Source organism: Scomber japonicus, chromosome 4 (assembly GCF_027409825.1).
Source record: "Scomber japonicus isolate fScoJap1 chromosome 4, fScoJap1.pri, whole genome shotgun sequence".
NCBI lineage: Eukaryota > Metazoa > Chordata > Actinopteri > Scombriformes > Scombridae > Scomber > Scomber japonicus.
Genome location: NC_070581.1, coordinates 13,052,987 through 13,125,075, shown reverse-complemented (window position 1 = coordinate 13,125,075; position 72,089 = coordinate 13,052,987). Strand labels below are relative to the sequence as shown.

General features: G+C 39.7%; 4 protein-coding genes and 1 non-coding gene across 6 annotated transcripts in view; 2 read left to right on the top strand and 3 right to left on the bottom strand.

Moving 5' to 3' along the window:
- Nucleotides 1–21,426: 21,426 nt before the first annotated feature.
- kif5aa (kinesin family member 5A, a) lies at nt 21,427–38,312 on the bottom strand. The gene is made up of 28 exons (XM_053318195.1): nt 38,184–38,312; nt 34,461–34,548; nt 34,297–34,370; nt 33,718–33,822; nt 33,480–33,528; nt 33,328–33,383; nt 32,996–33,083; nt 29,209–29,333; nt 28,952–29,056; nt 28,054–28,202; nt 27,527–27,675; nt 27,201–27,379; nt 27,042–27,110; nt 26,749–26,955; nt 25,951–26,097; nt 25,633–25,821; nt 25,388–25,505; nt 25,193–25,254; nt 24,949–25,058; nt 24,695–24,796; nt 24,449–24,509; nt 24,250–24,321; nt 23,597–23,701; nt 22,723–22,939; nt 22,436–22,604; nt 22,070–22,149; nt 21,799–21,838; nt 21,427–21,505 (listed from the first exon to the last, which is right to left on the bottom strand). The coding sequence occupies exons 1-28, from the start codon at nt 38,310–38,312 to the stop codon at nt 21,427–21,429; spliced, it is 3,123 nt and encodes a 1,040-aa protein (XP_053174170.1).
- Nucleotides 38,313–39,731: 1,419 nt separating this feature from the next.
- Nucleotides 39,732–53,656, bottom strand: mbd6 (methyl-CpG binding domain protein 6). Of its 2 annotated transcripts, XM_053318192.1 has the most exons (13): nt 53,076–53,656; nt 52,313–52,539; nt 51,356–51,495; nt 50,649–50,751; nt 49,982–50,153; nt 46,025–48,430; nt 44,623–45,641; nt 44,091–44,199; nt 43,778–43,923; nt 42,872–43,633; nt 42,553–42,605; nt 42,316–42,382; nt 39,732–41,464 (listed from the first exon to the last, which is right to left on the bottom strand). In XM_053318192.1, the coding sequence occupies exons 3-13, from the start codon at nt 51,469–51,471 to the stop codon at nt 41,393–41,395; spliced, it is 5,025 nt and encodes a 1,674-aa protein (XP_053174167.1). In that variant the 5' UTR covers nt 51,472–51,495; nt 52,313–52,539; nt 53,076–53,656; the 3' UTR covers nt 39,732–41,392. The 2 variants fall into 2 exon arrangements, with proteins under 2 accessions (XP_053174167.1, XP_053174168.1); XM_053318193.1 differs by lacking the exons at nt 49,982–50,153; nt 50,649–50,751; nt 51,356–51,495; nt 52,313–52,539; nt 53,076–53,656 and adding an exon at nt 49,228–49,924.
- A 2,939-nt stretch (nt 53,657–56,595) lies between these two features.
- On the top strand, nt 56,596–60,213 carry stac3 (SH3 and cysteine rich domain 3). Its single transcript, XM_053318201.1, has 12 exons — nt 56,596–56,638; nt 57,063–57,141; nt 57,655–57,808; nt 57,943–58,040; nt 58,200–58,260; nt 58,389–58,477; nt 58,695–58,764; nt 59,034–59,083; nt 59,228–59,310; nt 59,510–59,561; nt 59,699–59,836; nt 60,057–60,213. The coding sequence occupies exons 1-12, from the start codon at nt 56,631–56,633 to the stop codon at nt 60,162–60,164; spliced, it is 990 nt and encodes a 329-aa protein (XP_053174176.1). The 5' UTR covers nt 56,596–56,630; the 3' UTR covers nt 60,165–60,213.
- A 3,642-nt stretch (nt 60,214–63,855) lies between these two features.
- LOC128358056 (U5 spliceosomal RNA) lies at nt 63,856–63,969 on the bottom strand. The gene has a single exon (XR_008321271.1). It is a non-coding gene; the product is annotated as a U5 spliceosomal RNA (small nuclear RNA).
- Nucleotides 63,970–69,843: 5,874 nt separating this feature from the next.
- Nucleotides 69,844–72,089, top strand: part of LOC128357462 (neurexophilin-2-like) — a 5,405-nt gene continuing 3,159 nt past the window's right edge. The window contains exon 1 of the mRNA XM_053317817.1: nt 69,844–69,930. Coding sequence (XP_053173792.1) covers nt 69,844–69,930 — 87 coding nt within the window. The remainder of the gene's footprint in view (nt 69,931–72,089) is intronic.

Genomic DNA, 72,089 nt, shown 5'->3' with positions numbered 1-72,089 from the left:
TAAAGTATTTAATCACTCCAGATATATGATGATGTGATATAATAGTGTTACATTAATTAAAAAAACATTACAGCTGTAAGCAGAGATTGTGTAAGATATCTCTGACATTACACTGCCAAAGAACGCAGAGGCATTGTGTCTGTCTTTTAAAAGTGAAGATTTATCAGCTGACAGATCTCCTTTTAATCATGCTCAAGAGCCTTGTATAGCTCCGTTAATCATGAATACAATGACAATGACACAACACACCACTCAAACAGAGTTGTCAACACTGTCATATTTCTCATTCTGTAGCACTTAATTAAAAATCATTAAAATCTCATTATGTCTCACTTTTGGGCTACTCACAAACCTCAACCTTTGAATTTATGACTGTACAGAGAGAATGTCAGAGAACTGATTTTATGTAATTCTTTGTATAAATGCTGTAATTATGTAATTGTTGTAATAATTGTTTGATTTAATGTGGACCCCAGGAAGAATAGTCTTCATCTCTATGAAGACTAATGGGGATCCAAAGGATACAATAAACAATAAACAACTTGACTGGGGTTTCTCCAGTGTGCAAACCTGCTGTTGCTAATTAGAAAACAAACGTGAGGAGGTATAAAAGATCCTTAATGTGACTTATAACAACATTTTTAACATTTTAAAGCTACTGGTCAAAGTTTGGAGGGAGGGAGGATCCATTTTGGCTGAATGAAATGCATCAGCTAAGGTTCTATTGACCCCAGGCTATTTCTTTGTCAAAACTAATTATAATGTACTATTGATCAGAAGATCAGAAGACTTTGCAACTATAGATAAATATACTATAGTATATAGTATTGTGATTCTGATGTTAAATGCAAAAGAAAACTATATACAATGTATGAAATAAACTATTTTTCTCATAGGAAGTTTTTATTTGTTACAGGCAGGATTTTAACACTTAATGAAAGGTCTCTAAAACAAACAAGTTTTCGTCAAATAGAGAGTTTATGAATCCAGGCTCTTCTTTTCAGCAGGGAGGGTCACATGTGTCATGTCTGTTGAGCCGACTATGTTTTTCAGCCATTCACTGATAATGACAACTTTATGAATGACAGCAGCTCTCACAACACGTGTCTGGACCAGGAAACACAGACAGTGATAAACTATGTGAACTATTTTGTAATTCAATTGTGCAGTAAACAGATTAGCCCTGACACAGAACAGACACAACAATTAGTTGAGCACAGATGTGCTTCACAACAGAAATTACACATGATCCGTCGTGATGAAGAGTCTCCCTGTTTAAACAGATGCCTGTAAAAGTTGAGATTCTTTATAAGGTGAGGAAACAACATGCCAAAAGTATTCATCACATTTTCCAAAACTAAATCCTCAAATCTGTGATATTCAGCCTTCAATAATCATTTTTAGCAGCTACAAAGTAACTTAGGTAACTAATGAGCAGCATGATTCAGCTTTGTATATTATTTATTGCATTTATTTATTTTCTGAATCAAATCCTTTGGATGTTTAATGCAGCTCTATGGGCTTCCTGGAGGATGTTCTGCTTTATACAACAGGTCAAGTTGAGATTTAAGATGAAAATACACACTATATTAGATCTTTTCAGGCTGCCCAAAAACATCTCTTGTCTTTTTTGAGCTTTTTGTATGTAAATAATTTACCATTCCCTGCTATTTACAGCTTGGGAAAAAAAGAGATTACTCAGAGTAAAAGGTACACAATTCCATCTTTTGCCAGGGGGGCTTTACTTCTTTAGAGTAAATGGGTGTACCTAATAGATATATATTTTGTACCTTTTGTACCTTTTAGCCTAAAAGGTCCAAAAAGAATCACAAAGTTTTCTTTTTCTGAGTGTAACACCTCATGGCTCTCTACCTCAACACACCCGGTGACACCCGACCCCAGGCACAAACCAAATTACACTGGGGCTGGACGTAAACACAGGCTGAGTAGAACTACTGTACATGACCGCTGAGGCACCGCGTCAGCCAGACGGTATATTTAGTAGCTTCACAGGGATCAGCAAATCAGAGCTTGCGGAAGGCAAACACTAATTATGATGGCCTTGATCATCAGGATGGTTTGAAGGTGGCTGTAAAGTAGAAGTCAGGAGGCAGCAAGGCCTATGTTTAAGTCATTAAAAACACGTCAGGGAGTTATGAATGAGCTGAGACCTTAAGCACGTCTTTCAAGTCATCATGAGTGAGTTGACGTGTCTGTGCCGTGTGCGAGAGCTACACTTATATCAAAGTGTAGCTTAGCTTTCACTGACATACTCATCTCATCTGTAATTAGCCTGCAGCTGTGCTGATTGGCTGTGACCCTGAAACTTTTAACTTAACCCTAACCATCTCCGTCCACATACCTAATCTAACCAACTATGGCAAAGAGTACTTGCCAATCAGAGGCAGAATAGGGCAGGTCTTCATGGAATACGGGTGGGGGGAAAAAGCCACCACGGAATCCCAAAACTTTGTATGAAAGCCAGTCCATACCCTGACGAAGTGAGTGCACTGCAAGGCAGTCTGTTTACTCCCAGTATCTACATGACACCATGACACACCCATGACACACCTGCTTGGTTAGGCTCAGGCTTAGGTGAGTCATGTCGGTTACAGTGACATCTGCAAGACTGCCAATAGACCCTTCTCACACACTGAAGACAGTCCGTCCTGGTTGATAGTTGCAAACCAATCATTGCTTGTTAATGTAAAATGCATCACTACCGCTGCACCAGTACAGGCAATTCACTACATACACCAGATTTTAAAACTCTAGTATATATATAGTATTTTAAAACTATACAACAGATTAGAGATCAAAAGAGATTTACCTAATAGTGATTAACGCTGATTAATCAGCATTGTGTGAACTCATTTGGCGATGGCTTGACTATAATGGACGTTACTTTATATGCATGTAGTGCTGCAGTTCAGCTTTAATGTAACTCACACAACAAACAACCAGAAACGATTACTTGCAGGACAAAAATATGGATGAACTTCACTCAGTCTTGATATTAAAATTCATGGAGTCCAATCCTTTAAATGGGTCATACTGAATCCTAAAATGGCACTGAGACATACAGATCAAATTATTGTCACACTAATTGGGACTTGTGAATCATGCAAGTCTTTATCTGATCTTTGAATGTATTCATTTGATGTGCGGCTTTAAAGAGACTATTAGAAAACCTTTGATGCTCTGAATCTCAAAACTAGATGGGGAAATGATCAGTGTTTAACCTTGAACAGCCGCTTCAGAGCCATATCAGGTCAGGTCAACATGCCAACTCAAAATTACTGTCATGAAAATCTCTTTTAGTATCATCGAAAATGTCATTATGTACTCTGAAAGCGTATGCAGCCCAGTTCTTCGCCAAATTAACGTAAACAAGTGTGCTCCAGGTAAAGGTGAGGTGATGATTTGTAGTTTGGACAAACAGAGCTGTTGAGCTGACTGTTGTGTGTTTCCATTGAATCAACAGGATGGGACAAGACGTCTTTCTGCTGAGAGAAAAAAGATGCTCTGTGTAACCTGGTCAACACAGAAACAAATTCCCAAACATTGAGGTCACTCCCAAAACAGGAATAGTCAGGTTAATGGATTCTGGTTTCAAACACATGGCAAATATGCAGGAAACTGGGCGGGAGAAGCAGCATACACACGGTCACACATAAACACACACACACACACACACACAGAGCGCCCTGCCAAATCAAACCTACAGAAAAGCTGGGCGGGCATTTTAAAATTCACATCCTCCCAGTCAGTCAGTGCCAAACTAAATCAACTTAATGTACAAGCCAGGCACACCCTCTCTGCAACCAACGTAGGTGTAGAAACATAGAAAATACATCCATTCATGAATTTGCTCGTCAGCATGTGCAGGCTGAGATTCTCAACAGGCCAAATTAAAAGAAAACGAAAAAAAAAAACCCTTTGACTTTCCAAATGTCAGACCATACATCAGACAGCAATGATTTTCAATGTCAACTCAACCCCCGATGTTTCAGGTTTGTTCACAGCAGATCTGTTCTACCATGACTCACATGCCAGTAAGTGTGGATCCAGGAAGAAGGCAGATACAGTGGCTGGTTTGTGAAATCTGCCTTAATGCTCAGTAACCTGAAACCTTTACCTTGAGTCCAAACACTCCAGCAGAGAGTGGTAGCCAGAGTGAGCTATGGGAGTTATGCTGTGTAGTGAACAGTCAGTGTACATACATGTTTCAACATAAAAAGACTACTTGTCAAGACGTAATAAATAAATGACTCTGCAGTACTGTTCAATGGAGACAGTGCTGTAACTGTCGTATGTGTTATGAGGAAATTCTACATGAATGAACCATTTCAGACTTTAAAAAGGACACTGTGTCTATACTAAGATGATCAGGGCTTCTACTAATGATTTTTTTGATTCATTGAGTAACCATTTAATAAGATAAGATTTCAGAAAATAACTAAAATAATTGCCCATTACATTTCCTAACTATGCAAAAACCCAAAGATATCAATTTACTATGACTTTAAGCAGAGAAAAACAGCAACTTACATTTGAGAATCTTATACTTGCAAATGGTCACTAAGCAAAATATTAATCGACTTAACCATTAATCAACTCATCATTTCAGCAATAAAGATTCTTACTCTGTGTCAGAGAATATATAAACCACCGCACCCTCCCCTGTCATCTCAGAGAAACAACATAAAAAACTGTACAGGACACCTACAGGAAACCTATTACAGGTTTGTCTTCATAAATATAAGCTCAGGATTTGACAGAAGTACGCCAAAACTTTCTCTTTAGTAAATTAAATCAATGCCAAGTGTCTAACAGGTCTAAGCCTGTTAGTAACATGAGCCAGAGTAGAGAAAACATATCTAAGACTCAATTCTGCTATTTCACTTTAAAGTTTATATATGATTGCAGGGTGACAACTATTTCTAATAACCACTAAAACCAAAGCAGACAAGCTCCTGTGCTCACTCAGAACAAACAGGATGGAAGTAAAAGTGTCTCACAACGAACAGAGCAGATTGTTACATTACCATCTTCTTTTCTGCGTGTTTCCATTCCCATTCATCGAAACAGTGTCAGTTTCTGAAATAATCCAAAAGGAGCAGTAATCATCCGCAGAGCCGCCTGTCCTACGTGGTGGCTGCTGGTCTATAATGAAATCCATTCTGCCTAGACACTCGTTCACAGCTGAGTGAGCCAGGACAACCTTAACCCAGCTGGATGAGCATTCGTCAGTTCCATAGCCTCACTTAGTCTGTAATTTCTCTTGCCCCCCCTCCCCTCTCTCTCTTTCTCCCTGTGTCTCTGATGTACTGTGCTCTTTCTGCTTTCTGTCTCGTCCTCTCTCTCTCTCTCTCTCTCTCTCTCTCTCTGTTTGCTCTCCCTCTCGCAGCACATTGAGTGCTGGGCGCTATGTTTGTCTGAAAGGGGCAGCGTGACCATGAGGAGAGGTGAGAGAGAGAGGGACAGAAAGAGCAATAGAGAGACAGAGAGAGAGAGTGAGCTTTGCACTAAATCCAAGTACATGCAAACACAAATTCTTACTTTGTGTTTACTAGTTTTTTCTATGTACCATCTTCTTACACTCACGCACAAACACACACACACACACACACACACACACACACACACACACACAAACAACCTGTGATGCCAACAAGAAACATGATCACCGGAGCCAACAAGGCACTGACAGACAAAACCAGATGATACATCAGCTCAGACTTGTATTACTCATAAATCTGGTCCCACTGTCACATTAAAGATGCTCACTCACCTGCTATTTAGAGACAAAAAGGTAATGGCTGAGGTTAGGCATGTAGTGCTTATTAGCTAAGGACTTCAGGGAATTCATGTAAGCTGACACTGTGGCAAAAGTGATCAAAACAAGTTTTGTTTGTGTGTGTGTGTGTGTGTGTGTGTGTGTGTGTGTGTGTGTGTGTGTGTGTTACACTGAATGGTTTGATGAGTATAAAAATGATGTGAATCATATGCTATAGCCTTCACAGTCATCAGATTTTGGACCAACGTGTTAGACAGCACTCTCCACCCCAAATGAGGAAATATCTTTTAGAAGAATGGTGTTCATCCTCCAGTAGAGTTCAAACACTGCAGAATCAATGCCATGGTGCATGGTAGTTGTTCTGGCAGCACATGGTGCTCCAACACCTTACAAAGACACTTAATGCTGATTTTTCCTTTGTCACTGTCTGTATGTGGCTGTTAGTTCTTCTATGTTAATAGACTGGCAGATAGAGACAAATACTGTAGAACGGGAACTGACTGAGATTGACAGTGCTCTTCACTGCTACCAATATGTTCTATGGGAAATCACAATATTCAGATTGGACATTAACATGTATATATATGTTATAAACATACAACACACTGTCATCATACTTTCTTCAACTACATCTTTGGGCTGAATTCATATTTCTTAATCAATGCTACCACTGCACCTATTGCATGAGGCAACTATTAGATGTTTTTTTTTCTTTCTAATTTCACCATTTTGTGCCAACTCTCAAATCAGGAGGGAATCAGTTAACTTCCCAGAGGGCTAACCAGCTGGCTAACACAATCAAAGCTACAACAGCACAGTGCCAAATTGTTTGATACTGTGGCAGCAAAACCACCACCCACCACTGCCTCATGTCATGTCACAAGACCCTCTTGAGGACAAACTGAAAGAAGAGAAGGGAAACAGTCTTCATGAATTCTATCAAAACAAAAAGTCATATTATTCACATTTTAACTGTTCACATACAAGCGTAACACACAACATCTGTTCAGCCACAAAGAAGTGGACCAAACAGTGGCTACGCTGCCTAATTATATTTGTTGTGGAGACCTGTGGATCATCATCCTAGTTAAAGTTTTAAGATATTTTGGTGAGGGGAGTTGAAACTAGAGCAGAAACAGAGAGGAGCATGACTAGAGGAGGAGGAGAGGTGAAGAGGTGAGGACGTGAGAGTGGAAGAATAAGTGTTCAAACGGAAGAGGCGATGTTGCCGGTTGAAACATCATACTGACGGCAGCTGTTGTGAAACAGTAGCAGGAATATCTCGTCTCCGTATGTTTGACCTGGTCATGTCACAAGGAGACAAAGAGTGACAGACGGAGTGAGACAGACAGTGAGGTCTCTCTCTCTGAGCCAGACTCAGAAGGACAAAATTCCTGCGGAGCTTTTCCAGCACTCAACGGGCAAAAACCTGTGTATGACTGTGACGTGCATTTGCAAGTGTGTGTGTGTGTGTGTGTGTGTGTGTGTGTGTGTGTGTGTGTGAATGCAGCTTTATGACAGTGAGTCTGTGTGCACTATGACTACAAAATGAAAACTCAGTGATTTGAGTACTGATTAAAATGTATAAGTATTATCAAATATTGCGTCAAAAGTCTGTAGTTTTTATAGTATATATGAAAAATGTCAAGATGTGTACCTGCACAAATTGTGACTTTTAAGACACTGATGTCTTCAAGACACTTTAAAGACTCTTCCGTTTCCTTTGTACATTACATGCTGAGACAGCAGTGTCATCAGCAGCACATTAAAAAAAACAAGCACATTGATAAAACACAGTGAATTTCATGGAGAAGACCTACTCAATTTTAACACGAACATACAGTATATTCAAAAACTGGTTGGAACTAGCACATAGTCTGGAATTGGGACACAGGCCTAGTCTTGCTTATGTATAAATCACCATCAGATTAAACCAAATTGCACTTAAATAACTTAAACAGAAAATTGTTGTTGATTTATTTCTGTCAGTTGACTAATTGATTTGTTGACAACTAATTGTTTCAGCTCTAATTGGGAACTGACACTCAGGTACTGGATGTCTATTGTATGATACTATATTGTATTGGTACTATATATAACTAATGACTAGTGAGAAGAATAAGAATGTGTCTTACCTACAACAGAATAAGCTACAGTATTCATCATCATGTATTTGAGAGTAGCATGCCCTCTGCCTCGACTTCTGCAGTTGAGAACAAGCCTGAGGACGAACTTGTAGATGTTGTTGTTGTTGTTATATATTGAAGCTATCATTGTTGTCCTCATGTTCCTCTCTCTGTGTCTCTCTGGTCCTCCCCCAGGCTCTGTTAATGCTGAGTGACCAAGCAAATGTGCAGAAGTCACAAAGGGACACACAGAAAGAGGGAGGGAGAACGGGGGTAAAAAGCAGCAGGGAGTGGGAATGATGGAGACAGGGAATTTATTTTATTTTTGAGTGTGTGTATGTGTGTGTGTGTGTATGTGTGACAGCATGTCTGCTGTGGCATTAAGCTTGAGCAGAGCGAGCGTGCCCTAGCCAGAGGAGAGAAGCTGTTGATTCAACTGGTCGCAGCCAAGGCCTTGTCGCCCTTGTCCTCATCTGGCTCTCTCTCAAAATCCCTTTCTTACTCAGGCTTGCTCTCTCACCTCTCTCTCCATTTCACTCATACATATTATAAACAGAACATTTTACTTAATCCCAAATCTCTGCCCCTCCTCCCTTGCTTCTTTTTCAGGTCGTCACTGTGATTACAATCTGCATAGAACCAGCATGGCTGATTAAAAATAAATGTTTAATGAAAAACAAATCCACCAAATTTTGTGTGTGTGTGTGTGTGTGTGTGTGTGTGTGGTGTGTGTGTGTGTGTGTGTGTGTGTGTGTGTGTGTGGTGTGTGTGTGTGTGTGTGTGTGTGTGTGTGTGTGGTGTGTGTAGAGGATGACTTCTTATGACACACACATACAGGGTGGACATGGGCTATATGAGGTTCAGACGATACCTGATGAAATAAAAATGAAATCACATCTGTACTGTATGTTGCATTCTCATGTTGCTGCTGCATCCTAATCACAGTTTTACATGATGACTGCAGTCACCAGATAGGGACAGTAAAAACTGTGCAGCTACATTTATCAGTCATATCTGCAAATTACAAGTAGCATAGAGAATATTTTTTCAAATGGCCAAAATTTAAAAGAACTGAGTTTTGAATAATTTGATCTGCGTGTCACAAATTTATGGCACTAATTGCAACACAAAAATTATTGTGATCTGGACTGAACTGAAATAATTAGTCTGTAAATCTATTATCATCATTATTATTACTATTATTATTATTAAATGTGAAGATTTGCTGCTTCTCTTCATCTTAAGTGACAGTAAATCAAAAACCTGTAGCTTTTGGATGGTTGATCGGACTAAACAAGCAATCTGTTAATTACTTTATATTCCCAGCTTTAGGACACTGTGACAGCAATCTTCAATATTTGATGACATTTCTTGGTCCAAATGATTATGCTATTAATTGTGAGAACAATCAGCAGATTAATCAGTAATGCATATTTTACCAATTAGCTTGAGGTAGATGTAATGTAAATTCAAGTAGAGTGTCATTAACTAACTTACTTCTGTCTTGGCAATGCAAACTTTTCCTACATCTGATAGAACAAATGCATGCTGGTCTTTGCTTTTGATCCTCCGTCTGGAGGCCAGCAGTTTCCCAAACTACCCATTAAAATAGTTTCTGAATACATTTGATGTGAAATTATTTCAGAATCCTACTTCTATAACCGTTTTAATACTTGTTAACATGGTTCAGGAATTTTGAGAGGTGGTAAGTCATCAAAATCATCTTAGCGCTCCTGAGTATGTTGAGTCAGCACTCATTTGACATTTTCCTGACTTAAATCTTATATTTCACGCTCTTTACTTTTTTGCCTGGATTTTCAAGGGAGAATTATCTGTGGCTTTAAATAGGGTAAAATATATTATGAAAAGTATTTGCAGGTAGTATTTGGTGTGCATCTGTGCTCTCTTATCATCTTTCTATTTATTTCACTGTGAATGCCTATGCAGCATTAACAGCTCCAGACATATTAAAACAGCCAGTAAAACAAGCCTGACACTTTAAATGTAACCTTGGCTTTACTGTATAAGGAAGCAGTGCTGTCAATGTTAGACTATGTCAGAGCGGATTCAAAAAGCAGTTTGTTTGTTCTCATGAGTACTTTGTTACAATAGCTTTAATGGAACAGACTGTTTAGAAGCTGCTAATCCCAGCGGGTGATGGAAACAAATGCACCTCGATCATTGCCTTTCTATTTTTGCCTCCAGCATCCTCACAACTTCAAGCATGCGTCGTCCCAAGCTCGAGCTTAGGGAGCTAGCACCTCATTACCATTCTGTAAAGCAGTTAACATAACTGGAGATCCATTTCCTCCAGTGGGCAACCGAGGTTCAGAGCTGAGAAGCACAGGAAGTTCATATCATTGACAGTTTTATGAGCAATTGACTGCTTTAGTGTTTCTTGAACTTTTTATGGAGTCACTGGGATGCAGGCATGTTTCTTTCGGTAAACAAGAGCATGAATCCTGCTTTAGAAGACACATTAACAGCTGCGGTAGATTTCACACAACTATTTAATCGAGTCTACAGTATGTTTACATTTAAATGTTTGACAGTTCATATAAAAGGTGTTTTTGTCCAAAAGCCAGTGAAAGCTAGACTTCCTCCATCATTCAAGTTGTTATTATTAATTTCATTACAAAATAAATCAGTCATTGTCCTTTTCACATCAGTCTATTCTACATTTCTCTTTTCTTTGTTATAATTCAAGTGAAACAGCATCCCTCTGCACTGCAACATGTGGTCAACGTCAGGCAAGTGTTTGTGTGGTGAAAGAATGAACTGCACACCAACAGTAGAAAGTGGAAAGCTGGATAACGATCACACTCTGTATAGAAATCTTTTACTTATTTAAAATCAACAATACTGCAGTGCAAACAAGGTAGATGCTATTAGAAGTAAGACTACAGCATTAAGAAAATGGCAAAGAGAAAAGTACAAAAATATTATTAGGTACGTGTTTTCAAAATATACCTAAAAGTAAAAAGTAGTCATTATCAATACTCCCAGAGTGATTTATTATTATTTATACATGTCATATGAAACATTTGCAACATTTAAGCATTTTAATGTTGTAGCAGCTGGAAAAGTGGGAGTACTGCTGACTACTTCACTTTAAACTGTCCATTACTTCAATCTAAAACTATCATATTTAGTGTGCACTTTTGCAGAAAAAGCATAGGATGTTAAGTAGAAGTATAAAGTAGCATAAAATGGAAATATTAATACTAATAAAAAATCTTCCTATGACATTTGACTAAATGTACTTGGTTAGATTCCAGCACTGCCAGATATGTCTATTATCATGACAACTATTAATAGTCATGGCTCTGAATATTTTCAAGACATTATTATTCTTTGAAATTTTGAAAACTTAAAGAATTTGACAAATCAAAACTAGTAAATAAAGACTAACCAGCCTCTGAGGAACTTATCTATCTAATTGATCTGCTTCATGGTATCTTTATGTTTTATTTTTGCAGCAACAGGTTTAATTTCTGCCCAAACTGAGGCTATAAAGTGAATAACAAACAACACAGTATCACACACAGTATACTGGTTTCTACTCCAGGTAGCATATCCTGGTTTCCCAAAATTGGGATAGGGGTTTAACCAGGTTTCTGAAACTGGGATATGGAGTTCACATGCACAACACAACATCTGAAAACCCTATCACAACCAGGATACTTGTGCACATGTAAACACACACAAGAGAAAGTGAATGCTCAAATTGTTTACTTGATCCAGTGATTGTCAAACCATCTGAACAAGGGAAAACAAAAGAAAAAAAAAACAAAGAAAAGAAAAGAAAAGAAAAGAAAAGAAAAGAAATATAAAAAGAATTTGGCTCTAACTTTCATTCCTGACTACTTCTGTGTCTCTTCATATGTAATCAGTGGTCAGTGAACAATGAAAACAAAATTGGAAACAATGCGTAACCACATCAGCAGCCACCACAGATGACCCTTGAATCCACTGTGCAAAGTGCATTATGATGCAGTACCTGTCTTAACCACTAGATGCTGGCTCCAAAAAAGAGCTCTATCTGGAGGTCAAAGGTCAAATCTCCAACTTCTTTCTAGGAGTCAATACAAACTGACATCATCTCAGGAGCTAACTTCACTTTTCTTTGTGTAATTTCTAAATAACTGTGACATTAAGGCTTCAAAATGGGAATAATTTGAGGTGTTACCTTGACTGACAGGTGTGTGAGCCCTTTAAAAATCAGCTGTGTTGATCACCACCTGCTTGTTCCCCACCCAGACTCCAGACTCCAGACTGCAGCCTGACAGCATATTTTCTAGCTCCAAACAAGCAAAGGCAGCAACGTACAGTAAGTGTGCTGTAAAGAGCCAACACATGCATCGTCCCACTTTGCAAAGGTGCAGACAGCTTAGCAGGAATGTCATCATTATAGCCGTGACACCTATGTGACATACAAAACTGTCCAGTGCTAATATTACACACCACACTGATGCTGAACCCGGTATGGGCACCACAAAAACTCTGACAGTCAGGGTCTTTTAACAGACTGAGCCAGGAGATCTAGGCAGACTGATTCAACACTTGCTCTGCAGTAACAGCTCTAGGTTGAGAAAGACAAATCGACCCAGTGGGGGAGTGAAGGAGAGGCGTCTATTTTGGCCGCACAACTGACTGTGTGACCCCTCGCTGCCTCCTCTAGAACTGACCTCAGTCATAAATCACCATGAGCTGTTTGGGTCTGTCAGTCTGTGGGGCTGACTGGTGGGGTTTTTTTGTTTTTTTTTAACATATTGTTCTCACAGCAGTGTGTGTGTGTGTGTGTGTGTGTGTGTGTCTGAAATATGACGCCTACAGTAGCAAGATAGACAAACAAAATAGACATGCAGGAATGACAGGAAACTAGGACCTTAACCACAGAGAATGTAAAAGGGGGCAAGTCGAAGATTCCTGTTCCTACTGATATTCCTTCAGTATGTTATGGTAAATTATTAGCCTTGACCCAGTTTAGGCCTGCTGTCTTATGGACCTTTATGTTTGACTCATACAGAACATGTTCTTTAGGCTGGTTCTGCCATGACTCCGATATGATTCATATGCAACCCTGGCTGGACTTGAATGTCATGTCACAGTAGGCCTGGAGAAAAAGTCCTTGATCACATCACCAACAAACTGCAGCAGGACCGTGTGTGGATGAATACTTTCCTGCTGTGCATTTTCTGTAAATAAGCTCTTCGAAAGCTCTTCTAAAAGCCAACAGGAGCTTTAATCACACATGCCTGACTTGACTAAAAGGAATGGTTCTAAAATTGTGGGACAATATTAAAAGGATTTATTAATCAACCTGCCATCAACTCTAAAGCTTTACAGGTGCTGGTAGGAAGGCTTTTTTTAACCTTCAGACAGAGCAAGGCTTGCTGTTTCCAGTTTTTATGCTATGCTAAGATAAATGGCTGCTATGTCCAGCTTAATATTTTGAACAGCCTCAGTCAAAAGTCTCATGTTTTTGCTCAAATCTGGGATCCTTATAGAGACTACAGACAATTTAAAAATAATGTATTTTTTCTTTGAAGTAGTTTGTTTCCATGTCTCTCCATATATACATATATAGCTGTATATCTGCACTCTGTGGAGTTTTGTACACCTTTTGTCAACATGCAATTGAGTGATTTCATACTGACCTTTGGATCTAGTTTGTTCTGTCTTTTTTTTTAAAGGAACTTAAAACAAAAACAAGAGCTGAAAGACATTGATGATGGTGATGGTGGCAAAGTCACCATTATCTTCATTTAAAACATGATGTATACTGTACATGATTATGTACAGAAACTAGGCCCCGTTAGATACTGTGGATACCAAGCTGTCGATATTCAGATCTCTGTATGTGACTGTCACTGCTGGTGGTCTGGCCTGAAAACTCGGGGCCACTTTCCCATGCTCCCCTCTGTCTAGACGAGAACACACACACACACACACACACACACACACACACACACACACACACACACACACACACACACACACACACACACGCACACACACCTAAAGGGGCATACTTTATCTAGTGGAGTTGTTCAAAATTCAGAAGTAGTATAAAAACCTAAAATATGAGTTCTTAAACTTCCCTCAGTAGTACTGTAAAGGGGGAGGGGGGGGGGGGGGGGGGGTTCCACTCTGGAACCAGCACTGACAGGAAAGTAGATCCTCCCAAGCTCTCAAATTACCAGATATTACTGGAAGTCATTTTAATGACGTTTGAGTCTTATAGGAACAAAAAAACCCATGATATTGCTCAGTGTTTCCTACATGGGATATATGTATGTGTGTATACTGAATTAAACAAATGTACTTACTTTCTCATCTACTTAAAAACTTAACTTAGAGAAAGAATTTAAAAAACAAACATTTGTCATACAACATAAACATATTATATGTATATGTATACATACATAATAAAATATTTTCTTTTTACTGTATTTGAAGAAAAAATACAAAATCTCTCTCTGTCTCACAAACACACACACACACACACACACACACACACACACGCACACACACACACACACAGCTGAAACACAGGAGACAGGTGATGCTGATCAAACACAAGTAGCATGAAACCCTCAAGGTAAAAAAGACGAGTGGTAAGCATTGGGTAAAACCTTAACTCAGGCCCGAGAACAGCATCCAGAGGGCAGCGCGTACACCTGCACTCAGAGGAGACAAACAAACCTTCCCGGCAGCTGTTTAAACAACACACACACACGCAAAAACCTCCAGCCTCTTATTTATAACCTCGCTCACACTGCAGAGAAGAAGCACCAGAGTAGAGGAGACACAGCCACACAGACAGACAGTAACAGCTGCTTATAGGACTGAAGCCACACAGTTCAGGTCACACAGGAGGAACGTTATGTTTGTTATAACACAGAGAGCAGTTTAAGGCTGTGGTGGATGTTTCTTCTTTACTGATTATCTACTGAAAACTCTTTCTACTTATGACATCTCTTTCTACTTATGACATCACAAATAATGACCACCACAAGTTTCCAGAGCCCAAAGCAATTATTTCAAATGGTAAACACAGTATCATCAAAAGCCAAAAACCCCAATATGCAATGTCAATATGATTTATTTAAAACAAGACAATCAATTCTTAACATTTGTATAGCTGAAAAAAACAATTTAGTTGGTGTCTCCAGCTGCAATGTGACTAAAGCAATTGACAAAAAAAACTATCCAATTAATCATGTATTCATTTCTAACATGAAACAATCCAGTCTGCAGGAGTTTGTGTATTTTAGTCAGTGTCTTTTTCACAAATATCTCCCTTAGTGCCAAAACTCTCCAAGCGGAAGAACAGGAACTGCAAGTGTGAGTATCAGATATCAGCCCTTTGATGAGGACTCAGATCTTCAATCATGCTAATTTTGATTCAGTCCAGTAACACTCAAGCACACCTTCCTGCATGTGTGAGTGTCATCACATCATCAGTCATAAGTTCATGTAACTGCCAGCAGGGCAAAGAGTCGGGTAGATTATCACCAGCTCCTTAGCTTCTGTTTATAATAATATCAGCATGGAGAAATCAATCCTCTTGATATTAATTTTATTGGAGTGAAACACAATACTTTGGGTGCTGATGTGTGCTTTCAAATAGGGCACAAATTAGCCATTTTTAACCTTCTGGCATCCACACTGTGATGATGTAAAAGTGGCAGTGTTGTGTAATGTATCATGATAACATTTGAGTGTACAGCACAAACTTAATATATGATCTAATTATTGATTCAAATAATTATCAAAATTAAACCTTGTCCAATGAACCGTGTGCTTGCTATTTGTGAGACAGGCGAACCTAGTTTCTAATCAGACATTGTCAACATTAACATAATGCAGTACATGCAGATAGAATGGAGATGAATGCAAATATAATGAAAATAATGCGTAGATGAATTTAACCTCGTCACAGTTTGGATGCGAGTCAAAATACCAATTAGGGCACTTTTTGTACTCTGTTCTACAGTGTGCACATTTACACGCAGTAGCCTACTGAGCATTTCAAAAGCGCCTGAAGTCTACACATGATATTACAAATCCACCAACTGTGACCTATTAATTAAAGTCGGGTTTGTTCTACAATGAAATCTTAATTTATACAACTCGTCAAAGGGCAAACAGTGTTGGTTCAGCTTGACACCATCATGCGACAAGTCAATTAAACGCTCCTGTGCCAAATCTAAACACAAAGCATTTCATTGTTGCGTTAGTTTATTAACTAAGCTATTTCAACAGTTTGACATTAAGATAAAGTACCTGAACGCTCTTTTATCGTTTCCTTCGTCATCCATCATTAGCGCATCATTAACTAACTTAATGAGTGTGTGCTCTCTACCTTGCGTGTCGCTCCTCATGTCCAGCCGTGTGTTAGAGTTACAGCAGGAACATGTTACAGCAGCGAGGACAGGCTCCGTCTGTCTATCTGTGTGTCAGCGTGTGTTCACCTGGAGGTGAGGAGGGTCTCTTGTCTTTGGATCAGCAGTACAGCGTCCTCCTGGTGCCGCAGAGTCTCCAGAGTCTGATCCACAGGGCAGCGGGAGCGCGCAGCGGGGATGCGCTTGTTCAGTGAAAATGTGTGGAAATCAATGGGAGGAGAGCTGCAGTAGCGGGCGGAGAGTGAATGACCAGTGGTGAAAAAATAGGAAAATTCGCTGTTTAAGCATACTGTTCATCACGTGTCTGATATAGACCTATAGGACCATTGAAGACCCTAAAGGGAGGATCAATCGATACAGATTTGTGTCATTGCGCCATTAGTTGACTATAAATAAGTTCGTGATATCAGTAAAATAAGTAACAAATAAAATACAACAAGAAATAAAAATACAAATCTTTACTCAGGATCATTGGTTATCTGTATGTAGAGACTACTGCAACTGAATATTGATCCTGAACATATCTGATGTTAATGCTGCTGTGTCAAATTGTAAATGACATTGAAACTAAAATGGAATTGCAATAAAGTATTTATACCACAAATCCAGGAGGTTGATAAATTATTATGAATTATTCGAACTCCCTTGAAGCCATACAGGTTTAAAAGTTTTCTGGTGTAGGAAGCAGAAAACCTTTTTAGTGCTGTATCACTAAAATGTTAAATTGTTCAAAATTGTATCATCTTATAGTAATTGTACTATTTTTAGGATGGAGTGTGAAATATTTGATCCATATTAAAATTAAATCTTCTTTCTTTCTCTGTCACACACATTGTTTACGATTCTTAAATTTCTATCAATTCTACAAGTTTCCAGACAGCATTGTAACAGTGCACATATTTAATTTTCTCGTACAACCCAATCTGATGATTTCCTGGGAATGTAACGTGTGTTTTTATAAGGACATTCAGCATCACACCACGCACACCCACATACAGTACGATGATGCTTCACATGCTGCTGCTGTTTACATCACTGCTTCCTTTCTCGTGGGAACCATGAAGGGCAGCTTATTAAAAGATGAGGGCGGTGCTTTCATCACTTCAGCAGAATTTGAGAAATGTCAGTGATTATGTTCATATAGAGAATAAACACTATTAATTTATAATAATACAACACAACAGTTGCAACAAATGATTGTGTTCAATGTGACAGGTGAGGGGTTTGAGTAGAGGAAAATCTTGATTTTAAAGACACAATTTAAAAAAATTGAGATGTTTCACTAGAAAGACCTTGAAATGTATTTGCAGGCTTTATTCGTCTGCTGCTGTAAATCTTATTGACATCATGTATCCATTATCAAATTAACTCATAGAGAAGATGTCACTGGGTGATTAATGAGTCAAAAGGTTAAATCAAGTGATGTAATTTTACCCCAGTATGACATGACATCATCACAATGAAATCACCATACAAGACTGGGTCAGTGTGAAATACAAGATATCTGTGACTCTCTCTGATTCATTTTGTACTTGACTGCATTTCTGATATACAGCATAAGTAGCAAACTTCCTGTTGAGTAGTTTTCATGTCATAATTTTTGGCAAAGGGCTCTTTTCATTACATAGTCCCAGTCCCACAGTTTCCTGTTTGGGTCAAAGGTTGTAATAACAACAGAGAGTCCTCAACACAGACAAGAAACCCATTATTAGCAGCCACTGATGGAAATCAAATCATAGTTTTCAGTGGAGCTTCGCAGTTAGCAGATAAAGCTGGGAAACCAAAACTGAACTCCATTAAGATTCATGTAGGAGAAATGTTAATATAGATATTTAAATGTATCTCTCCTCCACTGTAAATGGTTTTAACAAGGGAAGGAATATTTACTTTTTCATTAATACTTTTACTCTTTATTCTATCTGCATGTTGAGTTGAAGGCAGCTGTTCTTCTCAGAGAAGATGTTTTGACAAAGAAAAGACTGGTTTTCAGATTTTCATTCACTTGCAACATATATCAACATTCATCACTAGATGGAGCCATTTGCACCTAACTATATAGGAAGTCCTCCTATCTTCTAAACATAAGATACAAGCAATCAATCAGATCCAAATGAATCCTCAGACAAACTCCTTTCTACAAGTTTATTGAACTCTTTACTACAACACAATGGTTCACATACAATACAGCATAGTGATGTGTCTATATATACAGAAGTTATGCACGGTGATTCACATAATCATGTCGACGCTACAGTATAATAAATAAAACAAACATTTTGGATTTCTCTGAACAGAGTTTGCGTGTACCTCTCTTTTGCATTTTAATATGCCATGGCACGCTCTTTTTCATACAAGATTAACAATATATAGCACATGTATTTTAGATATGTTGAAATCAGACAGTGGAATTGCAGATGACAATATATCACACATTCCACCCCCCCTTTAAATTTATTACACTTAAAACATGATGTCAAATAGAGGGTCTGCTTGAACACGTACAGTAGGGTCTGACCAGGCTAAGGGATTGTTTTGGATTTCATGTGCTAGAATGAAGCTGTAAAATGAAGTTATTTCTGTACTAGACACACAGACTTGACTGATTATCAGCAATCACATAGTTTTAAGCCTATGAGGAAGACAGCGGTAATGGCCCATGGTGGCTGTGATAGTGAATGTGAAGCCCTGAGATGTTGTTAATGCCAGTAAGAGCATGAGACCGAGCGGTGCTGTCATGGTTAAGACTGTTAAGGATCAGACAACTGCAGAGCATCACACTTTCCTACAGTATTTGAGTTTAATGACTTGCAAAACAAGTCCAGTCATGCAATGTAATACACTGAACTTCCCATAGAGAAAGATTTTGAATATAACATTTGGAAGATTTTGTCATGCAAATAGCAAAAGATGTGCAAACAAACTCTGGAGAATCTGATCAGGGTAAATTTAAATGGAGATTAAATACATCTGGAGAAACGTATCTTTCAAAGACATGCCAACATTTCCTAAAACTGATGTTTTGACCTTCAGCACACCTGTCACTTATGCAAAAAAGCTGCTTGGTTCTTTTGCATTTTTCCAGCGAGACACTTCTGGTCAGTCCTTTACAGTAATTCAGTGATTCAACTCAGTCCAAAATCATTCATATTCTCATTCCACACTTGAGATATGCTGCTTTCTTCTTATCCAGATTGGCTGGTCAGGATATCTAATAGAAGAATTACAGCACAACTTTTAAACAAGCGTCAAACAACAAGCGTCTGTCAAAGTGTCGGTCTATCCCAGACTGGTGGCTGCTCAGCTGGGCCCTGAATCACTGAATCACATCCGTACAGTCGTAAAAGGTTCTTTGATATTACTACACAAATCAAACTCTAGATAGGCCAGGGGAAGCATGTCAACAGTGTAACTTTACATTTAATCCAGCTCTGATCCTGCTATATGATGCAGAAAGAAAATGTGTATGAAGGGATCTTCAAGAGAAGACAACTACTGCTCTGTACAGCAATCGGCGTACTAAAGTCACAACTTTCTCTAGAAACTCTAAGATTAGCTCTTATTCAGCAGTTGAAAGGATGATAGTATACTGTAATAAGTGTATAATAAGTAGCTCTAGAGGTAGTAATTACAAATGTATGCACATGACAGCGTGTTAGTTTGATCACAAGAGATCAGCTCTTTTTAAGGCTCGGTAAGAAGACTCAGGAGGTGTGGGTGCGATGCAGGGAAAGGGCCACATTAAATGGATGTGGGCAGCATTACCTGAAATGCACATAATACAGCTGCAACATCACAGTATCAAAGCTATTACAAAAGTTGTTCTCAATGCAGACTGCAAGCCTGGGCTGCGTTTCCCTGACGCATTTTTTTTTATGATGTCCTCTTAAACCCTCTTAAATTAAAACTAAACTCAGATCTTGTTTTTGTTCATTTTCCTGTGTTTACGCCACAGTAACATAACGACCCAGACTTGGACTCAAATCTACTTTAAAATAGAAAACCTATAGCACTGACACCAGGACCGGGATTACAGGAAACCAGCTCTCTCTCTCTCTCTTTGACATCTGTCAAAGTCGATCAGACGGTTCACACACAGCATACCAGCTCCTGACTGGAATCATGACACATGCAAAGATTTGAAAGCTAACCCGCTAAGCGACATGCATGCAGGGTGTGGGTCTTCTGTTACAAGTTGGCGTTAACACACTATACTCTTATTTACGACAGAGAAAAAGGTCACGTCTGCTTACAGTATGTCATCCACATGATGCCCTTAAGGAGATGTGTGCAGGGGACGGTGGAGGCTGTGCATTCACACAAACAGTTGCTGGTCAAAAACCTCTACTGGAGTATACAGCACTATTATTTACAACATGTGTGTACTAAGTAATCAGAGATGGAGTCAGCCCCCTTTCAATTCAACCACCTTAGGAGGAAATCAGTATCAGTGATATCTGGTGACAAACTGATTGGCTGAGGGATAGATGAATTGATTAAGTGAAATCCTATATTTAAAAAAACAACTAATTCTGATTTCATGTATTTCCTGTGCTGATTGAATTGGAGGACACTGGACCCCAAATCTGAGGGTGAGAGTGGTCACCACAGGAGCAGGAGGGGCTTCATATAGTTAGAAGACTAAAGGGCTACAGATCTTCATCGTCATCTTCATCAGTGATGCAGTAGGGGGACGGGAGACGGGCTGCATGCAGATGAGAAAGGAGGGTCCTTGGATGGGTACAGTGTTTGGTCATCTTCTGGAGAGAGAAAGGAAAAGGAAGTCATTGTAACAACAGAAATGTGCTTAAAGTTCTGAATGTGAATGTGTGATTAATGAATATAAAAATTATTATGATCAAAGGACCATAACTGTGATTTCTCCTGACAAGTTAGATCAAGTTCATTTTGTTCTATCCAAAGCACAACACCAATTCTTAGACATAGTTTGTACTTTTCAAGCAGTTTGTTTGGAAAATCAATTTGCAGATATTTGAATTAATTTAGTTCTGTTGTTTCAAAACTAAAGCTATCAAACAATGAGCTGAAACGTGGGCATGTGACAAAGTGTGCGTTGTTAGTTACCATGGTATTAACTTGCAGCGGTCTCCTGCTGAATGATGTAGTGCCTGTTTGAATCATCCACCTCACTGCCACAGTGAACATCACTTCTGTTAATGCAGATTTAAAAAACACACCATTCAGTATGTGACAGTACTGTACATAATCATTGGTCATGACACCTCTCTTCTACTGGACACATCAGGAGTGAATTTGTCTCCTGAGCTTAAGTAAAGAAATGAACAATTTATCTGGTGCATATCTCAAACATTGAATCTTCAATCTCAATAAAAAGGCTCCAACAAACACTCCTATTCCTACAGCTAAATCACCTTGTTTAATGTTTAATATACAGAAAGCAGCTCAGGCTTTAAATCTAACTAACTTTAACTGACATCCTCACCTGTTGTCATTGATGTCTCTCGTTTCACTGATGCTGTTACCTGTGGGAAACAAAACAGTGGTTCGATTTCACTGATTGATAAACACTATCAATACTATTACTGCTTTAATTACACTATTAATTACTATTAATTGTTGAATACAAAAATATAATGAACAATACATGTATTGATACAGAAGAAAACAAGGAATACTGAGCTCCTAACAATATATATGTATATATCTCATAATCTGAATACAGGTATGTCGTAGGTGTGTGTTCTTGTGCTTACCATTGTCAATGTTGAGTGGGTAAGACTCCAGTGTGTCTCCATTATATCTGCCTGCTCTGTAGCCCAGTGCTGTGGAAACTCTGTTGTGTAAAACATCGCAGAGAAAAACAGTCAAACACCAACACAGTATGTGACACGGTAGGTGATAGACAGATGTCAGATTCTGTCATTTAAAATGGCAATACCCGCTGCATACTGCTACTCAATGTCATGTGTGTCTTTTTAATGGATCTTTTGTAGTGATGTCAGATTTGTCCTCTAACCCCCTGAACACCACAGTATTAGATTTGTCAGTGTCAGACCTGTGTTTAAACCATGTAATGTTTAACGGGGAAAAAAAAGATGTGAGAAAGGATTAAAACCCACGTGTTGCTCTGGACAGAGTTGGGGTTGCAGTTGACGGAGCTCGGCTGTGTCCCGTTGCTCTGGAAGAGGGCGTTGCTGTAGGTGTTGGCGTGTTCAGTAGCACGGATGTAGGAGTAGAATGGGTTGGTGGGAGAGCAGACGGGCGGTTGCTTCGGTCTCACTGGCTTGGCTGTAAGGATCATTAAATAGAAGTACAACTGTTATGAAACCAGACACTGTAACTGAAGACCAGAATGATGTAATGAGAAAAAAAACTGCAAATGTGTTAGCTAATATTAGGGAAGTACCAATCTGTGCTGCATGTGGACGCCTCGATGCGTTCTTTGCCCTCATGGCATCCTTGATGCGGTCGACTTCCTGCTGGTAGCGGCGGCGGTCCATCATGGCGCCCTCCTTGGCATCCCTCAGTGCAGTCTCCAGGGCCTTAACTCTCTCAGCAGTAGACCGAAGACGTTTCTCCAGCTTTGGAAGCTCACAGCGCAGATCTGCATTGTCACGAACCAGCTGGAGGGAAAGAGAGAGACAGTAAGAGAGAGGGAGGGACAGAACGGACATGAGATATGAAATGGAGGGAAAACTGAAATATAAATGAAAAAAATTCAATCTGAGGAAAGGAGAGGAAGACAAGTGAGGAGTTAAAAATATATAGCTGAATATAACAGAATTCAATTCAATTCAATCTTTATTTCAGACCAGTTCGGTCCATAAAAACACACATACATCAAGACACAAACAAACAAAACAAAACAAAAAGTATATATATATCTAAAAGACATAAAAACACCCTCTCCAGTGCCTCAAAAAACTAGAGAAATAGCGGGTGAAGTAGCTAAGTTGATTAGTGTTTAAAGATGTACAAAAACATAAAATTGCGCTTAAATTGCCTTATTTAGTTAGTAAGTTGCTCTTCACCTGCACTCATCACTCAGAAAGATTTACTGTAAGGCCGAGAACTGCACATTTTCCTTGAATCACAAATGATTTATGGCTTTTGGACATACTGTAGTTGCATGAAGTGAAATATGACAACAGATCTTTATCCTGTTATGCACTCACTGAGCTGGAAGACATTGCTGTTTATTTAGTGTTTAGTTAGTGCAAGTAGAAGTCAAATGATCCCCCCAACATTGCTGTATCTCACCTGTCGTGTGTGCTTCTCACCTGTTTGTGAACCTTTGTAAGTTGGTCCAGGTTATTCTCAAGAAAGGAAATCTTCTGCTTCTGGGTGCAAGACCCCCCGCTATCATCAGGTTCCATTTCGGAACTCTGCAGAGAAGACAAGAAAGAAAATAACGAGTCAAAAGGATTTCTACTATAAGTTTTGAATAATTGTGGAACAAAATCTTCCACATTATTGGAGTTTCAAGACATAATTCTTTGATATTGACCATCTACATGCCCCCTGCACACACACACACACACACACACACACACACACACACACACACACACACACACACACAGCTTCTCAACAGCTAAGATATTTTCAGCCACAATTGTAGACATTTTCTGCAAAAGGGGTTAAAAAGTGTCTTTTCTCTAATCTACACAAATAGTGAATTTATTGTGTCATATACATGAAATGTTATATCAAGGGGATTAGAAGGGTGGAGGGTGTTGTTGCTATTCCCACTGTGGTTGATCAGGGGTAATTTAGGTCACTGATTCATTAATAGAGCCTGTTTATGGTGACTTCATGAGTAATTGCCTTCTCTTGACAGTAGGAATAAGGGCTCTCTTCAAGATCAATCAGCACCTCACTTCAACCTTTGGTCTGCATTGCATTCCCATTTCATCATTTTCCTCCTGCTTACTTTTTTAACCCGCGACGTGAGGTCTTGAACGAACAGCTTGCGCAGGTTGTGGAGGGTCTGGAGTTCGCGGGCCTGGGGTACAGACAGATGGAGACGAGGTTAGGAAGACAACAGTGGTTACTGTGACATGAGACAGAGGTTACATGAGAGAAAGGAGTGCAGAGGTAGATGGATAGTGTATAGTGTATATTTTACTCACGACAGTCTCCTCCAGACCCTTCAAGTCCTGTTTTGTCTGCTCATGGCGTTCGTGGAGGAATCTGACAGAAACAACAAAAACATAATTATAAATAGAACAATATTTCTATGTAATAAAGCACATGATGATATTTATATCTGTTGTTGGCTGGTAAGATATGAGTGCCCTCTGCTGGAATGTATGAGAAGGGAGACTGGACTGTATCACATGGTGCTCTGTATGTAATTGAATATGCCCAACACTTACGAGAGCTCCTCCAGGCGCTCGCTCTTGGTGCTGTCCTGACTCTTCAGGCGTTCAAAGTCAGCACGAACCTGAGCCAGCTCCAGCTCCAGCTTGGAGTTGCGACTGGAGGTGTGAAATAATAACACAAGGATACATACACAGATGTTTACTAACTATTAATCTATTGTCAAAAATAATATTAACAGCAGATAATGGATAATACTGTGAAATATAAGATCTATATTATCTTTGTATTAATAGAAAGAATTAATTACTCAGTGAGTTCGTCAATGATCCTCTGCTTCTCATTGATCTCATCCCGCAGGCGGGCCAGTTGCTGGTGATGGAGGCCACGGTGAGAGTCTCCCTGCTGACGAGGAATCTTCTGGAAATGAAAAAATCAAATGTACAACTTCTTGTAAAAGGCGCTGGTTTATGCAGGTACAGGTACAGTAATGCTACACTGGGGAGGCAATCATTGAATTCAAGATTTCATAAAGGCCTTATAAACTTCCTTACCTTGATATTTCCCTCCTCAGTCTCACCCTTCTCGCCTTCCTTCTCCTCAAGTAGGGAGTTATCTTGTAGGAGAAGAAGAGACACATCAGAGTAAGAGCCTAACAGGAGTTTGAAGCAAAATTCCCGAAACATAACAAATATGGCGAGTGTTAACGTGCACATATGTATGTTATTTAGCGTGTGTGTGCATGTTACCCTGGTCTTGCAGCTTGGCCAGCTCTTCGCTCAGGGAGTCGTGGCTTTCCTCCAGCAGCCTCTTCTTCTGCTCCACGCTCTGCATGTACTCGGTGAGAGAGCGGATCTTTGCCTCATGCTGTGCAAAGGGAAACCCCGACCAGCATGAAGTTTTTAAAATGCCATTAACACAATTTCAAACTGTAGTTACTTTAACATTATATCAGAAGGCTCCTCTTTTTCAGTCCTTCTCCCTCTGCCCTCACCTGAGAGATGAGGAGCTGGCAGGAGGACAGCTCCCTGCCAGTCTCTTCCATCTTGCGGTGGCACTCCAGCTGCATGTTCTCCAGCTGGCGGCAGCGCTTCACCATGCTCTTCACCTCCGATTTAATCTTACTGATGTAGAGGCGAGCCACCGTGAACTCCTCCTCGATCGCACCACTGATCTCCACCGGCTGAGGATCGGAGGAAAGATTAGGATTATCTTCATATATATTTCCACCGGTCATACAGGACAGGAAATGTTTTGTAGAGTCTACCTCTATGAACCTTTGGCCCTCTCCTCGCATTTCGTTCCAACTCACCAGCTTGATCTCTCCGTTGCCCACAATGGTGCTGAACTCACTGAGATCTCTCATCAGCCCATTGAGGACGTCAGCAATACGCTTCCTCTGCTGACCACTCACTTCCTGCATACGAGACAGCTCTGCCTCCAGCTCCATCAGACTGGCCTGCCACAGAGAAAATGAGAGGGAGAGAAAGGCATTAAGGATTAGAATAATTACCTTTCCCCACTAGAAAGCACTCACAGACCACATACTGTACTCCCACAACAAAATGCTTAGAAATATTGAATGTGCATCTAGTTCCAGAAACCAGGAGATCAACTGATATTTATAAGTCACAAGAGTGAAGTTAATATAAGAAAGAATACACTGTTGCAGGGGGGGCCATGATAAGATCCAGATCTGTGTTACAATACACACAGTGAGAAACAATACTCTAACTGGGTAATGAGGGTCATAACTCCTTTAGACATCCTCACTTTTACACATCATCTCCAGGGATATTGAAATGTACTCATATTATACCAGTCCCAATATTTAAATGCAGTAAAGATCTACAACAGACTTATTTTTAAAAATATATAATGAAAAAATAAAGAAAACCCTACTTTTAAAAGCCTCTTCATTTACATATTTAAATATATTTTCCACTCCTCCTAACCCTTGTTCAACATGAACACTGCACCACAACAGCAGGTGCTTGTCTCCATAGTGCAGCCAGTGCGTAAGTGGATCCATCTGTTCCACCTCCTGTCTCTGATTTTCACTCTATTCTGTCTCTCAGTCCACTGTTCACACCACTCTTCTTTAACTTACCATTTTCTGGGACAGCTGGTCAGCCAGCAACTGGTTCTGCAGGCCTTTCTCCTCCACTTCCTGGCTCTTCTGGTCATAGTTGATGGCCAGCTCCTCCAGTGCCTGCAGTACCTCCTTCACCTCAGCCTTGGCGCAGTCGCTCTCCACCTGCAGCCTGCCGAGTTCGGCCTGGACCTTGTCTCCATCGCCACGGGACGAGGCCAGGAGCTGGAAGGAGGTAAACATGGTGTGTCAAAGGAAGGAGATCTTCAGTTTGAAATTATCGCATCAAGTGTGAGTCTGTGTGTACTCACCTCGTCCTGATCCATCATTTGCTGCTTCAGTTTCTCCACCAACTGGCACTGCAGGTTGATCTCATCATCCTGCATCAAAAATCATTATAAATACCAACCTCACTGTCATCTATGCTCACTCACTAATATACAGGCAAAAAGTGTCTCTAATTAGTTTACCTTGTCATCAAGCTGCTTGTACAGCTTGCGGATCTCCTCCTCATACTTCTGACGCTCCTCCTCAGATATGCGGACCACAATGGAGGAGGTGTCGTTGTCCAAAATGGGGCGTTCCTCCACAGTCTCGAAACGGGTCACAATCTCCGCCTCGGTCCGTTCAGTCTCAGGCACGTCCTCACCTGGGGGGAGTGATAATGGGACAATAAGGACTTTGAAACAAAGACATGAAAATAATGCAGTTTTGTTTACAATCTCAGCACAGAAGTTTGTTTTAGCACCTGAATTGCTGGTTTTCCTGGGATTCAATTTCATCCCAGTTGTCTCACCGTTTCTCCAGCGGTTGAGCTCAGCCTCCAGCTTCTGGATGGTGTCCTTCAGAGTCTTGTTCTTTTCCTTTTCCTTCTCGAACTTCTTCTTCCACTGCTCTGCAGTCAGCTCCAGGTTGATGGAGGCGGTGTTCCTAATAGTCTTGGCACTGTAACGGGGGAAGACAAAGACAAGGACACAGAGGAATAATGTGAATCAGCTCTAAATTAACCTTAATGTTGCTGATGTAGTTCCATTGTCAACTGACAATTAAGTTTTACAAAGAGCCACCAAAGAAATAAGATTTTGTCACAATTACCATTATTTTCCTCAAAATAAATATGTAATACATGCCATGTAGTCAAGTGAACAGTGTCAACTAGCATCTGCATCTGCCTTGTTTGGATTTTAATAGGTCACATCTAAAATAGATCCTTGCCCTGCTTTTGAGAAGTAAATATAATCAGTTTCAGCAGCACATGAAAACGCTGCAAACATTTAAATTCCCTATCTAAGATGCATTGACTGTATCCACAGATGTATGTACCGTTGTCCAAACATCAGAGTCGACTTGGTCTCTGCATCGTTGTAGCTGGAGGGAGAGCAGCAGATGAACATGGTGGTACGACAGTTACCACCAAGGGAGTCCTGCAGGATGCGGGTCATCTTACTGTCACGATACGGCACATGAGTTTTCTGCAGGAGAGAGTGAGAGATGGAAGAGAGGGGGAAATGGAGGTCAGAAAAGAAACAGGGATTTAAAAAAACAGAAAGAAGAGACAAAGAAAATAAAAGAGGGTAATTAGAGAAAGAGGGAGAAGTAAGAAAAGAAAGGCAGAGATGGGCGACACAAACGATCAAGCAACCAAAACAGATGTATCCTTCATTTGTCTCCAGATTTTGTACTCCTGCAGTGATTCATCAACAGACTTTATGATACAGCAAACATTTACACTTTTCTATTCCTTACAAATCCCAAAGCCACTGACAAAAAGTGGCAGATTGATTGTACCGCATCAAATTAATCTTATAATTGGCAGGGAAAGTTTTTGGCATTTGATGGCCAAACCTAGTGAGTTGGCAGAAAGGAAAGAAAGGTGCAGGTACAGGAACGATGCATTTCATTAACAAGTCAACAGGAGGGACAGACAGCTACTGCACATAGTGTAAAAGTGTTGTTTTAATTTATTTAAAATCCCAAAATTGTAAAATAAAATCAAGCTTTAGGTGTTGAAAAGTTGCATATGTTTCACTTAACCTAGATGTGAAGAAAAATATAAGCTACTTAGATGCCACAAAAATATTCAAACACTCATATACTCACACTTCTGTAGTAGTAAAACAATCATATGTAAAATACAATTCTGTTATTTTGGAGGCACGCAGTGGCAGTTGTTACTGTGGTGTCAGAATGAATGGAAAGAAGATAAGTGAATCTAGCTCACCGTGCCCTCAGCCAAGGCAGAGATGACGTTTCCCAGAGCAGAAAGAGACTTGTTGATGTTTTTAGCCTCATCCAGGACGGCTCCTGCAGCTCCAGTCTTACTGACCTGGAATAAAGACACAGACAGAGCCAGTCAAGTCAAATATGAGAGACAAATAACTTAAGACAACCACAGAAACATGGATGAAGTTAAATGGAAGAATATTCTCCACATTCATGTTTTACTACAAAAAGTGATCAAACACAATGATCTCCTACCTTTTCACTGCCAGCCAGATCCACCAGGTAGAGTTTTCCACACAACTTCTGCTCAGTCTCCACATGCTCCTGCTTGATGTTGATCAGGAAGATGCTGTGGCTGCGAGAGCTGTGCTCGTTCATGTCTGCACAAAGACAGAAGCAACACAGCAGTCAGAGGCAGTCAGAGGCAACGAGGTTACCCTACTTACAGTTCTTAAATGAATCATTTCAGTGAAGATATTCATTTAAATAAATGTCTGTTAAGTCACTATCTATCACCAAATGAGGTAACACACCAGTGATTGAGTCTATGGCCCACTGATGAAAGGGCTTACATTTACAGTATTACAAACTGGTTGGGAGAAATCACAAGAGGCACACAGTTAGTGACTCGTTTTCCATCATCTGCCAGAAAGGATAGACGGTACTAACACAACAGACTCACTCCTAAACTCGAGTGTGAAGCGGCGTACTATTCTGTCTGGTCTCTGCTAGCGACCAACTGACTGATGTCACACAGGCAACACTGTTAGGATCCTTGGGAAATGAGGTCCAAAACACACCTGCAAATACCGCTTATTACCATAGGTGCCGCCACAGAGAAGGAAATAGAGATCTTCAAGAGTGAGCTAATTTAAAAATAACACCTCTGAGAGTAATTGTTTTCATAGGGTTGATGAATTCAAAAAGGAGAAATAATACACACAAAGCCTTTAACGGACAACAATAAGGGCGAAAAAATACAGACTAAACTCTTTAATCTACATTTCTTATCATCATCTAGATCATTATTTTTTATTATAGAAACCAGAATGAAAAAAAAACTATAACCTACTATCTATAATGATACATGACTGTTGTTGATCATCTGATAATGTCCCCTTAATGCACTGAAACTAAGAAATGTATGGGATTTTGTCAACCAGAACTGCAGCAGTGTGATGTCACGCAGATAACGAACAGCACTCGTTTAAATGCCTCTCTCCGTCAGACCTCCTCACAAACAGAAAGTTCAGGTTTCCATACAGATGATATCTGAGGGCATCAGCTCAGCGTCTGCAGAGTGTCGCCCCATTATTCTGCTATCAGCACACCGTTCTGCAGCACAGTGAGTCAGCAGGCATCAACCAGAACAGGAAACTGAGAAGACAGTGCTGCCAGGGAACACAGATTTCAGTAGATCTGATCCACTGCTGCTTAGAGTCTGTTGTTTTTAAGACTGGGGTGGTGGAGATTGTTGCACACATTATTACCATTTAAAAGCTTTACTAACCAGACTTTCTCTTATTATGGGTTATTTCTAAATTCATTTTAAAAACAGAGATAGGATCTATTTAATTTGTCCCCATGGAGACATTTGTGTCAACATAAAACATATCTTCTACTGTATCTCCCCCACAAACACATAAAATCCATATAATGCGAAGCCCACACAATAGTTCATACTATCTATGCGTGGTTGTTGCTTCATTATGATGTCACTGTTTACTAAAAGTCGTATCACATACAGGCTGAAATGACTATTATAGCGATTTAGCATGCACCGGGGGACTCCTCTGCCAGCGAGCAAAAGCTGCAGCTTAAAATGGAGAGAATAAGCTGGGTCAGACAGTATTTTACTGGCCTGTCTGGAATGAGGCTGCTCAGAAATCAGCTCAGTGGACGGATGATTCATAACACTCATGTTTTTGTATTTTTATAGTGGTCTGTACCAGATGACAAATCGGAGCTTTTATCTTTACAGACAAATTGCCAATAAAAACTGTAGGGCTGACTCAGTGCCTGACTGCATCAAAAAATATTTCATTCAAACTCTGCTTGACAAAAATATCCCTTATTATTAGATATAAACTTTTCATCTTCATCTTACATTAGACACAAAAAGCTTTTGAGACGACAAATATTACTGTGACAATTTGAACAGCATTGGAATATAACTTGTAACTTAGATTAGGTTGTTCATCTTTAATCTATCTGAATGAATATGAATGATAGTGATTTTAACAGTGATGGTGGGGCTGCTATTTTTGTCATCTGAACAACAGCTGGTGCATTCAATGTACTTTATTTTAAATGCAAACCTCATTTTTCATTCATCTGGCTGGCTCATTACCATAGCTTATCAGTGTCAGAAAGCTAGACTGCAGTGATTTAGTTTAAGGTGATTAAGGACCGTTGATGTTTACGTCTCAAATGTTAAGGTACAAACATAATTTAGAAAATTATTATTTAAAGGTACTCAAATCATTTAAATTAATTACAGTTTATATCACTGTAGGGCTGCAACAATTTGAATGAAACAATTTTGATAATCAATTAATTGTTTCAGTCATTTTTCATCAAAATACACCAAATATTCCTTCATTTCAGCTTCTCATTTGTCTCATCTTTGTTTTATGTGATAGTAAACTGAGTATTATTGTGTTCTGGACAGTTGGTTGAACATTTTATAGACTAAAAGAATAATTGATTAATATAGGGAAATGTTCGATAGTTGCAACCAAATATCACTGTAACATATTGTAGGCCATCAAATTGACTTGGCACTGTCAGTCACTGATCTTCATGGATGAGTAAGCACTCAATTCTAGTCCTGCAGCGAAGATGTTGACTAATGGCAATGGCTGACAACAAAAGTAGAAAAGGTCAAACTGAAATGACTGATTTCTTGAAAATGTCACAGTCTAATGTGAGTATGTGCCAACACACTGAGAACCGAGACACAAAATGCATTAACTGTGGAATACAGGACTGCACAGGATGAGATTTATAACAGTGAAACAGTCTCTGTGTTTTTGCTGAACACTGAATCCCAAAGCTCATCTGATCTCGCTCATTTTACTTCAGTCTGCAGTCGACCTCAGCGCCGTGAGTCAGCACAAGACTCCAACACAGAAAAAACAAATTAATAGACGTGCTGGCTTGTTGCCGAATGGTTCTCAGAGGAGTTTCCTTTTGAAATACCTCCACTGCAATACAAAATCTGTCTCAACAGTAGCAACTGAAACGTTAATGATAAAAGATGAGAAACATATTGCCCCTATTTGGTTTTTGTTTTCTATCCCACTGAAGTAGCCAATATAAGACAACAGCTTACAGTAATGCACCATTTTTAATGCTTTTATAAAGTATAGTCTTTGAGTTTACTGGTAATTAGGTCACATGTTATTTTTGGCTGCTTTCTTGCACTGTAATGAAATATTGTAGAACTATCGGAGCCATTACTTAGATATTATTACTGGACCACAGAGGAGTGAGTCAGCAGCATAGAGGCCGAAACAAGGTGCAGGAAATACAGATCAGAGGGATTTTATTCCTAGTTTTGTAACATCGACTAAATATAAACATACTGTTGCCAGTGTACCAAAAAATCCACTCCCTGAAAGTGGATTAAAAGAGCAAAAGCTGTTTCCTGTTTCTGTTTGTTACCAGCAGCGACTTTATTAAAATAATGGCTCCAGGCAGAGACAATGTTCTGCTTTCTCCAAATCCACAATAATTGTCCAATGCTTCCAGGTACATCACAGTAAAGTCCATGTGACGGGATCTTATTTTTTTCATGAGAATAAATGAAGCATGAAAATTATAGTGGGCTTTAACACGAAGATTACATAACAAGACATAATAACAGGCTGCATGTACTCAGCTGTCACTTCACGCGTCAGTAATGAGTCACGAGTGCTCGAATAAAAGAGAAACCAGAGCTGGATCTCGTACTCTTGACAGGACAGTACAGAGACAAGAGAGCTAACTTTACTGTTGAGATGGAGAGCTAAAAATATTTCACTATTGGATAAAGACTCACTGGTCACAGCAACATGGCGGTTAGATTTGCCCTCATCAATCACATCCATAACCTCATCAGGGCTGGAGACGAAACGCTCGGTGCATCCCTGAGAGGAGAGGAGAGGAGAGGAGAGCAGAGGAGAGGAGAGGAGAGCAGAGCAGAGCAGAGCAGAGCAGAGCAGAGCAGAGGAGAGGAGAGGAGAGGAGAGGAGAGGAGAGCAGAGCAGAACAGAGGAGAGGAGAGGAGAGGAGAGGAGAGGAGAGGAGAGGAGAGGAGAGGAGACAGATTTAACATCATGGCTATGACAACCAGAGACAAATTGTTACATACAAAGCACTATTTTCACAAACCTTCACATATGGGACCCTGTTCTTATCCTCATGGACAGACAGGTTGGTCTTTGTCACTAAAAATATAGAAAGAAATATTTTAGACTGAAGCACTAAAAAATATGCAGTAGTTACATTATTATTACTATATAGAGTTTGCAGACATCACTGACCATCCAGAAGGTCACGAATTTTGTCCATGTAGATTTCAAAGTAAGAAACCTGTGAAGAGGAAAGAAAAAAGTTGAGATTTAAATCGTAACATGAAAAAACGAACTATTTTACTGGTCTGAAGCAGAACATGTTTGCCAGACAAAAGAACAGGAAAAGTGGTAAAGATAACAGGAAACAAAATGTTGAATAAAGTTACATAAAAAAGATATAACACCAAGCCACAAACACAGCAGACACCTTGATATGGAATTCCAGGTTCTCGTCCATGGCAAAGATGTGGTTGAAAATGTCCTCAGCGATGCGAGGAATGATGCCCATCTGGTGAGGATCATGCAGCTTGCCCTGAAATACAGATGATGATGGTATGTTCAGGTATAAGACTGTGTATTTTTCTAGGGTCAAAGGTTAATTAATACTGAATTCAATAATTACTCTATAGAGGTATTCAGGCTTGTGGGAATAAGAAGCACATTTTTTCAAATATTAGAAAACAACAAAAACTTAAATCATCATAAAGAACAAACTCCATGATGTTAATGATAATAATAACAATCATTTATATTTAAAAAAAAGTCCAAAAAAAAGTTTCTAGCACTCAAAGCAAAGATCAGAATAATTAAGCTAAGTAGAGGCCAAATGCAAATGTGTTATTTCTACAAAAATTAGAGCCAAGAATGCCAGAAATACATCAAAATGTTTAATAGTCAAGAGACACAAAATAAATACGAAACAAAAGATGCTGATTTTTTTTTTATAGCAAACGTAATCATTTTTTATTGTACAGCTGGTTTTCTTTAATTGCTCTGAAAGCTGTACCTCCATAGTGTGAGTCTTCCCGGAGGAGGTTTGTCCATATGCGAAGATAGTGCCATTGTATCCACCCAGCACATCTATGACAAGGACAACACAAGGAGTGAGACCACACACAGCATGTGCATTTCAATCATCTCAAGTATTTTGATGCAGCTGTTCATTCATACCTTTGACAATCTGCTTGGCGCAAGTGTTGTACACCTGTTCCTGGGTGGTGTTGGTCGGAAATACTCGATCAAACACATAGGACCTCCCCTGTGCAGGAGACGAGAGACAGCAAACAGTTAAGAAAAGATAGAAGAAATAAAATGGTCCATTATTCTTCTAATTGTTTTCACTGCAGTCAAATAACTCAAAAAAGGTGCAGTGTTTAATCTTTGATGTTATATTTCTGTATTTTTGCTATTACATGACAGGATGCAATGATGGACACAATAATGATAATAAATCATCTTGGATACTGTACAGTAAAACATCCACAAGACTTCAATCTCTTTGCCAGCAGCTAGTCATCAATATAAACTTTGGGAAATGATGTCATCCCCATGAGGCAATCTAACTGAGTCATCCTCTGCTGCCCGTGGCTGACCATCACAACGTCTATATAAGGAAATATATATATATATATCTTTTTTCTTTCACATGTGTGTTTAGCACGTGTGAATTTATAAATAAAATGGCCGGTGCAGGACTGTATATATTTTGTTTAGTTTGAAGAAGAGCATGTAGTTTGAAATGTCACTGTTGGATGTCTTAATAAACTGCATCTGAGGGAGCTACAGTATGCGGACCTTCATTTTTCTTTGTCCCGTGCCAGACAATGAAACAATAAGACACACTGATATAAAATGGGCGTACGGTTCTTAAACTTTAACATGTCATCTCTCTTTGGCAAACATACATAGATGTTACTGTGGAGCACAACATTTCACTGTTATCATGTGAAAACAACAATTCTAATGATACATAATCACACATATTCATATGAAAAAAAAATTTTTCCTTTGAGACTGCTATTTCTCGGGATGATAATACGCTTTTATGAGAAAGACGAGAAGCTAATGTCATTTCTTCCCCCTAATAACACAATATATATGTTGTTTTGTGGATGGTTTATATAGTCCTGGCTTTATCTCCTCCACTGTAAGTCATCAACAACAGAAGATGATATCAGTGTTTGAGGAAGCCAGCTCTGCAGTATTTCCTTCTGCCAGCGATTCAGAGCCACATCTCATCCAGGACCCGACAACTTTCCATTACTACCTTTAAACCTAACATGGGACTATAGTCATAGGAAAGACAAGACAAGTGTATCACAAACGGCTGCGTATCAAGCAAGATGTTATTACTTTCCACTGACAAACATCTCCCTACTTGCACATCTAAAGCTCTTTAAACTAATGAACACACTGTATCTAATCTGTCCAAAAAACAGCGTGTGAAAACATCATGTTGTTGTTTACAGGAATTATATTCATACATACATGTAAATGTAGACTATTTAAAGGCTATGGTGGTTGCCAGGCAACACTATTTTTTTTGCCTTTGAACACAGCCAAGTTAGCTGTTTCCCCTCCTTTCTCTTGTCTTTATGCTAAATTATGTTATTTAATGGACAGATAAAACAGTAGTCAGTCAATCCTCTGATCGAACTCTCTGTAAAAATCCATAAAGTACATTACCCGTTACTTTAAAATGACAAGATGCTGAAATCTGACTGTGCGGGGGATCGTTTCATAAAAGCACTTTGGGAGCATTGCCACGTCTCACAAATGATTGTCACTTGTGTCCCACAGTCCTCAAACATGCTCATTACATTGAGTGTTTCTTTGGATTAGTTAAAATTTAACACGAGAGAAAATAATCTTGGATTGCAAGTCACCTAACTTTCATGTTGCAAATTTGGTGAAATGGGCCACAGTCCAGTAGCCCACATACCCATCTGTTTAAAATATGAACAGAAAACTCCAGTAACATGTTTCTACTGTTTCAAAGAAAAAAGATTAAAACTGTTTAAAAGCTTGACATGAAAATACATTGACTTAAAGCTGCATGTTGAACAGATAGCTACACTAAGCGAGTGGGCAGGAATTCAGTGTTTCTCTGATTTCAGCATACTATATATATAAATACATATATATATAAATAATTCCCATTCGTGCACACAATACAATTAAGTAGGTCAGTAATAATAGAAACACACTAATTTGCAATCAATGTACAGCTCTGTAATAAAGTTTGTGAAGACTCCATCTTTGCTTACTTAATATTTATACATGTAAATTATTCTTCAGAAGTCTTGTTTTTAAGCTATATTCTCACTCTTGCAAAGTCTGCATTTTTACATTTTGTAAAAACAGGAACGTTTCATAGCAGGCTGAAATCTACAAAGGCAAGTATGTTTATTTCATAATGTGTCCCCAAAATAAACCAGCTCCATATTAAAACAATACAAACAACCATTGTGTTTCATGCTGATGAGTGACTCAGCCCTGACAAGCCTCGCTGCAGAAAACAGACTATTAGACTGAATGTCACCGTCCCATCCGATACAGAGGCCACAATGCAACACAATAAGGAGAGCTGCCAGAAGATGAGTCGTATTAAATGTCATTAACAAATTGACTCATCGGCAGGCCGCCCCCATGACAGAGTGATTTAGCAGCTAGAGGGAGAGATATGTAGACCTGGGACAAAATGCAGATGGATGAATGAGGGAGGGACAAGGTTAAGAGTCAAAGAGGCAGGGACAAGAAAAGACAGATATAGGATCAACAGAATGAGGTGGGGAACTGAGAAATATTTGAGACAGACAGAGAGGCAGACAGATGGAGCCAGAGAGAAGAGAGAAAGCAGGTCAGTCAGGGAAGCGTGAGCTTGCTGGATCATTATTGATCCTCTCTGTAGGCAATTAGGGAGATCAGTTTCTGACTCTACTGTCCAGCATCACATTAAGAGGGGAGAGGAAGGTCAGGCCGAGATGTTTCCATCATCCCTCCAACATCATCGTCATGATGAAAATTTCTGGGGAGCCATATTTCTTATAAACAGCTGCTCTCATTGTTTTTATTATGATGGCATTAATCAATGGTACCAATTCAATATCACTTTTCTTAGTGAAATCAATGCAGCAAAATCAACATTTTATGAAACCTTTTTCTGTTTTAGAACTCAAATACTAAAACTAGATAACTATATGAAAACAAAAACAACATGTGACACAATATGCCAGTGCAGCTGTGTTATTTAAATCTTTTCTCTAATACAACTCAGTTTCTTTCAAGACTTTTCTAGAAATTAATGTTCTCCTTTGTGTCAGCATTAAGCACAGGTTAATTAGAGAGCGGTTAATTAAATCAAACACCCAGAATGAATGAATGAATGAATGAATGAATGAATGAATGGTCCCATCAACATGAGTCTGGAAAATACTTTGCATTCACTAGAATTTACCTTTGAAGGCAGTGTGTTATGAATCAGTATTATTCATGACTGACTGATACCTTTAGGCTTGCAGAAAATTACAGAGTTTACCATTTCAAATATGAGATGTCAGTGATCTGTATCAATGTAACATGATTGAAAGGGCTGTAATTATGATAACAATAATAATGTTTATTATAATAAAACAAGCTATGTATCATTCATAGGCAGTGCAGACCTCAGTCAGCTGATGCAAGAGGCCAGCTGGCGCATTTATACAACATTACACCTATTTCTGCTTTGTCATGTTATAGAAAAGACATATTTTGGAGGGGTTACGATGAGATGTTCCCTTGTGCTGGACCTAGTATCATGTCCAATCCACAACCCAAACAGATGGGTCGAGCAGCTAATGATTTATTGATGAAGGGCCTCCATGCACAACAAAGCGCCTCCCTTTTACTCACCCCGACGGCAACAGTGTCGTCTCCTTGGAATTTGGGGAGAAACAGATCCCCTCGTAAAATCTCGGCCTGGTTGAGAGGTCGAAAACGACACAACACTTTAATGTTGCACTCAGATGTAATATCGCCCATGGCGCAGATTGGAGGAGGAGGAGGACGGATGCTGCTTTCTGCTGGGAGGAGGGATGCTGCTGAGGCTGGAGGCGATCAGATGCTGGTTGGGGCCTGATCTGATCGTCCCGATAAACGAAGGGAGAGGTGCGGTGATGCTTCGTCCTTCTCCGTGCAGAGGACTGTGAGGGTTGTGGAGAGGTTGTGCTGCTTTATCTTGACAAGCTGAGAAAGGCTGCGATTTATTTATGCGCAGCTGGACGGTGTTTCCGTGTCGCAGTGAGGCGGGTTGGCTAAAATAGATGTCAAATCGCAAAACGATCCCCTACATTATTAAAAAAATCAACTGTGATGATGCTCGGTTCTTCTTGTTGCTGTTTTTGCCGCTGCCCGTCTTCCCTTGCGTGTTGTTTCCTTTATTTTTCGGGTGCGGCGGTGTGAGTGCGTCTGGCCGGTTGAAGGTGAGATACTGCTGGAAGGACAGTGAGGTAAAGCTGCTGCTGATCGGCCTGCTTTGGTCGCCACAGCGTCCTCTATCGGCGGCTCTATGAAGGGCGTGGTCTGCATCCTCTTTAAAGTGGTACCCACCTCAGCATCATCAGCTCAGCATCCTCACATGCCGAGCCACATGCTGCAGTCACATCCAAACACAGCAGCGAGGATAACTTCATTACTCTCTGTGAAGCAGCCTCAGGCCCGTTGATGCAGTGACTAATCATCACTGCCATTCTTTGGCCCTTTTCCGATGCCTGACTATATTTCTTGGAAGGCCTATATGAAACCATTATGGGAAGGTAGTGGAGGTTATTGATTTAAAAGATGAGCCTCACCTTGAGGCAGCAATGATGCAGCACAATGTCAAGACTGAAGTACCTCATCATCAAATAAAATGTTTCACATACTTGTACAGTGAGCATTACAAATACAATCTAAAAACAGTCACTGGCCACTAGCCTGACCAGTTTACTGGTTTATCTGCATCAAAATACATATAAATAATTGTGTTTACTATGGTGTTGGTGCAAATGTGGTGCCAGATTTTTAAATTTAAGGAATTTATTTGTACTGAAAATGTAAAAAACTCTAGATTCAAATTGGATCCATGATTAAAATCATCAACTGGGATTTGTGGGTTCCTGCAGGTCAATGACTAGCCATATAACTAGGCACTAATGACTGAAAGCTTTAACACTGTTCAGAATATATCATGTGTGTTTGCCCCTGGATTTCATTGTTGGCAGAGTAACAATTTCACCAAACACCAACATTACCATAACTGTTATTTGATATACTTTGCAGCTATGAGACTTTTTACCAAATACTGCACACAGATTCTTGATAATAATGATAATTGTTTTGTCTTAAGAGCCCCCAGTGTTATGCCCACGTTTCAGATTCTCACATCCTTTTCAGAACACAAATGGACACAAGGTGCATTTTCTGTAAATAGTTTAATATTAAATAAAAAAGACTCCCATATAAAAAAGAAAGCTACAGTCCACAATTTAATCGTCTTTTTAAACATAAGTATTGAAAGCAAGGGGTAGAATGAGAAAAATACTTAATTACAATTCCCAGAAAAATTCACAATTCATTGTTTTCTCTCTTGTCTCTTTCTCTAACAATATAAAATCAAAATAAAACACATTAACTGTACATATGTACAAATTTCCAAGTGTAGAAATTGCATAATCTGCTTTCTTTTTCACTTTTCTTTCTTTTTTATTTTTTTTATTTTTGTTTAAATACAGCTAGAGATGCCAGTACTCTTGGGGCAGGGCAGTGTGTGGAGGAGAGCTCAAACAGTGATATGAGGAGACAGAGGGAGGATATTACTCCAAATCCACAGTAACACACAGACTCAACAGATCCACTTTAAGACATCATCGCTCTCTGTGTTTTAAGTTTTCCCACCATTCGTTCAACCAATCAATGGACATACTGTACTGCCTATGAACTTAAGGGTTCCTGCAAATGTTTCATTTCAAAATTCAACATTTTCTCCACACATTTATTTCATAACTGGAGGGTGAAGTGGGGGTGGGCGTTAAGTCAACAGATATGAATTGATCTCCATCAGTCTGGAGGTGCACACAGTTCTTCACAGCAACAAATAACACAGCATGTGAAATGTCAGCGGGTAGCTTCAGTGTGACAAATGATGCGTATTGAGATGGTGGACTTTGCAAATGTCACAAACTGGATATTGTCAAATTAATTTGTCATCTGTTGGGTTACCATGGCAACTACCGAAATGATTAAAAACTGTACAAACATTAAATAAATGTTTTCTCAGTCCATGAAATTATTAGTGATGAACAAAATATTAAGGACATCTGGCAGAACATGTGGAGTCATGATTACAGTTTTTTTCTGCTGGGATGAACCAAATTATTTTATACCGTGAAAGAAAAAACCGAAACTCAAGCCTGGTCCGTCTAATATTGTCTTTCAGCACCTTCTGAAAACATTTTTTTGAAATATAACCGCTGTGCGTCTCTGCAAAGAGCGCTTTACCTTACTAACAGACGGTGTCGTTCATTAAATTATAATAAGTTCAACTAAACCACGGTCGGACAGTGAGGGGCTCAGCAATAGCACTGTTGTCCAACGCACACTCAAACACATTAAAAGACACACATACACACACACTTTCAACAGAGAGCATCGTTCAAGTAGATGGGCTTTATCCTGACTCACAGTAACACACTGATGAGAAGAAAACAGTACTCATTATTTTTTGTGTTTTCTCATTGATATAATTCTAACATCAACCATAATTAAGAGATCTCTGATCACGTCAAGCAACCATTATTCTGTGAACTACACCTATGAGAAGACCTAAGTGAAAAAGCATCCACATTTCTCTTCAAATTTTTTTAATTTTTATAAATTAATTTTTCAGACTAGACCTCTCCTATGTTTTTTTTCATAGTGGTTGTCATAACAATGGTTGACATGACAACGGCATAATATTAGTGCAGTTGAATTTTTAAGAAAAGGTCTGAACAGTGGTGATGATGGAGAAATGGAGGGGGAAAGAGAGGCGTCTGGCCGCCTTTGATTGGTGAACAGTTCTGACTGACAGCTCCCTCCACCAATCACTGCCTCTGAGACCTTGCGCCTCGTCTCCTCCTGCCACGGACTGACCTCTCAGGCTTCAGCAGTGCTGTCTGGAACAGGAAAGAGAGGGAGAAATTCAAGTCCCATTAGCCGTTTTCTTCTTCTCCCAGCTTGCCAGCTGTGAAACAAATTTACCACTGCAAGCAGAGCTACGCTGCGATTCCCTTCACATCTGGCATTTGCTTTTACCCTTCACAGAGAAGTAAGAATGCAGTGTAAACTACAGAATAATGCCACCACAGATTCAGTGTCTCACTCTTACGGTTTTTTAGAATCTGAACAAAAACCTGAAACATGCTGCTTTTTGGGGTCAACAGCTCTTGACAAAAAGTCCAAGATTCAGATTTGAGATTGTTGTCTCGACTTCTGTTTCCAAGGTCAAGACATACACTCTTAACCAACATGGACAAATGTCCAGAAAAAAGATCATGTGACATGACTCAAAGCTCCAGAAGAGCAACTTAAATGGACCTTATGGTGAGATTGTTTACTTGAATTCTGTTTTTGTTTGTCCATGTGATACACTGTGATTGCCGAGCTGTTTCTGCTCCTGTAGTTCCCTTGGGAATTAGTGTCTAAGTGGCATGTCTGTTGACCTACCAGACATGACATGAATGAACAAAGACATTAAAACAAATTCATTCATTGTTTCTTTCATCTATGAATCATCTACAGGGAGTGGTAAAGCAGCTTCATGATATTAAAATGTCACATATGATGACATTAATATGTTGGAAAGTACCAGCAGCATGTTTATTAATAACAAGAGGAAAACAGAATATGCTGGAAGAAGTCTGACTAAAAACATCTTAATGACACCAGTTAGAGTAATTAACCAGTGTTGCTGATAGTTAAACCAATACTGTAGATCTGTCAGTGGCTGAGGGGAGCAGGGTCTTACCGTAGCCTTGGTTTCCTCTAGTGCTGTAGCATCCATGTCTCTGAAATCTTCTAACACATTCTGTAGCCTGTCACACAAAGAAACGCAGTATTTCATGGAGCAGAGTATAGCCAAATAAACCAACATAAATATTTTCTCAAGCATCGTCAAATTACAGTGCAACTGGATTTGGATTTATCCAGGTGATTCTCTGCCTATATCATGTCTGAGGAATGAACCATTGACAAGACAACTTACGTTTGTTTCCTTTTCCTTCCTCTTCTGGCTCCCCCCACTGTTCCTGCTTGATCCTTGGAAAGTACAAACAGAAATCAAATTACAAAAATCATCTATTAATAGTTTAAAATGCAGCCATTCAAGTCTATCACAATGCTCCATCCCTCTATTCATCGTTGAATTAACCCACTAAGAGGCTCTGGGTCAAATTAACTGCTCAGTGCCTATTAACCCTTGTTTCTTTCTGTTCAATCGATGTGTACTTCTCTAATACAGTCCTAACTTTGTGATATAAAATCTTGCCTTGAGTTTGAAGGAAACAGGACATCCAGGCACTTACCCTTCCCTGTTCGGTGTGCAGCAGTGCTCCTGCTGTCTCCTCATTGGGCCCCCTACTGCAACCATCCCTGGGACTGAGGTACCCCGCCTGTGGAATATGTCCCTGCCTGTCCACCCCTGCATCTATATAGGGGCACACAGCTGCAGCTGGCCCAGTACAGTCTGTCTTAGCCTCTTCCAGGTATATGGGTGGCAGAGGAGGCTCTGGATGGGTATGTCCCTCTACCATGACCGGCTTCCTTTGTAAGGGAGACGTAGCCCCGTCTTCAGTGGGCTTAGGCGTCCCCTGGGCTGGCGAATGGGCAGCTGCTTCCAAGCTGAGTCGGGATAAGTCAGGATTGCGGAGCGAACAAGCCCGACGTGGACTGAGGGAGACTGGGGCACTTGCCTGGGGCAGAGTTGGGACAGGGGTGGACGGGGTATGGTGCTCCACAGGGAAAGAAACCGGCGGTAAGGCACAGAAGGGTGAAGTAGGGTCAGATGGCCCCAAGTGGGCCCCGTCCTCCTGCTCTTTAGCATTGACTTGAAGGAAGGAGGTATAAATTGTGTCCATGAAAGAGGTGTAAGGATCAATAACAGACCTGCCCTCAGACCCTCGCTGTGGGGGTGGGGAGGGCTCTTGGGAAGGGGCAGGGGCTGGAATAGGACTGGGGACTACTTCACGGGCAATCGGACTGGCTGGAATGTCTTCCTGTGGGGCGGGGCTTTGTGTTTCCTGCAACAGGACTGGCTTCTCTCCTTCTGAGGGAGGTGCAAGGTTTAGCTGGAGGGAAAAAAGTTGAAGCGATCAATAACGGTCAAAAGATTCCAAAAATGATTCCAAACAATGCAAAAAATTATAATTCAAAAAGCAAATTATCCCCATTTATTAACTTACAATCCACAAAGCTACATGTCAGTTACCAACCTGTATGTTGTTGAGCAAGTTGATGGCTCCATCAGGACCCTGCAGCAGAGGCATGCCTAAAGCAGAGGTCTGGACTGGGGGTAGGAGGATGGAACCTGCTCCAAGACCGACCATGTTATGGAGGCCTGTGATGCCAGAAAGATCTCCTACAATAGACAAAAGTTCATGGATGTGTTGGTATATTAGCTTATTGCTACAGTATGCCCTCAATGAAAACAGTTAGTCTTCGCTAATGTTATGTCTTTAGTTCCTGACATATAACAGAAAATCATTATGTGGTCTGAAGTGTTAGAGAGGGTGGGCACTAACTCACCTAATACAGCAGGGTTAAGCAAAGTGGGCAGTAGCTGTTGGAGGAGGGTGTTGTCCTTGCCTTGGAGAGATAGAGGGATGAGGGTATCAACACCAGCATCAGTAGGTACCTGCAGAGTTGAGGAGAGTATTAAGAGTTTCACATGAACAAATTACACAATGGTGAATCAGAGAAAAATAATGTAGAGACAGAGTCAAATGACTTGGATGCAAGAATTATTGATTTTTTACATGCAAAGTTAAAAATGTTTCCCAGAAACGTGCATTCGCAAGTAAAATACATTTAAGATAGACGAACTGTAGCCAGCCAAAACACATCGAAATGTAGTGTGACGGATCCATTTTAAAATAGATTGGGAAAAAAACAAGTTTTTGTGATGAAAAGAAAAATAGCAGTTTTTTCTTTTTTAGGAAAATAAGCATCTAGCAGAGAAGAAAACAATGGAGTAGTTGAGGAAATGAGATCATAGGTTTTACTGTGGAAATTAGGAGGAGCCCAGAGGAAGGAGCTTAAGGAGACAGGGGGAGCCTACCTGAGGTTGGGTATGTTGGGTTTGCTGTGCGGGAGCTAACTGGGTGGGGGGAGGTGGGTTGAGTTCAGCTGAACTCAGGGCAGCAGTGAGTAGGGCGGGGCTTAGGGGCAGAAAGGCTGCATGATGAGGAGGAAGAGCGGCAGGAAGGAGCAGAGACTGCAGAGCTTGGAGAGAGCCCTCAGCTCCTGGAGGAAGGGGCAGAAGGCCCTGGGAGACCTCCAACAACCCTGATCCATGTAGTGTTGATGGATCCAGGAGGCCAGAGGTCTTATCCAGGGTGAGGCCCTCCAATGTGGTGGGGATCTGCTGTGACTGCTGGAGAGGAACTTCCAAGCTGACCTGGCTCAACTGACTCAGCCCAGATAGGGGTAACAAATGTGCCTGCTGTTGTCCGAGCAACAAGGATGCCATAAGCAGAGCCTGAAGGCTAGGTTTTTCTGTTAGCCCCAAATCAGCTTCCTGTCCTTGGGTAGGGGTTGAGGCTGGGGGTGGAAGTGGGTTCAGCAGGCCCAAAAGGTTCAGAGGCAACTCCCCTTGGGCACCACTCAACAAGGGCAACAAAGGAAAGAGAGGATTGTGGTTTATTTGTTGTTGCTTCTGTTGCTGATCCTGGTTTTGCTGATGCGTCTCTTGTTGTTGTATCAGTAACTGCTGCTCCTCTGATTGCTGCTGCTCTGTAAGATTCTGTGGTGCTTGTGGTGTAGCATTGGCAGGAGGTATCTGTGCATGTTGCCCACCCAACCACAGTCCCCCTAGGTGCAATGAAGCCAGGACTGCAGGGTCCAGGAGGGATGGCAGACCTCCTGTGGATGACAGCAGCTGAAGCAGCTGCTCTTGGTTCATGAAGGGGAAAGCCTCTGCCAGAGGTAAGGGAGCAGTTGAGTCACCCACAGATGTAGGTGTATGAGGACTGTTATTATCCCCAAGATTAGAGGAGAGGGCAGGTCCAGGGCTGGTGGCTGCTAGAGATTTGGTCACTGTGGAGACCTTCTGGTCCATACATCCAGGCTCCTCTGGCCCTGTGGAGAGAGAGACACATGAATCTTCCATCTCTGTTCAATCTGGCTTGATCCATTTTATACAAGGAGTTTCAGCTGGGTGATTTGCATCATTTTGGAGGTTGACTGAGGCAGAATTAAGCGTTGGCAGTCAGCTACAAAACAATATAGGATTCCCAAGCCAGCAATGACACATGAATAAAATAAACATATGCACTCACTTGACCCTAAGCAAGACACATAAAAGGGTACAAACATGAGAAAAATGTGTACTCCTTATCCTGAACCATCTCACCAAATAAGGCTGTTGACTTACTTTACTTGGCCCTCCACACCATATGACTTCAAATATGCATTAACAAGTTCACCAAAATCACAACATTTCAAAACTGAAAAAGACTCACCTGCAGTGTGATTTCCTTGGGAAGGCAACACAACATCCGTGGTACGGTTGGAGGAGCTGCCCTCTCCCTGGGGCACAGTGGAGGATGCTGCGAGTATGGCCAGGACATGGTTGCTAAGATCAAGAGGCTTCGGGGAGGTGGATATCGCCATAGAAACACTGCCTTGAGGATGACTCAGATCCTCAGATGTAGACATGCTGTTAATGCCAATCTCTGTTGCTACATTACCCTGTGGTGATGCTTCTCGTGAAGGTGCCTGAGAAACAGAGTCAACTTTAGGAATGTGGTTCTCAGTTGGTTGATGCTTGTCTGATAGAGCTGGGGACATACGCTGATAAGAGCTGCTGCTGTTGTGTAAAGCTAAATTTGAGTGGGCTGTAGAAGCTGGAGAATGTCTCTGTAGAGGACTTGATTTTGTAGACTGAGGCTGTGATTGAGACTGCACTGATATGAACTGAGAAGAGGCAGGAGGAGAAAGCGGCTGTGGCACCAAGGATAGAGGATTAGTGTTAGTGGTTCGGCACGGTGACAAAGTCTGTGGGTGCCTCACATTAGAAAGTGGAGAGGAGGGTGAGAGTCTGGGGCTCTGTTTATTAGTGTGTCCACCTTCTTCAACAGGCACAGATTCTGGCTGAGTTGAAGCAGAGTTGGATGCCGACGCCTGTGCATTCTGCACACTGAGCAGGTGTAACAAAGCAGACAGAGGCTGTGTTGGAGGATCCAAGCCAAGAGGTGTCGGTGTCAGGCTTGTAGTGAAATCCAGAGCCTCGCTTTGTCGAGGAGGCCTGGAAAGGTGTGCTGTCTGACGAGGAGCAGGGAGCCTGAGCGTCTGCCCAGGGAGGAGATGATGATGGTTTTCTAACATGACAGCATTCTGGTTCTGCGCAGCTGAGGTAGAGGAGGAGGAGGAGTGCTGGGAGGAAGAGGAGGATAGGTTGATAACAGTGGCAGAAACAGAGTCTCCTGGTGGGGTCTTCCGCGGCCCATTAGCCAGATGCTGGGTGTCTCTTAGCATGCTGAGCACTGTGGGAGATCGCCGTTGCCTCTTCCTGTGTGACGCACTGCGCTCTGCTGTGGGAGGCATGTGGGGCAAGGAGGAAGCCAGGGATTGAGCCAGAGAGTGGGATGGAGGAAAGAGGACGGAGGAGGCTGCTGCAAGGGAGAGATGGGGTGGCCTAGTAGAAGCGATGGAGGAGGGAGGGTTGCTGTTATGTAAAGTGCTGTTTGTTACCTTTGATGACTGTTGCTGCTGTGCCTCTTTCAAGACCTCCAGAGAAGAGGGCAAGTTCATCTGGTTGCTGGCCACATTTGAGCTCTGGCCCTGGGTTATCTGGTTAGCCAGTTGAGCCTTAGCAGCCGCAGAGAGCAGGCTACTCGCAGGAAAAGAAGCTGGGTGTGGCATCTTGCCCTGATGGCTGTGGTGGTGGTTCAGATATGGCCCTGTGGAGTTCAACCCAAAACCTGCTTGTCCTGTGCTGGGAGTCGGACTCATGCCACTCTTTGAGGGTTTCATGGAGAGAGCATGGGGGTTGCTACTGCTTTGGTTGGTCAGTAAAGAGGGGTTAGTAGGGAGTAGGATGTGGTGGTTATTAGTGCTGCTGTTGCCTGAGTTCTTAAACTGCTCCATGATGTCTTCCAACTTGTATTTGGGGAAGTGGGGACTGGGATTTGGGGAGCCACAAGGGAGAGGGGAGTGTGGAGAGGAAGAGCTGGATTTCCTCCTCTGAGGGAAGTTACTTCCCGTCAGTCCTCCTCCTTCTGCTGCTGTTGAGCCTCCTCCCTGCTCATAAAGAGGGGAGGGAGAGGCTGAAGGGTGGCGGGACCGCTGGTGAGGAGACACACAGTTCATGTTATGGACAGAGGGAGAGAGAGAAGAAGATGGGGAGAGGGGGGAGCCTCCCACAATGACACCATGAGGATGATGAGCGTGAGTCTGTGCTCCTCTTCCTCCTCCGCCCAGGTTCATAGGGGAAGAAGGAGGAGGTGAAGAGAGGGGCCCTAAACGAGGAGAACCAGGAGTCTCTGGGGTTTTAGGTGTTCTTTGACCTTGACTGACATTCTGAGGCGTGGGGGCGCGGGGTGACCTCTGGGCAGCACTATAAGCTGGGAATGAGGAGCTGGAGGAAGAGGTGGAGGACACAGGGAGAGGAGGAGGATGATGAAGCCTTCTCAAGGCATCTAGGGGATGGTGAGAGTTCGTGCCTGTGTGAAGGACCGGGGAGGAACCATTGTAAGGGTAAATAAACTGGTGGGAGGTTTTGGGGCTGGCACAGGGGTTCGGGTGCAGGTTGTTGTGAGGTCGAGCTGGAACTGGATGGAGTTTGGGATGGTAGATTCCTCGGTCCTCTTCTTCCCGCTCCACATCGGCCCTCTTTGGATTGCGGCTGTCCACTCCACTGCTCACCTCTAAAAATGTACATACACAAAAATCATTTACCATTTACAGTTTTTACTACAATATAAAAACAGGCTCTGCCAATGTCCTTTTCTCTACATTCATAAAATATCTTGTGCACAATTTATAACTAACTACTGAGAATTCATGCTGATTCCTAAGAATCCTACCTTAGAGATATTACCAAACATGGGCAGAACATTATATATATATGTGTGTGTGTGTGTGTGTGTGTTCATACAAACCTTGTACATGGTTATAAGGGTTATGTTTCGGGTCTATTATTGATGCATTTCTGTGTGATGTGTAAATCTGCAGTAGAGTGAGATCTAGCAACACTTGGTGTTTTTTTTAGTTTTTTCAATTTAGTTTCACTTTATGGTGGAGCTGCATTAACTGAATGACCATTAGCAAGAAAGCAGAAAATAACTGCGCAAAAGAACCAAATAAATCAGAAGGAAGTCGTGTCGTGACATATACTGTTGACATATAAATAGTTGTATCAAGACAAAAGAGATGATGGAACTGCTCTGCTGCAAACTGAAAAACTTTTGAGTCATGTTTAAATATATTGATGAATACAAACTGCAGCAAGAGAACACAATGTAACAACCACACATCCTGAGTTTCGCTGAATGTATCCTGTGTTCAATGTGAAACTACACCACTGCCATTAAAATATCTATAGAGATGAACATGTTAGCGTGCAGCGCAGTGGTTTCAGTTCTGTATTGCTGACACCTGCAGCACAGAAAAGCGCATCAGAAAAAAGGGTTTACAAGGACTTTTTTTTTAATCCAACACCCACCTGCTCCAGCAGGATTTCCCACCATCATTGCCTGCTCCAGCAGATCCCCCTCCCCCCATTTTGCTCTTTCATGAATTGCAGTTGAACGTTATGAATCATGTCACTGTTTCTCTTGACGACTGATGAACAGACACAAACCAGACAGCAAAATGGCTTCAGATTTCAGAGCGGCATATGCTGTTTTGTTTCCTGAGGAGATCTGGATTAGATATGTCTCTTTGTTTGATGTTATTTACATTTAAATTAATTTATTATAGCACACAACAAGTCTAAATAGAGAGCGCACAAAAAGGGGAGAGCAAGACTACTCTGAGGCCTATGGTGTCCTGGGAGGTTGGATGGTTAAACCCAATAATAACAGCCTCTCATACTTTCATAAATTAAATTTAATCTATAATTCATTCCATCATGATGATGACACTGACTGTACGTTCCCACCCACAATAGGGTAAATTTGTGAGATCATATGAGAGGTTACTCCTGTGCACACAAAACACTCAACCCAAATAGCAACAGATTTGGTAGTGTACAGACTGTGTTACAATCTAACAGTGGAGACACCTGACAGAGAGACTCCATATAAAAATTAAAATGTGAATGTAAAATAACATTTTATGCATAAGCTGATCAGTATCTGTTTAGCAATAATATAGAAATCAGTATATAAAAGCTAGTTTGATTAGTTATTCTGTAGTTAGATTATGTTTGATAGTACAAAAGTGGCATGTGTCAACAGTAGTGTGTCAAAATTTACCTGGATGATGAAGGTTAGCAAAGGGCAGCTGTGAGGCCTGCATACTCCGACACAGAGCAGCCATTGCTACCACTTTCCTGCGATGGTTACACAGTTTGGTCATGTCCTGCTCTGCTTTGCCTAAAGGCTGGCTGTGCTGTTCTACCTTCACTCCCACAGTGAAGTTAAAAACCTGCAGGGTACAAGATAAAAAGAGGATTAAGCAGAATACAGAGGAAACCCTTTGCATAAAGTTTTATCCAATTTATGACAGTTAAGGGCACCTGTGGAGGTATTTTACACTCCTGTATTCACACTCACTCATGGACCACTGCTAATCACTACAGACTGTGTGTATCTCTTCATGGTTTTATGAAGAATAGGTTAACCATGACTCCATGCAGAGATGGAAAACGTTTGGTTTTAACTCCTACATTACAGTTTTTAATATGATGTTAATTGAAATATTAATATAAGACCCCTTGAATAACTTTTCTCTCTTTTTTTCTATTCTTGGTTCATTCCAATTCTGCATTTCAAACGGATTTTTAAAAAATGTACTGACCAAAAAAAGATCAAATGTTCCAAATACATATAAATTTAGATTAAAACTGTGCAAGTATATTCAAAAAGCATCACCACCTTCACTACACACACACCACATATTAAGCTTATAGAGCAACAATACCTTTTGGATGACGAGTGGACACTCCAGACCGCATTTGCAGGTGCCATCAGTCAACAGATACGTCTTGACCTCATCCAGAGAGGATAGGGCAGTGCCACTAGGGCTACAGGAAGAAGACAGCAACAAAATGTAAAAGCACATTCATGGCAAAGGATAAAAAGGATGTGAACAAAAAATATGTTGAAAGCACAGTGATGTTCTCAGTTGAAAAGCTGAAAATACACCTCATAATTTAAATGTTATTTCCACATTTGGAATTTTTCCAGATTTGGAAAAAGATGGGATCCTCCACAGTTCACAGAATAGTTGTGGTAATGACAAGTAAATTATATTAAAAGCATGGGGAGTTGACTGACATGTCAGCTCTTTGTCTCTTTATCATATACCTTTAAGTAATAATATAATAATAATATAAATTTTAGAAGTAGACCTAAGTCATTATATAAGGAAAAACATGTTAAAACCAGAAAACTCTTTCAAAAATTAAGTTGCAGAAGCCACAGCTTCCTGGTGATATCCACCACATATATTGTAAAAAAACATCATTAGACACCTGCTTTCTTCATCACAATGAATTATTTGACTCAGACAGGTACCCATTCATATTTGTATATAATGATATGTGTTCAAATCAAGATAATTTGTCCATTAATTTATATACATCAACAATAAGAGCATGTGCTTTCTGTTCAGCTGAACCAACGCACCTGACATAGATCACCTGCCCACCCTCCACTCTCCTTTGCCAGCCGATGGGGATGTGTATTGCAGCTGTGTGGACCCCATCCTTGTCCCCACTGACAGTCTCACTGCCTCCCATCATTTTGTAACTGCGGCCTGCCAGCACCTTAAAAATAATAAGCAGCATGTTATTCAAACATCTATTGTTTAATCCCTTGAAATGGAATTGAATTCAACAAGCCTAAAAACTAATCATGTGTTCATGTTCAAGTTGTAAGCTAAAGACATCTTACAGCTTCAGTAGTGTACAACAGACATCATATCTGAATGTAATTTTGAAATTACACTCTACAAATGCTTATAATATGCAAGAGCTTTCCATTTGTCAAGTCATGTTTATTTTTATAGCCCCATGTCAGCAACTCAGCTTATTTAAAAAATGTACAGACATGCAAATATAGATTGTTGCATGTGTCAGTGTAGTTTGTTGTGGCTCAGTGTGGGTCACTAAGTAAATAAATGCATACATACATAAACGGAAGACTGAATGTCTCTGCAGCTGCAGCTCTTCGGGATATCAATGTTCTAATTAAAGCAACCTGCATGCCAAATGTGAGGCCCATGTTCATCTGATTACATAACACCCAGCATCGGCATCAAATACCAAATATTATAAAATCTAGCCTTGGTAAAATGCTAAATTCAACCAGAATTGTGAAGGATGCATTAAATACAGACTGTTCATTACATGGTTTGGATTATTTGAATGCCATTTCAATGAGACATTATTATCCAGGTGTCCTCCACATGCACAAAAAGGTCTAACAAAACATCTAAGATTTTATTTCCCTTACATCTGTGCTCCTGACAATTCAAGCCACAAATCACTGGGTGTGGCCATGGCAAAAGAAAAAAGAAGAAGGTAAGGATTAAGGTAAAGTCAAGGTAAAGTAATAATTAAAAAAAATAAACATCTTGCATACCTTGTCATCTTTGGGAAGCCAGGACCTGTTTTGGCTATGGTATCCACTGTCCAATGTACATGCTGGTGGGTTAGAAGCACACAGACTGCCAGTAAAACCTGACTTGATGCCCAAAAACACCTGAACCGCCTCAGCTACGAGGCAGATCCTCGACTCAGAGGATCACTCCTGCAGATGTATGTGCTTCGTTCACATCAGAGTAAGGGACTTGGATGAAGATGGAGAGCCTGCAAAGAAAGGTGGAGGTGGATTATGTAACATGACTAGAAATTCTCGGGGTAACAACTCATCAAATAAACCATTTCCTGAGTATGATATGATGCAAAAGGCACTTGAGAAACCAAATCAGATGCATCACTCTCACAGAAAGAACACAAGTTCAGAAGAAGCTGCGGCTACTTTGAAGTGGGAGGGTGTGTTTGGATAGGCCCGTGGTTTACTGGATGTTCTGCTACAATATAAGCAGCTGTCTTATACAACACTGACCAACTTACAAGCCAACAAGGCAGCATCGTGACAGGAGCTTGAAATAAGATCTTAAAGGAATCCATAGTTGAGGTGAAAGTCTGTCATGGAAGAAAATCTCCAAACTACACGACTGATAGACGGCAGGCTAACAGCTAGGCTAGCAGCTAAGCTTACCCTACTTTGTACTATGTTGTCGTGACAGCTGTCAGGCGCACAAAACACTCCGATGCAAAACTCTTAGGACAAAACGAGCCATGCACAATACTATGCATTAGATAACAAAGCTTGCACTTACTTATTGACAGCCGTGAGCTAACTTGAGTGTCAGCAGCAGGACATATAAACCTTTCTCTGCGTCAGGCTCCCTCTCTCTCTTTCTCCGTGTTGGCGAAGTTTTTGGACTCTTCGCTTTTCTCTGCTCGCGGGATAATCAAGAGTGAGCTAGCGAGCTAGCTAGCTGGCTGGCTGACGAACCAGCCAAATAATGTTTTGAAAACGGTTCATACGTTAATAAATAACCACGAAATAAATCTCTCTCTCGTTCAAACCGCGTATTAGCGCGCCCGGCGCTCAGCGTTTGTACACCGTCTGCCAGACCGAGTTAAAAACAAAGGGCAGTACCGCTTCATTTTACTGCGCCCTGGCTGTCGGAGCAACCAGCTAGGCTATCAGAGCTAACTGAGCGTCCCGGCCAGGCTGCAGGACGCCCCGCTGCCTGCGCACTTATCCAGCCGCTGCTTTGGCCTCTGCTCTGTTAAACCCGTTTTATATTCAAATGTATTCCGACAACCATAACGACCCATGTAATCCCAAATTCACAGTTGCCCACTGTGTTTTCTTTTTCTTACAGATTCCGAGCAAAAAAAAATAATGGAGTTTTCTGACGGACATGCGCAGTGAGCGCTCAGGGAGAAGTGTACCCGACATGCAACGGGACCTTTGTAGTGTTTCCAGACAGACATCAGAGCACCCTGATAGACATCCAGTGAATATGGCAGGAGTCTCTGTCTACACATCTCTGAGAGTAATTTGCTTATTCTTTTGGCCAAATTTTATATTTACAAATCCAAATTCTTAACATAAAATCCAAACTTTTCAGACCTGACTATCTATATCAAACAATAAATGTCTTCAGTATCTGAACATACAAACAAAATGCTCTTAAAGTGTATCACCTTTGTAAACTTTAAATGAGCAAGTATTTATGTTTTTTGATTACAACCATTAGTTCCCCTGATGTGCTTGAGACTGTAGAGTGTTATACACAATGTGCTGTAAACTTGTATACTGGTTCCAAAAACTCTGTTTAAAAAAAGCTTCTTAATAGAGGACAAGATAATAATGTCTGCAGCTCAGAATAATGGACTTGTGGGCTGACAATTAAAGCAGTTATAATATAAACTGGAATGACAAGGGCCTCAAGATGACAACTACATCATTAGGCCTAGATTATTTTGCCAGAACATAAATTATCATCATTATCATTATTATTATTATTATCAATCCAGTTTATATTGGGCTTACATGGTCCACATTCCTACATATATAATACACAATATATACTAAGGAACCAAAATGGTAATTTATAATTTATAAAGCACAAAAAGAGGGGGACAAAGAGACCAGTAGGGGACCATAGATTATTTTTGCCCCTGGACCTCTTGACAGTTCATTATGCAACTGCAAGAACAAATCTTCAGTTTTCAAATGAACCATGAGCTGTAAATACACGTGCAGAATTTGAAAATTCATGTTCCTAACATGAAAAAATAATCTTTTAATTTTAACGACCCTGTGACCCATGTTGTAATACTTTAAGAATTAAGAGTCTTTAAGAGTTTTAAAGATATGATCAAGATGACTTAATATAGATAACACTCACACTCACCTCCATTTATGCGGTATTTTCTAGGCAGAAAAATGAAACAGTTCTGTCTTAAGTCTAAGTGCACAGCACAATGTGACATATGTCACAAACAAGGCAGTAGCCATGATTTTAGAAAAAAAGACATCACAAATAAAAAATCACTGAATTGTCTGAGCAGTCAGCAATGAATTCAAAAATATATTGCATCTTATTTACTTGTTTACATTTTTGATTTAAATCAATTATGTCTCCATATATGATGGTGTACTGTAAATCATTTTTTATATTTAGTCAAAGAATATCAGAAGCAGCCTTAAGACAAAAAATATGCATGTGTGTAATTGTCAAACTCAGCCTCAGATCATTCAAGATTATTTATCACCCTTATTGTTTTGAATTGTAGCTGCAGTTCTAAACTAAAATTATCTGATGAGATGACATGTGTGTCAACGTTTTATTAGACACACAGGTTTGTGCATTGTTAGTGTTTCTATTTGGTCTCCAAGGGATTAAAAGTCAAAGACAGTGAGCAGTATGAATGTCTGTGTATCTTTGTGTGTGTTTTTGTTGTCTGTGAAAAAGTGGGACAAGAGGAAAAAGGTGTGTATGATGTATGTGTGTGAAGAAGACAGGGAGATATGTATCCGATTTCCCCTCGTCAACGGGGATCAGTCTGACGTCCCCAGCTGTCCCAAACAGTCAGGTTGACACATGAGTCCTCAGCTTGGCACGCACATAAACACGCATACAAATACACATAAAAAATCATAGTACACAAATAAGGACATAGGATCACAGTCCAAGCATGAAATCAACATCAATTTTGGAAATCACCTAAAGGCACTGTAGAGGGAATAAAGAAAGGGTCCTGACTGTACAGGTCACAGAATCCTGAGGGCCTGAAGTAAGGACAGCTGGTTTGTTAGACTCAAGTCCACTGACCATACAGCATTCAGTCACTGCCAGCGGGTGAAGGACGAGTTCAGAGATTTACCCACCCACCGGATTTCTTCTGCTGTCAGTGTGGATTTTGACAACAGGTATGTCCCAGTTTAAATTTGCAGTTTGCGTCATTTTGTTGCAAATGCCATAAAAGTGTTAAAGTTAGTCACTTAACTCAGTTTACTGTCAGTGGGTTACATTTTGTTGCATAAGCTGTGGAATATTAGTTGAATAATTTCCACATTGAGAATATTAGTACTGATTCATAAAGCTTGATATTTACTTCTTACATTTTCAAAAACGTTTCTCTTTTTTCCATGACTGGCAAAGGCAACCAGATTTAGCTGTGATGAGATTGAATTTCACAAACCTAGAATAGTTTGTGTCAAGTGGACAAGTGCACGATGTGTCTGTGTGCGTATGCAAGTGCGTTATACAGCTAAATCTAACTTCTTATGTTCATGTTATGTGTTAATACAGACACAAGAATATATCCATCTGCTGTGTTCGTACTAATCTACTTCCCACATCACAAATATTGTCATTTTTCTGTGTAAGTTTGTAAGTTTTCTGATCATCATTACCTTTTATAGATGGTAAAGGATCATAAAATACTGAGCCAAAATTTCATACATTTTGATTGACTGCCATGTGAAGGCAAACTTCTACACATGGAAGAGATACAATGCATGCTTAATATGACCTAAATTGCTGTCTATTTGTGTTTGTGTGAAATATACATAGTTGGCTCATGGTGCTTGTTGATTTTACCAGTAATGGCAAATGACAGGTGATATGAAAAAAAACTGAAGTTTAAGTCTTTACAGGTTTTTTTCTAGGAGTGTGATCTACACAATTTACTATTGTATGTAGCTTTAAAAAGTCGTATGACAAATCCTTTAACCCTTAATTTAACCATGATATCATGATTGTTTATTAATTGTTGCAAAACCCTTCACAATAATTAGCTACAGATACAGAGAAACCTGAATATATCTGTCTTTGTAGGTGGGGCGGTGCTGATTTCGTCCACCTAACACCATGGACCAGTGAGTATAATACCTCTATAACATGTGCAGGACAAATGTCTTGTTTGTCCTAGTTTGCCTGCGTGCACCTTTTTCAATATCTCATTTTTAATTTGAGCTTAGTTTGACTTTTTCTGTCTTCAGCTACAATGATGCTCCATGTTCTTTTGAAATTTGTATCACAGGTGTGTGTATCACCACTCAACTATTTTAAGGTGGAATGGCAATTTGATACTGGTACAAAGCATGTCAGTCACATCCTGTCCTGTGAAAACCTTAATGTTGACATGTTGTGTTATTAATATGTTTAAGTTTTAAGTTTTAAGTGTTCACCTTCAGAAAAAAATAGTAAAAAAAAAAAGTTAGAAATTAGTTTTTTAACCAAATTCACATGATTTGATCTCACTTAAGGCTTTGTTTTCTTTTCATTGTATGTCTGTGTCAGGGAGGATGACAAAAACTCTGTGGATATCCATGACAACCCTCCAATTCCTGACAATGTGGTGAAGGAGGACGGAGATACTGTGAGTGACAGGACCATGTCAACCCCCCACTGTCAGAGGTGCCATTCCCGGGCAGTTTAAAATAGCCGCCAGCTGGGACTGGAACGCAATGCAGCATTGATTGGAAAAACATGAGCCCTGACTTAGGTGTTCCTTTCTTTTATTTCCCCTGTGGGATAAAGTAACGCTGCTAACTGATGAACTATATATGACTATTTAGATGCTAGTAAAAGGAATATAAGGCTGAACAATAGAATGAAAATCTTTTCAAAAACCTGTATGGGCACGTCCTTAGAATAGTAGGTAGTTGTAATTAAATCCCATAAGAATGCATTAAACAAAGATGCACACTTCAGTGGCAATGCTCCTGTGTGACTTTGGTTGTATATGTTCTTTCTGCCAGAAGAAAATGTGAACTTAATCCCCATCATCGTATTTCTTCCCCTCTACAGGCAATGCGTCCTGGAAAGCAGCAAAACATGATCATGAATTCTGTGTTTTAAATGACTGAGATGTGTCTTGTTGTGTATCCAGGTCTATTTCATTTATGAGGAGGAGGTGGAAGTGGAGGAGAAAGAACCAGAACCAGAAGAACCCGTTATCCGTATCAATGACAAACCCCACAAATTCAAAGACCATTACTGCAAGAAACCCAAGTTCTGTGATGTCTGCGCTCGCATGATAGTCTGTATGTATTGGAAATAATGTCACATGCACAAATATAAACATCGTGACGCTATTCTTTCTCATAGATGGGATACTTATACACTTGAGTCTTGGTTTCTGACGGGCACCATTGCTGTTCCTTTGCTTATCTTTCAGTGAACAACAAGTTTGCTCTGAGGTGTAAAAACTGCAAGACCAACATCCACCATTCATGTCAGCACTATGTTGAGTTCCAGAGGTGCTTTGGCAAAATTGTGAGTCCTATTCCTTCTGCTGAGCTCAGCAACAACAGCGATAAATATACAGTACTGCACTGTATATTTATCGCTCCCATTATTTTACCCCTGGTGATATCCATGACCACAAATGTCTTGACACATTGAAACATGGTGTTCTCTATTTCTTCCTGGTAGCCGCCTGGTTTCAGAAGGGCCTATAGCTCCCCTCTGTACGGCACTGACCAACAAGATTCAAGTGAGTACACTGAATGCTGAATGATAATGTATATCTAGGTTTTTTCATTCATTGTTTGTAAAAGAGTAAAGCTTATGAATGAACGAGCACACTTTGATTATCTGTGTAACTATTTTATCCTGAACCAGACCATCATGACCCAGTCTTTGATACCCTGCGGGTCGGAGTCATCATGGCGAATAAAGAGCGCAAAAAGAATGAAAATGACAAGAAAAACGTGAGCATATATTTGAATTTTAATCACACCTTGTATACTAAAATTTAAATGAATAAAATGTTTCCTTGTCTTTATTCATTCACTGAAACCAGAAAACATAAATCAAGACAATTAAAGCAATTATTAAGCAAATACAATGTCTTTAAAGGGTTTCAATATGAATACATAGTCAAAAAAATTGTGTATGATGCTGATGTTTACAATGTTTTTCCTCAAGATGATGATGATGATGGAAGAAGAGGAAGAGGAGAACCAGCAGCCCAAAGAGAGTGAAGAGGGAGGAGAAGGTACAAAGAAATATGTTGCTTATTCTGCTAGTCGTGGTCATAAAAATGGCACATTATGAACATATTACTATATCCAGCATGGAGTTGAATAAAATAATTTCATCATGTCATGAAAATGCTTTAGTGTAGTGGAAAAAAGTCACTAATCCTACAAGAAAATTCCCTACCCAAAAGGAAATGATTTGTTATCCATTTCCAAAATATAGTGGATTTAAATCCTGTCCTTATTGGGCAAGGACTTGATTTCTCTGACTCTGATTTTCACACAGGGAAGCCTGATGATAAGAAGGAGAAAGGGGGAGACAAAGCAGATGAAAAGGTAAGAAAATGTGTTCAGTTTTCCTTGTAAGCAGCTACAGAGGGCTAAGGTCCTGATCTGCCAGCTTTAATACTACATGTGCACATATTTTTTGTTATAAATCAGTCGTCATAAACAACAGAATCTGTGCTGTTTTGTCAACAGAGTAAAGGCACATTCTCACTGACCCACTATTACCTGGCTCTCTACCGCTTCAAGGCCATTGAGAAAGACGACCTTGACTTCCAGTAAGTTTAAAAGACACACACACACACACACACACACACACACACACACACACACACACACACACACACACACACACGTCCCCCCATTGCACACAGTTTCAATATTATTTTATTTATTCAGTTAAATTGACTTTAATATGTCAACAGACATAACTTGTTTTATGTGGTGATAAAAGACATGAGTTTGTCTGTGTGTTAGCCCTGGTGATCGGATCACGGTACTGGATGACTCCAATGAAGAGTGGTGGAGGGTGAGTCTGACTATTAGCCTTCATCGACACATTTAACTTTCCTGTTTTAGTTTTGCAATGAACCTGATTTGATCTGATCCTTCTTTGCTCCATTTTATTTCTGGTGAGGATGAACTTAAAGTCTGCTCACTTTTCAGGGAAAGATGGGGGATAAGTCAGGCTACTTCCCCACCAACTACCTCATAAAAGTGCGTGCATCCGAAAGAGTTTTCAAAGTGACACGCTCTTTTGTAGGGAACAGAGAGATGGGACAAATCACACTGAAGAAAGATCAGGTAACTGCACTATTGTCCAGTTTATATTTATTATGTGCATAACTGAACGACAGGCAACAAGCCTCTCATCAGATTTTGCACAAACATCAATACAGTGTTTTTCATGTGTAATATATTTAGTACAATTAGCTGTCAAAGTGTGTTACTGTTTTCTTCAGTGTGTTTCAAGATAACACTGATACTGACCTGTTGGCTTGTTCTGTGTCATTCTGTGTTTCAGATTGTGGTGAAGAAAGGAGATGAGAAAGGTGGCTACTTGAAGGTCAGCACCGGACGCAAGCTGGGCTACTTCCCCGCTGATCTGCTGGAGGAGATCACTGTGACATGAAAACCATGATCTGCAATGAAAGGACCAGCAAAACACTTTAAAAATCAATACAAACTAGAGAGATCCTCCTGATCGTTCAACAATTTTCTATATTTGTTATCCCCCCAAAAAATCAAGATTTGCTCTTATTATGTCTGTCACTGCAGAGATGGACTAGCTGTAAGTGGAAAAGAAAACTGTCTCATTAATATGTACATTTGTAAGTCAATCAGGGGATGTATTGCTTTCGTTTGAGGAGAGGTTGAGAAATCCTGGAGAGCTATGAAGCAGTTCATTCATTGATATGAAGGTGACGATTTACAGAGGCTTACTATAATATTTGACAAAGTAAAGTAAGTACATTTCTAAATCAGTTTGGCAATACAGCATCTTAAAGAAGTGAACAATGAGAACTCCCATTACATATTACAGCAGATCAGTGAAGTTTGGCCTCAAAGAAATTGGAAACTGATGGGAAACATATGCAAGGCTACTTTATCCTTTATATTAAAACTGTAGAAGCTTTGAAGTCAAGCCATTTTAACATGTACATAGCTTTATATTAACAAATTGCAGAGAACATTTCATAGATTTGGCTTGTACGTAATTCCACATGCAATCCTGATGAACCACAAAAACATTGTAAAAATACAACCAAACCCTGCAATACTTCTTACAATTGTTTCAAATGTTTGCACTAATTGCTGCTGATAAAATTAACTGCATGCTTGGAGCATAAATCTTTCTATTAAATCTGAAGTGCACTTAAAAGCTACCTGTGAAACTTTATTTAAAATGTTTATCAATTTGCTCGAACAATTGCTTCCTTATCAGAAGTGGCAGCACTCTCCTTACAAGTCATTTGTTTTCATTTCTGAACCTGTGACTTCCTTTAACTCTTATCTGCATAATGGCTTAACAACCTGCCAAAAGTCTGTCAAAATGTAAGATGTCATGCAATAGGAGCAGTATAGTCCCACTGCTGCTGCTGAAGTCATCCGTAACTTGCACTGCAGTTTGAGCACACATCATATCCTGTGTTTAGACTGGCAGCCCTGTATCAAATCCAGGCTGAGAGTAGACTGTGATTAATAACTCTGGGATAATCATGTTACCCAGCTGCAAATATTACAAATCTAATCATCCACTTTTACTGATTCTCTTTCCTCCTTCATCTTTTTTATTGCAAAACATTTACCAAAATATACAAATTAAAATATAAGGTGCTAAGTAGTGTGATAAGTTTAAAAAAAAACCAACAACTACTAGGTGATAAAATACAATCAAGGTGTATAAATTATTTCTTTTTATCAGATTAAAAAACTAAACTTGACACTTTACTGATCTGAGTTTCAGATTAATCTATGGCTTCTCCAAAGACAGAGAGGAAAGTCCTTGTTGACAATCTTCATAATTTAAGACATTAAGAAGAACAATGAGTTTGCTATGAAGATTAAATTAATTAGAAACCAGCTGTGTGAAAGATCCGATGTCTGATGACAATATGTCCAAAAGGACTTTTTTTTCTCACCTCATTAATGGAGAAACATAAATAACATGAAAAGTCACACTTTAACACTTATAAAAGTTGTGTACATCTCTTGAGAATTTAAAAACGGTAGTATCAGAAGCAGCACTTTTGCATCCCAAAGTAAACTTAAGACTGTAAATGCACCTTTTTTCATTCATGTTCTCTCTAATGTCAGTTTCTATCATGATGCAATCTTATCTTATGTGTTTGAAGAAAACCAGCTGGCACACTGTAACCAGCACCAACAACATCTCTCCTTCTGTGTTCAAGATAAGTTGCACACCACCTTAGTGAAATCATCATCATAGGTGGTTTTCCAGATAACACTCTTATTACTCTACTCTTATTCCTCCTTTGCTTTTTAGTTGGTGGTGTGCCAGTGATGTGTTGTTGATCACAAGCAGCAGCAGCAGCAGCACTGTCAAACTGTCTTCGGTCTTAACTTAAACATCAGCATCCATGAGTGGTCTTAACAGAGGACATATACTCCTAACATTGTTCTGACTACAATAATGACCAGCACCTTACACGATCATAAGTTTTGTATGTGGAACTATCTCATCTGGTCGCCTTCTTCTCTCTGGTCCAGGACTCGCTAACGTGTGATAGTTTGGTTTATTCATTTAGAGAGGGCTCCTTCTCTCGGGCTGCTAGTCTGGATAAACCACTCTGACTGTCGCGCACGTTCACAACAAACCCATGACATATAAAGAGAAACTATTATAGCCTCTCAAGAGCCGGAGATGAGTAATCTTCTGTTTTAAATAAAGTTCGACATTTTGTTTTTCCTTTCCTTTCCTTCTCTTTCTTCTTCTTTCGGTTGCATTGGCGGCTGGCACACAGCTTTCGGGAGCATTATCGCCACCCACTGATTTGGACCGCAGACTAAAACGCTACCATCTGTCTAATGCCTCTGCTCAACAAAGTACTGTAATAAACATCATACAAAGGATAGCTATATTTAAATCAATAAAAGGACCCAAATGATAATGAAAATAAAATTTAATTGTTTTTCTTTCTTCAGTTCATTACGACGGCGTATTAGGGCACTCAGAACTTCTAAGAAACAAAACTCACAAATGTGCAAGAAAAAAACCTCTAGCAATAAGGAGATACTTATGTAACTGAGCGTTATACTTAAATATGTTATACAATTAAAACACAGAGGCGCTGCTTGAACAGGACGGACACATTTATTACGCTTTTTTTCTGATCAAGTCAATTGCTGCACATCCACTCACTTCCGTTATACTCCTTCAAAATAAATCTTCACTGTGTGAATGCTCAACCGGAATAAACATAAATTAACTCTAACCATGTGTTTATCTTAGCCCAGAATCACCATATCATCCTAAGCATCCGGACTTTGAAAAGACATTGAAAGAAAGAATAAAATCAGTGAATATACAAGTTTATTTCTCATAAATTTGAAGAAGTAGAACGGAAGTGAGTGTGTATGGATGTGAAGCAATTGATGTGTGATCAGAAAAGTGAAGTAATAAATGTGTGGCCGTCCTGTTCAAGCAGCAGCTTCTGTTTTAATTTTATAACCTATTTTAGTATAACTTGGCTACACAAGTATCTCCTTATTGTTAAACCCAACTGAAAAGCACAATTAGATCAGTACTTCCACGGCAGCATACTGCATGACAAGTCTTGGCAGAATAAAACACCCTTTTTCCAAGTTTTTTTTTTTTCTCGGAATTTGGTTTTTGTTTTTTTCTCGCAGATTTGTAAGTTTTTTTTCTCGGAAATTTGCAATTTTTATCTAAAAAATTGAGAGTTTTTTTTCTCGAAATATCAACCTAACCCTTATTAAATGTGGTTCTTTGTGGACTTCCTTGTAAAGTGATATAGTTTGAGTTTGCCGCCTAGTGGTCAAATACACTTAATGCAGCTGATTCAAGGCTGACTACATCGAGGGTTGTTTTATATTTCTTTCTGTAAATGATATTATTTAATGACCATTTGAATGTTTGACACATTTATTGGAGGGTCTGATTTTGTTTTTAATATCGTGACATTGTCAAACGTCTTCCTGATGTATTGAAACTACAATACATTGTTACAACTATGTGTCAAAGTGGTGACATTTAAACTCTAGCGACCCAATTTCAATTTTTCAAGGGAATTACGTCACTACAATAACAAGAGATGATTTCTTTTTTGACAAGGATAGGAAGCCCCACTTACGCAGGGCATCAAAAAATTAATGGAAACTCTTATTGTTCCTCTCCACGGAAATCTTTAGTAAAAGGCGAAAGATTTATACGATCTGAAGAGAAACAAGAGTGTACTGCCTGAGTAGTGTTGGAGCAGCCCACCCTGTTCTCCGCCTTAACGTCCTCACTTACGTTTCGTTTAAATGAAAACAAGAATGCAACGTTAAAACTAAGTGGTATTCTCCTTTAAATAGAAACCCCATCTATAGTGTCAACAATCACTTTGGGTCACAAAGTAACAAGTAAAAACAGTTTATGCTATTACTGCAACACGCGCGCTGTGCATTGTGGGTAACACTGCGACCTTAACCACGCCTCTTTTTTAAATAAAAGCATTTTAACCCTATGATTTTAACATTTAAACTTTTTTTTTTCGCTAAAAGATAAGGTGAAAAAAGCATAATAAGTCGACACTGTGATGTTTTTTTCACATTAAATGGGAAAGTGTTGCCGTTTACACTGTTTACAGACAGCTACTCACGCGCATGCGCAGCCAATATAGAGACGATACATTCAAGATAGTTCTCCGCTTCACTTCCTGGTCAGGTACTATCATCTCATTGGAGCTTGTTTTACACTTTAGCCTGTTCTTTACTAATTAACATCGTCACAAGAATATTTAATCGTATCTAGTTCATGTTCATTTTATATTGAACAAAATAAGCATTTTTACCAAAGAAATAAAGACATGATGACTTTATAGCCCAGCTACAATGTAGACAGCCTCCTTTCAAACGTGGTGAAATTGATGCCTCACAGTCGAGACATGAATACTTTGTGTTAAGGCTGTGTTTTCCATTTGAGGCCAATTCAAATAAATATACACCCTGCCGGAGCAATGGCAAACAATTGCAAAAAAGTCAATATGATACATGAATATTTTTACTTGTCATTACTACTATGACTCGTCTTTAACTGTCTATCAGATGTAATTATGCTTTTCTACTGGCGGCCTCAAGGCAGCGTGATTACTTGTTTGTCTTCTAATATTTCGTATGAAACACTTAACACCACGTCATGGTTAACGAAGATGGATTAAAATTGTAACAGTTATAGCTTACTTATAAATGTGAGCAACATAACCCATTGCTTTTTACAATCAAGATGACAGCAGCCTTAATTGGCAGTCAGGTGTCCAAATGAATATCAAAATAGTTTTTCTTGCTGTAACTGTACTTCCTGTCTATGGTGAACATGAGATGTAAGTGATGAGAGACAAAAATCCACAGTCCTTATGCTCTCCAAAAATATATTTATAAGTTGATCTGAAGCTAATATGAAGCTTCAGTCGTCAAAATGAGTGCCAAAATCCCTCTTTGTGTTACTATATTTAAACCGCAGCTCAAACACTGTCACAGGAAACAAAGCCTCAAAAGAGCTTCAGGTAAACTTTTAAATGAACTTTTAAACAAAATTACTGTGCAGAGACTGCGTTTTGTCATCCATTTACACCGAAAGAAACAGGAGGAGTAAATTACAATTAATTACAGCGTCAACGTCCATTGACCAAAACAAAAATGGCTGCAGTAATGTTGCAATGTTAGCTGTACATTTAAAAACAACGTTTTTATCCAAGGGACACATTTAAGCAGGAATATCTTAAAAACAATTGGTACAGTTCGAAAAACATACCAACCATAGACCTAAATGATTAAATAATAAGCTAACCAATTAGCTTTGTCAGAGTATTTTAAACTCGGCTAGTACATTTACAGACTCTTATTATGCTTCAACATAATAATAAAAAAAACTTGTCAGGCTGGTTGATACTTGCAGTGAATCGTTGGCTTGAAAATCCAGTGATACGAGAGATGGTGCAGCAGAGTCTCACCAGACTTGTCACTATTTTTTAGATTTCTTGGAGAGCCTTTGTCATTTTGTCAGCCTCCCTGTGGCTAAAGTATGTGGGGAAAGCACGGAGGGCTGTCAGACTGTGCCCGCCTGAGAGCTCTTTTCTCCAGGTTGATGAGTCGTAATAAGGGCCGGCCAGGTGTGTGTGTGTGTGTGGTCTGTCATAGGCTACTTTTGGGGACGAATTTCTCGCTTTGGCTCTGTTAATTAGGATGCCTTGTCCAATTGGGGACAAACGCCGTGCCCCCAGTTGCTGATTTTTGGGTCAGTAGTTAAGGTTAGGTCTAGGCAAGTACTGGATGGGTAGGGTTAGGATAAATCTCCAGCAAATTAATGTAATTCTATGTAATGTCCCGAAAAATGGCTATGACTATTTATTAGTGTGTGATTCATGGAGCTATTCATATGGATACCATGGATAGGGCTAGATGCCATTCACAAATTTCAGATACTAGTACCAGTTCCTGAACAATGCTTTAAATACTACTACTACTACTACTACTAATAATAATAATAATAATACCAATTGTTAAGTAATAGGTTCATAAAAAGATTGATTTTCATAATGGGCATTTGTCAGAATGCATGGAAAGAAAGGAAATGAAACTCTAGTTCTCTTAACAAAGGTTTATTTTCAACAATAAGGAATTGCATTGTTGAGCAATGAAGGAGGGGGCAGATACAAAATCAAATTTAATAAATCAAATTATCCTCATGTCTTTAAAAAATAAGGATAAATCATGTCAATTAAACTAACATATAGGATAAGAAATAAACTAAAGAATAACATATCTTTTTTTTTATCTTTAAATAAGACTTGAGTGGACCAAGTGAACTTAATCAGGACAATCAAGTGACAGAGGGTGAAAAAACTAGACACAATTAGTGAGGAGGAAATACGAAAAAAGGAAGTGGGGTAGGTGAAGCAAGGGGGAATAAATAAGAAAATAATGAGTCTTTACTAAACACATTTTATCAAAATCTATTTTAACTGAAAAAAAGAGAATACATTACAGCACAAATCCTTACTTTTATTTATCAGGTCTGTAGCATTTTTAATAACATAAAATATATGAAGCTATTTACCACAGTCACTTTCATACTAGTGACCCTCAAGCTAATCTTAGCATGACAAACAATTCAATCCATAAACTCAGTTATTGAAGTCTGGATGTGGCACCCAGCATGTGTTGTGACCATGAGTGACTGAAATGACAATTCAAACTCACCAACTCACCAAAACTCCCTTGTTTTAACATGGGTTAGTTTTAAGGAGACAACGTGTTGAGTGTCAAAATGTAGTGAGTGTCTCTGTACAACTAATTAACATAAGAAAGTTGTTTTATGTACTATTTTGTCTGTTAATACTAGCAGCATCATCTGCAGAGGCTTCATAAGTAACAGGAGATTCCACCAAAACGCGTAACTAAACATGTAACTTGTAGGTAAGACAAGATGAAGGTTTATTAAATTATCAAAGACAATGATACGACGTTGTTTGACATCAAAACAGTGGTGGTTCAGCAGATGGCAAATGGATGCTAACATAGCAAAGTACACCTACTGTATGTACCTAACATAGGAGCCCACAGCTAATTTGAGGCAACATTAACCCAGCCCACACAAGATGCTGTTGTCGTTTGCCAGCCACTGAACCACTGCTGTTTTGATGTCAAATGATTGACAATATCATCATCTTTAATATTTTAATACAGCTTTGTCTTGGCTTAACTGCAGGTTACTTGTTTTGGTCCAATCTCATGTTACTGATGAAACTGCACACACTGTTACCACCTCTGCCATTGCTGTTAATGTTGATAAGCTATAGCTGGATGTGTATATGGAAAGTATTAAAGCAATTCAGTCAGTCAGTCAAATCAGCCAATAAAGTGTCAAAATGTTTGGTCTGTGACAGTTAAACTGATCAGTTTAAAAATGTGTATATTTTACTGAAGTCATCGGCAGCTTTCGCATGAGATGTCAGCCATGAGGCCAGAGAGAGTGAAGATTAAAAGAAGAGGCAGCATGTTTTGTCCTTGGGTGAGGACATGGTAAATAGTAAATGGACTGTACTTATATAGCGCCTTTCTAGTCTTTATGACCACTCAAAGCTCTTTACATTACATCTCATTCACCCATTCACACACATTCATACACTGATGGCAGGGGCTACCATGCAGGATGCCAACCTGCTCATCAGGAGGAAGTTAATCTTTCATTCTCATTCATACACCGTTGGCACAGCAACGGGAGCAAGTTGGGGTTAAATGTCTTGCCCAAGGACACATCGGCATGTGGACTGGAGGAGCTGTGGAATCGAACCACCAATCTTCCAATTGGAGGACGGCCGCTCTACCTCCTGCCGCCCTGGATGGATGGATTCAAAATAAAATATATGAGTTAATTCAAAGGTTAGTTGCTAAGGTATTAGTTAAATATTCTTTAACACAGGCCTACTTTTTAATGATTGTTTTCTTCTGTTCTTTGTTGGGTTGAGGAGTAAAGTTGCCACCACTTTCAGAAAGGAGACTTCCTTATTGAATATTGAGGGGGAGTCATAAGTAAACAGGAAAATCATAACAAACTAAGAGTGTACCATGATGCCCGGAAGGTTTTTATGTTTGAATTTCATTACAGAAAAACATGGTGTGTGAATTGCTATACTTCACTGACAGCATCTTTTGCATGTCTAATTTCACCCAGAAAAACAAACTCTGCTATTACTAATACTGACTAGTATTAAATCACTGTTAGTAGTAGTAATAGGAGTAGTAATGGTAATTTATTTATTCAATTGTTGACCAAGAGTTTGGATTTACATTTACAATCTGGTTCATTTTTAATAGCATTTCTCAAACATGCTGCAGAGGGCATGATCCTCGGAGGAAACAGAAACTGCAATGGTCTCTGGCTGAGGTTGCAGCAATGATGACATATTTCAAACATCCCATCAACAAGAGGAAACTAGCTACAGTGATTTAGTGCAAGACTGCTGAGCATTCTGCTATATCCAATTGCACAGTTCAAAACGTAAGAAACTTTGTAAGAAATCATGGAATAAAGAAGAAAAGTGGTATTGAACAGCGATTTTTGTTGCAGAATGGTTTTAAGATTTGAGTGAAGGAGAAATGTTTTAATATTCATATTCAAGAACTCCTTACAATTCAAGCTAAAATTAGATGGATTCATGGAATTGTCATGTTGTGACGAAAACACAATTAAAATTGAGTCCTACCTAGTTCACTGACCTACCTCTGCATCTGGTTTAATGTCATCTATCATCATCTATCATTACAAGGCTGAACCTGATGTAGCTTACATAACACATAAAGAGCATGAAGTGTTTTAGTAACATGCCGTGTCTGAATCCTCACATATCAGGTCTGTCTTTGCACCTCAAAGTATTGTTGTGTAAAAGGATTTGTCCTCATATATTAGGTGTGTTGTTTTAATGAAGCCTTGTTTCATTACATCATGTTAGACCATTCAAGTTACTTCAGTGACATGTTTGTGTGTTGTATAACCACTATCCCTATAAATTCAATTAGTCCTTATAATATCAATTGTTGTCATAGGTGGGGCTTATTTACAGTACTGTTAGGTATATCTTATTTAAGTTTGGGTATATTCTCAGGTTGTTAAAATTTGAGTTGTATTTTGTGTAATCAAAATTTTGAAGTGAGATTTGTGTAGTATTTCTCAAAATAGATTTTCTGATATGCACCACATCTTCACATCTTTGTGGAGAAAGTGGAATGTGGTGTCCCTATAATACAGAAGAAAACTGGTTTGGAGAGCAGTGTCCTTTTAATACATGCCCCTGCAAAGATGTAGAGAGAGAGAGAGAGAGAGAGAGAGAGAGAGAGAGAGAGAGAGAGAGAGAGAGAGAGAGAGAGGGAGGGAGGGAGGAAGAGAGAAAGAGGGAGGGAGGAAGAAGGAGAGGGAGCTCTCAGTCATATATTCACTCCAGATCTTGGGGATTATTAAGTGTCTCACTACAGAATGTCTTCTCTACTTTTGAAGTGAATGCATGCTTTAAGTCAGTAAATCACCACTTACTCAGACAGATTGCCTCTTAGTCTCTCCGACTCTCTGGATGGATAATCGTTGTTGCTGTTGCTGCAAAATGAGGGCGCTGTGTTTGAACTTTGCTATCACCTGTCTGTGGCTTCTCCCTTCAGCGGTGAGTAAGATCAGCAATGAGCCACTCTTTGCACTGCTCCTGAGGGTGTGTTGCTCATTAATAAGTTGTTGTTGCCCTGCAAAGGATTTACTTCATATGTACTTCTTGTCCAATGAAATAAATACATTATTATTTAATTCATCTTCGATTGCCTCCTGTTCTGGTTTTGCCACTGTTCATCATAATGCTGCATTGTTGCACAATCAATCAGTGGTCTTGTTGTGCTTGTGTCAGCTGGATTTTTCTTCTTTTAGTTAAAGGATGATGTGAGGAGAATCAATCAGTATCATTCATTTGTCAAATGTTTGTAAATGTTCTGTTACAAAAATGAGATTTCTACCAAGTGAAAAAATATTTTGTATGCTCTTTATTCACAGCTTATAATAATAAGACTAGTGTAATGGTAACTTGATTATGTATTCATGCCTGCAGAGTGAATTCTCCACATTTAATCTAAAAAGTATTTGAGAGGTGAGGAGTCAAGAGAAATGACATGAGCTCCAGTTTTACTCCAGTGAGAATTTATTGACTGGAGGCTTGACATGAAGTATGGTGACTTGGTTTCTACTGATTTGAGATTCCACTTGGTCTTTAGTATTGTTAGTCTACTGAAAAGTTTGAGATATGCTATTTTATATAAGGTATTTACATAGTACAGACATCATATTCTGATATTATTTGGTTTTCTACATTCAAACTTAACTGACTTAAAAGTATCTCATAATTTGAGAAAGTCTTGGGACTTGACTAAAGTTTACTGTTGTATGAGATGGTGAAGCTCAGCCAAAAGGTATATCATATAGCTATACCATCTGCTATTTTTTTATTTGTATTTCTCTTTCGGGCATAATTGTGATTTAATCTTCTTTCTTAATGTTGCCTGATGCATGAGCAGCCTACTGCAACATCTCTAACTTAAACATTAAAGTTTTCAGGTGAAAACCTCAAAGCCAAACTAATTTTGTGTTTTATATCTTGAACTAAATGACTGCACAGCGTGTATCTGTTTGAAAAGGTTTTAAGACCCAAGGGCTTAAGAAACACTTGCTTCATTTATTTAAGTAGTGAAAAACACATTTGAGGATCTTTTCAGCCGATAGCAAGAATACTGTCTTTGCCTCTTATAATGCATACTGCTCTCAGGTTTGTCAGGTTTTTTGGGGGTTTTTTGCCTCTGCAGGTGCATTTGCACAGGTGTTGTTCTTGCATCCACTCCACCGCTATTGCTCAGTCACAATGTCTGCGCTGGCATCTTGACACAGAGCCAATGACACGGCTGTCACACAATGGGCTCCAATTAGGGTAGGTGAGAACAACACATAGTTGGAGATTTAGGCTTGTAACAATTGGCACAGCTGGAGCTCATTTGGTTACAGGAGAAGGGAGAGATTGGCACATAGTGCTGGGGTGGTAAGGGGTGATGTGAGATGTGAGAAATAATGATATCCTGGGAGCTGTTTATTCAGAAATTTGGAGGAGAATAACCCTAAAAATGCATCTGCCATCGGCATATTATGATGAAAATAGAAATTAAATCCTAAATAACCAGTGTGGAGAACTTTTTGCAAAACTCATGTCTCAGTTCTCTAGAAGCAGAAATAAGTTTGACCTGTCTCCCACACTGCATCCACGCTTACATTTAAAAAATGTTGTTAACATTGGTATTTTATAATTGTTCTATTCAAACACATCGCACCCCTGCATGTCAGCTGTGCAGTGAATCCCACAAATATCAGTCACACAAACATCCTCACTAATGACTGGATTTATTGGGATTTGTGCATTCTATCAGGCACCTCAGCAGGTGGCTGCCTGGTTTATAATAAGCTGCTTCATCAATCTGAACATGCACTTCATTTTCACAGTCTCACTTCTTTTTATATTTTTTACGCAGTGCTATTTTTTAACTGAGAGGGACAGTCAAGTGGTATTAGCCACCTTTCTGTATGCAAGTGATGCATTTTGCTCTGTTTTAGCTACACATAATCAAATATTGCTGATACCACTGTAACAAAAACAACTGCTACTTCCACTAATCCAAATATTTTATTATAATAAAGCAGTTTAAGCATTTAGTTCCAATAAATGATGTGCTTTCTACAAACCTATTAGGTGTATGTTTCTCAAAATTCAGTATTTCCTTGAGGAAGAAGCTGCAT

Bases quoted from the DNA above. Each gene is read 5' to 3' on its own strand.
- kif5aa (XM_053318195.1), bottom strand. From the start codon at position 38,312: ATGGGCGATATTACATCTGAGTGCAACATTAAAGTGTTGTGTCGTTTT. The intron at 34,371-34,460 runs GTATGAATGAAC...TCCTTGTCATAG, and splicing joins CGCCAAGCAGATTGTCAAAG to ATGTGCTGGGTGGATACAAT. The intron at 22,940-23,596 runs GTGAGAAGCACA...CTTTCCCTCCAG, and splicing joins TTACAAAGGTTCACAAACAG to CTGGTTCGTGACAATGCAGA.
- stac3 (XM_053318201.1), top strand. The intron at 58,041-58,199 runs GTGAGTCCTATT...TCTTCCTGGTAG, and splicing joins AGAGGTGCTTTGGCAAAATT to CCGCCTGGTTTCAGAAGGGC. The intron at 59,562-59,698 runs GTGAGTCTGACT...CTCACTTTTCAG, and splicing joins CCAATGAAGAGTGGTGGAGG to GGAAAGATGGGGGATAAGTC.
- mbd6 (XM_053318192.1), bottom strand. From the start codon at position 51,471: ATGATGGGAGGCAGTGAGACTGTCAGTGGGGACAAGGATGGGGTCCAC. The intron at 50,752-51,355 runs GTGCGTTGGTTC...TTCTTCCTGTAG, and splicing joins GGGCAGGTGATCTATGTCAG to CCCTAGTGGCACTGCCCTAT. The intron at 43,634-43,777 runs GTTGGTAACTGA...TTTTCCCTCCAG, and splicing joins ACTTGCTCAACAACATACAG to CTAAACCTTGCACCTCCCTC.